At 49.0% G+C, this 53,979-nt stretch overlaps 1 protein-coding gene and 1 pseudogene across 2 annotated transcripts; one reads left to right on the forward strand and one right to left on the reverse strand.

Moving 5' to 3' along the window:
* Positions 1 to 9,749: 9,749 nt before the first annotated feature.
* Impdh1 (inosine monophosphate dehydrogenase 1) lies at positions 9,750 to 26,541 on the forward strand. 2 transcript variants are annotated; one of them, XM_028866226.2, is made up of 15 exons: positions 9,750 to 10,018; positions 13,946 to 14,047; positions 16,935 to 16,983; positions 19,237 to 19,338; positions 19,461 to 19,535; positions 19,748 to 19,954; positions 20,107 to 20,194; positions 21,676 to 21,875; positions 22,442 to 22,532; positions 22,719 to 22,814; positions 23,613 to 23,756; positions 23,858 to 24,002; positions 24,301 to 24,444; positions 24,561 to 24,644; positions 25,777 to 26,541. In XM_028866226.2, the coding sequence occupies exons 1-15, from the start codon at positions 9,849 to 9,851 to the stop codon at positions 25,796 to 25,798; spliced, it is 1,719 nt and encodes a 572-aa protein (XP_028722059.1). In that variant the 5' UTR covers positions 9,750 to 9,848; the 3' UTR covers positions 25,799 to 26,541. The 2 variants fall into 2 exon arrangements, with proteins under 2 accessions (XP_028722059.1, XP_028722060.1); XM_028866227.2 differs by having other exon boundaries at positions 13,949 to 14,047.
* Positions 26,542 to 51,680: 25,139 nt separating this feature from the next.
* LOC114691116 lies at positions 51,681 to 52,039 on the reverse strand (annotated as a pseudogene).
* Positions 52,040 to 53,979: the final 1,940 nt, after the last annotated feature.

Genomic DNA, 53,979 nt, shown 5'->3' on the forward strand with positions numbered 1-53,979 from the left:
GCAGAGGATGGTGTAGCCATGGTGAAGCAGCTGTCATGGTCTCAGTCTAGGTTTATTCTGCACCAGTGGCCCCGGCCACGGAACAGGCCTCACTGAGATAAAATCATGTACAGCTGGCTGAAGCGGGTACAGCTTACAGACTATCCAAGCTTAGTGTGTCAGGGCAGGAACATGGAGTCGGAGGAGAGAGGTCTTGGGACTGCAGTGTGCCTGGGTCCTGTCGCTTCTCATCACTCAGACGTGAACAGAAGGCAGGATAGGAGGGAGACCCAAGTCTGGGGCTTTGCGTACCTCATGTGGACCTCTGATCCCTGCCCCCATCCCCCTCTCGTCTGACCTTGCCCACCTTCTCAGTGTCTGGTACAAGCAGACAGCTCCTTGGCCTTGGGGCACTTGGGGAGAGGTAGTCCGTGGCAATCCACTTGTTTTTCTTTCTTTCTTTTTTCCTTCACTCATTCCTACTCCCACCATCATCTACTCTGTTCTAAAAGACCTCCAGTGACTCTGTCTTGCTTTTGTTTTGTTTTGTTTGACAGGTTCTCATTTTGGAACTGAGGCTCTCCTGGGATTCACTATGTAGCCCAGGCTAGCATTCAACTCCAGGCCATCATCCTGTCTTCACCTTCCAAGCTTCCGGATTACAGGAGTTGAGCACTGTGCTCTTTCTGGCTGTCTACTCTCTTCTGGCAGCACTCCAAGATGCCTCCCGTCGGGATCCCTAGAGGGTGAAGCAGAGCGGCCCCGTCAGTCCAACAGACCCGCAGTTGTGGAACAGTTCGACGGGGATCTTGGCTGCCCCTGTTTCTCAGATTTGTGCTAGCCTTCTCCGGGAGCATCGCTGTGCGTGGATCGGAGAGCTCCCAGGCTTCCCTCCCTCACTCTGCCGGGGGAGGATCTTCTCCCAGCTCCCTGCTCCGGTGATACCGCACACGCTCCTCTACACTTTCTGGCTTCTTCCTTCCCACGGCCTTGCCGCAGCATGCCAGAGCTACTCTACGCTGTTGCTGTTGCTCTGGCTGGTTCTCTCTCGCTGATGCTTCACACCTATTGCATGTCCGGACTCTGGAGTGTGGCTCCATCTTCTCCAGTCTCCCCACTTTTTGCTTGAGAACTAGTTGGATTAATACAAGTGTCCCTTCAAATAAGAGGACGGATGTTCCAAAGTAGGACAGCTGGATCTGAAACAGAAGAAAGCTTTGGATTGGGTGATGGCCCTGAAGGTTTCCTTTGGTTCCTGGTGACAGAGACACATGGCACGGGTTATCCTGGGGCGAGGCTGAGATCTGGGTAATAGGTGGACTGGCTTCTATTCTCAGCTCAGAAATGACCACAGGATCGTCTCTCAAGTTTTTTTTTTTAATTTTTTAATTTTTTTTTATTTCCATATATATATAATTTTACAATACCATTCAGTTCTACATATCAGCCATGGGTTCCCCTATTCTCCCCCCTCCCACACCCTCCCCTTACCCCCCGGCTACCCCACATTTCCACCTCCTCCAGGACAAGTCCTCCCCCGAGGACTTCGATCAACCTGGTAGACTCAGTCCAGGGAGGTCCAGTCCCTTCCTCCAAGACTGAGCCAAGTGTCCCTGCATAAGCTCCAGGTTTCAAACAGCCAACTCATGCAATGAGCACAGGACTCGGTCCCACTGCCTAGTTGCCTCCCAACCTGATCAAGCCAATCAACTGTCTCACCTATTCAGAGGGCCTGATCCAGCTGGGGGCCCCTCAGCCTTTGGTTCATAGTTCATGTGTTTCCATTCATTTGGCTATTTTTTTTTCAATAACTGAGTAAAACTGAAATTTATTATAAGCCACAGTCGTCCTAGGGACCTCCATGCTATATATATAGCCTCTATGGTTCTATGGGTTGTGGTCTGATTGTTCTTTATTTTATATCTAGAATCCACCTATGAGTGAGTACATACCATGACTGTCTTTCTGGGTTTGGGTTACCTCACTCAGGATGATTTTTTCTAGTTCCATCCATTTGCCTGCAAATTTCATACTTTCATTGTTTTTCTCTGCTGAGTAGTACTCCATTGTGTATATGTACCACATTTTTTTCATCCATTCTTCCGTTGATGAGCATCTAGGTTGTTTCCAGGTTCTGGCTATTATGAATAGTGCTGCTATGAACATAGCTGGTCTCTCAAGTTTTTAGCACTTTGGTTTTCTCCCCTGTTACAGAGGTGTGACCTGCCTGACCCCAATCTGTAGACTGTAGACTGGAGATAATTCTCACACACTAGGGTCAGCTCCCAGCCCCTGCTTCCTCATGTCTCCTTAGCGCTTCACTCATGTGTCTTTTTTTTTTTTGGTTTTTTTTTTTTTTTTTTTTTTTTTTTTGGTTTTTCGAGACAGGGTTTCTCTGTATAGCTTTGCCCCTTTCCTGGAACTCACTCTGTAGACCAGGCTGGCCTCGAACTCACAGAGATCCACCTGCCTCTGCCTCCCGAGTGCTGGGATTAAAGGTGTGCGCCACCACCACCCAGCTCATGTGTCTTCTTTGGATCATCCAATCCAAGTTGCTACCCTTAACCAAACCCCAGCTCCCTTTTAAGACTTATTCCAGACCTTTCTTCTCTGAAGACCCATCCCTGATGATTCTAGCTGGTGGTGTTGGCCTCTTCTTTCAACTTCTTTGAAGCGCATAGTTGGCTTTACCCAATAGGCATATGAATCTTTTTGTTTTGTTTTGTTCCGTTTCTGTTTTTTGAAGACAAGGTCTCTATGTAGCCTTGGCTGTCCTGGAACTCACTCTGTAGACTGGCTTCAAACTTGGATATCCACCTGCCTCTGCTTCTGCTGGGATTAAAGGTGTGTGGTGGCGGCGGCGGCGGCACCCCCCCACCCCCCCACCACCACCCGATTCAAGGCGGAGGGAGGGAGGTAGTTTCAAATTTACTGTGTATGAGAGGATGATCTTTAGCTTTGGATCCTATTGGTACAAGAGCCATCTTGTAACAGGTGGCAAGGGACAGGGACCCATGGCAAAAACTACCAGGTCCTTATTTATGTTACAGCTGGAATGAATGTTAAGAGTTAAAAGGGACTGTTACCCTCCTCGTCTGCCATGTGGTGGTGAGGGCCAGGGAGAGATGCCCTCCCTCCACCACTTGCCCCTACCTGTGGTGGGCAAGGGAGCTGACCCTCACCTTTACTGGCTGCAGTACTCAGGAAAGTGGGACCGGCACCTTGCCTGGGCAGCACAGTAGAGCTGACCCTAACAACAGGGGTGTGGGTGAACCATCCCCAAGAATGTGATTGTGGGAGATCTGGCCCCGCCCCCATCTGCCATATGGTAGTATGGGCAGGGAGAGATGTCTCCCCCCCCTCACCACCTGTGGCAGGTGGGAGAGCTGGCCCTGAGGTCCTAAGAGCAGGAGAGCTGTCCCTGCCCATCACCAGCTGCAGCACTCCGGTGAGTGGTCCCTGCACCTTGCCTGGGCAACACAGTAGAGCTGGCCCTGAAAGTGCAGGTGTGGGAGAGCCTACCCTGAGGATGTGAAAGCAGGAGAACTGTCCCTCCCCATCCCTTGCTCATCGCTGCAAGGGGTGAACTAGCCAGAGCAATGCTGGAGAGCTCACCCTGGTGGTGAGGACAAGGAAAAGATGGCGGGCTGACCAACCCTGCAACTACCCAGGCCCAGAACCAAGGTTACGAGGTGGCCCACCCCAATAACCACCCCATCTGTGATCTGCTGGACCTCGTGAAGGGTCCGGTCATGCAGACCCAAAGCTGTAGGATCTCCACAACACAGGGCAACAACAGGGTATCCAAGAAGAGTTCTAGTGAGGGCCCAGCATCTATATAGTGTAGCAGAAACCAGAGGCCTCACACCAGACCAATGGCTCTTTGAACACCAAAGAACACTTGCAAGTAAAGATATGTGTACAAAAGGGTTTACTGTGTGACTCACTGTGTCACATTACAGCTTCCATGATGAGATTGATTTTTCTTTTTCTTTTTTTTCTCTTTCAAATTTTATTTTATTTTATTGGTGGGAGGAGGTTGTAAGGGCAGAGGGTAGAGACAAAGGCATGGAGAAATGAATGGGATTGAGATGCATGATGTGAAAAACCAAAGAATAAATAAAAAAAAGTTTTTTAAAAAGGGGATGTTAAGGTTAATACCCCAAGGCCAGGAACACTATGAATGAAAGACAAAGAAGCTTTTAGCTGGGTATGAACCTAGCAGATCTGATGAGTGACAGGTCGGTGCTAAGAAGAAAGTCCAGTGTTAGAGAGCAGGCTAGCAAGCTCCCATAAGACCTAGGGAAACATGTGGGCCGTATCGCTTTATTAGACTCTTCTTCTCTTTCTTCTCCTCCTTCTACCTACTCCTCCTCTTCTTCTGTTTTATTTTTGTTGGGGGGTGTGTGTGTGTGCAGGGTCTCATGTAGCCCAGGATGGCCTTGAACTCCTGATCTTCCTGCCTCCACCTCCCCAACTGGTGAAATTATAGGCATGTACCACCATGCCTGGCTTGAATATGATCAGGATTTCCAGACAGTACTCCCTAGATGGCTAGTTCTCGGTTGTGGTGGGTTGCCCTGTGCAGTTCTAGATGCTTGGGGTCCTCTACTCACTAGACGGCAGAAATAGGCCCTCTTCTCCTCGATCATCACCATCAAAAGCATATATAGATACAGATACAGCACAACTGGCAGAGACCTTGGCTAGGATGCATGAAGTAGGCCTGGGTTCAATTCTTACTCACCACACTGGATATGGTGGTGCAGGCCTGTACCCCAGCATCTGAGAGGTGGAGGCAGGAGTACCAGAAGTTCAAGGTCATCCCTAGCTATTATATAGGGAATTTGAAGCCAGTCTGGGGCAGGGTGGTGGTGGGGTAGGTATCTCTAGACATTGTTAAGTATCCCACAGAGAACCACTGGCCTAGGCATGATTGTGAAACTCTTTTCTATGAAAGCCTCGGGCCCTCAGGCTAAGCCATCCAATGTGATTATTTTAATGAATAGTTTGATAGCAAATCACATTTGCAGCCAACAAGCTCTGGAGATAAGACAGAAACACCCCTCGGTGAGTGCTGATCTTAGTCACTACTTCTGCCCACTCAGTGTGCCTGTGTATGTGTCATTCATTTTTTTCTTATAAAATGTCTACTTCAAGGATTGACCCAACTTGTGTTCTCCTCAGAGCACCCGGCTCTTTCCACACAGCTGGCCATGCTTTTGCTCTCAGAGCCTGCCTTACACTGCATTCTGACTGCTAGTTTGCTCTCCGTCCCTAGACTCGAAGGGCCATGGCTGCTCCGTCAAAACCCATCTCTCCATTGTGCACCCAGCCTGTCTGGCACGTGTGAGGTACCAGTATACTAAGTTCAATGAACATGGAACAGAGGTGGTAATACACTGGGCTTATTGTGGGTCAGAGCTATAGAATTTAACCAAACCTTTTAACTTTACTGTAGCCTCTGCCTGGGAGCTTACTCTGCAGCCAGGAACTTTACACATCTTTGATCCTTAATCACAAAGCAACTTCATGAAACAGAATTAACCCCTTTTTAAAGATGGGGGAAATTAGGGTTCCTCTCAGCAAGGAGGCTTGGGGGAGTAAGTGGACCCCCAAGACTATCTCTTGATGACTAGAAGCTATCCTTCCCATCCCTCTCTCAAGCCCCACATGTTTATACCCTGTGACAGGGGTGTTGATAGAGCAAGAAGCACAGACGCCCATGTAGCTGTGGGCTCTGATTCAGTCTGTCTTGTCTTGCCTTTCTTCTTTACACTCAGAGACATGTATGTTGGCTCTTTTCGCATACAGAATAATAATTTTATGTGTTGGGACCAGAAAGATGACTTTGTTATGTTACAATTTAGATCCATCTGTGTTTCTTTGAGAAATCTGGAGAACCATGGAAACTATCAGATTATACAAAATCTTGTCTATAATCACTGTCTTTTTAAACAGTATTTTTACATTTATTTTACTTTTATGTGTCTAAGCATTTACCTGCATGTATGTATGTATGTACACCATGTTTGTGTACATACCTGTAGAGGTCAGAAGAAGGCATCAAATCCCCAAGATTTGGACTACAGATGGTTGTGAATCACCGTGTTGGTATGGGAATTAAACCCAGGTCCTCTACAAGAGCAACAAGTGCTCTTAAATGCCGAGCCATGTTCCAGACCCCTATAATGGTATTCTTTTTATATCTATCTATCTATCTATCTATCTATCTATCTATCTATCTATCTATCTAGTGTGTGTGTGTATGTGTGTGTGTGTGACAGGATCACTCTCTGTGTAGTCCTGACTGTCCTGGAATTCACTATGTAGATCAAGCAGACCTCAGACTCACAGAGATTCTCTTGCCTCCTCCTCTCTAGTGCTGGGATTAAAAGTTTATGCTGCCACACTCAACCTGTATTGTATTCTTGAGGTATGAGATTTCACATGTGACTAGGAATCAGAGAAAAAAAAACCACATTTTTTTTAAAATAACAAAGTCTCACTCTATAGCTCAAACAGGCCCAAAATTTGCTACGTAGCCACAGCTGACCTTGAACTCACAGTGATTTTCCTTCCTGGGCTTCCTGAAATTAAAAGTTTGAGCCATATGGCAGTTTGAATGAGAATGACCCCTGTTGGCTCCTACATTTGAATGCTTGGTCCCCAGTTAGTGGGACTCTTTGGGAAGGATTAGGAGGTGTGGTCTTGTTGGAGGAGGCATGTTGCTGGGGGCGGGCTTTGAGGTATTGAAAGCCCACACAAGGCCAGTGTCTTTCTTTCTCTTCCTGCAGCTGGCAGAGCAGGATGTAAAGCTCTCAGCTACTGCTCCAGTGCCATGCCTGTCTGCTTCCTGCCATGATGATCATGGACCAACCCTCTGCAACTGTAATCAGGCCCCCTAGTCAAATGCTTTATATTCTACGAATTTCTTTGGTCCTGGTGTCTCTTTACAGCCACAGAACAGTGACTAAGACAAGTCACCATTTCTGGCTGAGAGAAGACACCTTCCGACTCTGTGTGTGTGTGTAGAAAAGGTACCAAGAAGAACTGGGACAGCAAATGGTTCAGCAGGTAAAGATACAGCTGCCAAGTCTGATGGCTGGAGTTCAGTCCCTGGAACCTACATGGTGAAAAGGAGAGAACCAACTCCTGAAAGCAGTTCTCTGACCTCCACATGTGTACTATGGTATGAACATGCATGACCACACACACACACACACACACACACACACACATTACATACATAAATAAATAAATGTAAAAAAGGAAGGGGTAAGAAGAGGCAGAAGTTGCTAAGAGCTGAGTGGCTCAGTTGGTAGAGTGCCTGTTTAGCATGCTCAGCACCTGGGTTTTGATCCCTGTACCACATAAATCAAACAGGATGCTGTAGACCTGCATCCTCAGCACCCAGGAGGCAGGAGGACCAGAAGTTCAGGGTTATTCTTAACTATATAGCATCCTTAACTACCAGCCAAGGATACATGAGACCCTGTCTCCAAAACAACAACAACAAAATAATAAAAGAAAACAAGTCAAAAATTAAGTAAAATAAAACAGAATTAGAAACAGGAATGCCTGCATAGTTTTCTCTCAAATGCAGGTTAAATGTATAGGTGTGTATATAAACATATGTATGTGTTACTTTGTATCCTAACTTAACAAGTAAGAATCTGACCATGTGAAGCAGACTGAAAGGTCTGCTTTAGATAGGCATGGTCCACATGCCTGTAGTCACTGTACTTGGGGAGACTGAGGCAGAAAGATTATCAAGTTAATGTCTGCTTTCTTCCTTTGTCTTTTGTGGAATTGTGTCTCACAGACTAGGCAAGCACTCTGCCTCAGTATCCCCAACTCTTTTCTCACTTTTTTGAGACAGGATGTCAGTAAATTGCCTAGGCTGGTCTTGAACTTGTGCTCTTATTTGCCTCAGTCTCTGAGTAGCTGAGATCACAGTACTGCACCACCAAGTGTGGTCATAATTCTGCATTCTTTGTTTCTTTTTCTTTTTTTCTTTCTTTTTAGACAGGGTCTCACTGTTTATCCCTGACTGGAATGGAATTTGCTATATCATTCAGACTGATCTTGAACTCACAGAGATCCTCCTACCTCTGCCTCCTGAGTGTTGGGATTAAGGGCTGTCCTGGTTAGGATTTCTATTGCTGTGATGAAACACCATGACCAAAAGCAGATTGGGGAGGAAAGAGTTTATTTGGCTTATACTTCCACATTGTAGTCCATCACGAAGGAAGTCAGGAACTCAAGCAGGGCTAGAACCTAGAGGCAGGATGTGTTGCAGAGGCCATGGGGGAGTGCTGTTTACTTGTTGGAGCCTATCTAGGTTTCCTGGTGGCTTTGCTCAGCAGGTCTGCATAAAGAGGATGATTGGACCACGGGCCTGAGTACCAGCTGTTTGGAAGGGTCTACACTTGGCTGTATTGAGCAAGGGGGAGGTCTTTTGCTCCACCCCTTGGTATTGTGATAAAAAGCCCTCTGGAATAAAGTTCTGGGCTGGTGGATAAGGATCCAGGCCCCCCCTGAGGCTATCCTGTATTCCTGTCTTTCTTCTTGTTGTCTAGGTATCTCTTTCTGTCTAATATTTCTCACTTCTCCCTACCCAAGAGTACCCTGGGTCGTAAAAGTGGCGGCCGGTCTGCCACATTTACTGGCTTGCTCCGCATGGCTTGCTCAGCCTGCTTTCTTATAGAGCCCAGGACCAACCAATCACTAATTAAGAAATGCACTCCTCACCAGGCACTGAGATTAATGAGACTGCAGGTGCTCACTTCTTCAAAAGACTCAGGACCCCCCCCCCCATGCAGGGCTCTGGAAGGCAGTGAGTGAGGGTCCCTGGAGAAAGAGTGGGGGCAGCGAACTGAGCCTGATCTTAGGGAGGCACTTTCCCAACTGTGGTTTCCTCCTTTCAGATAGGGGCAGGACAGAGTGAGGTGCCAAGCGTGGAGCTGGTTTGGGTCAAGTTGACATAAAACTAGCCAGCATCAAGGCCATGATTCTGCTTCCTTGAAATGGATCTTAGTATCGCCAGATCGTCCACTATTTATCATTTGTTCCTCAGACGTTTGAATAAGTATTCAGTGTAAGAGCTGTCAGCTGTTTGTTTTCTATCTACTCCAGCTCCTCAAACAAATTGCCCTAAGGCAGTAACTCTCTTCCCTGTCTTCCTGGAGAGCTGCTCTGTAAAAGCTGACAACTAGTAACAAAGCTGAAGCAGAAAGTGTTTTCTAGGCAGCAGATGAGCAAATGTGAGTACCTTCTGTGCTCAGCCCTCAAGGGTATCCCCAGCAGGACAAGACTAGGGTCTTTTCCTTCAGGAACCAGTAGCCCATTTGTCTTCTTCGGGTAGCAGTAGAAATATCTCTCATTTGAGGTGGGTTGTCTGAATAGGTAGGCCTCGATGGAGTGCCCCCACCCCCTTGCCCAGGACTGCAGGCTGTGATTGGAAGTGCTCCAAGAGGCCATGCCTTTAGTGGTTCATAGAAGGCCTAAGAATCCTCACCTGGTTTTGCCCTCCTTGTCCTCCGATGAGGGAGGGTTCAGAGGAGGTCCTCTTCAGCTGGATCCTGGGAGAACACACTCCTTGCTCTACCTAGCCATCTGCCCATCTACTCTGAGCCTCTGTGGCGGCGCCTAGGGCTGACAGAGTGCAGTGCCAAGGGCGGAGCCCGGTGGACTCCAGGACCCCCCAACCTGCTCCGCCCTAGCCCCGCCCTCAAACACTGAGCCCCGCCTCTTGCAGCGGGCCCCGCCCCCTCCCGGGGCGGACCGGGGCTCTTAATGCCCAACCTGGCCCGGGAGCCTCCACGCGGAGAGGCTCCCGCCGCCCAGAGCTGCGGCCTCCGCATGGCATGGAGGAGCCGTTCTCACCCCCACCGGAGTCCGGGCTGCTCTCGCCGCCGCTGCAGGGAGGCGGAGCCGCCGCTGCTCCAGAGCCGGGAGCCCGGCAACACCCGGGACATGAGACCGCGGCGCAGCGGTACAGCGCCCGCCTGCTGCAGGCCGGCTACGAGCCCGAGAGGTGACGCCCAGGGCAAAGCGCGCGGGCGCATCCGGGGCGGGCGGCAGAGGAGGGCGCGGCAGCTCCGGGAGACCTGGTGGCGCTGCGGGGGAGGCCAGGGGCAAGTTCCCTCCACCGCCTGCACCTCTAACTTCCCCAGACGCAGTTAGACTGCCGTGCACCCGACTCTGGCTGGGGGATGCAGGCGGGCACTGTGCACTGTGCAGACAGTTCGGTGCTGCGTTACTCCATGGCGCAGAGGAGAGGGCGCAGGTTGTTATATCGCTCCCTAAAATTTTACCTCCGGATCCGACCTAGACTACACACTCAGCGACGCGTGGTGCAAGTGGCTCCGACCTCTGGGGTACAGATAGTGCTTGTTGGAGTCCCAGCCCAACCTTACTTCCTCCTCCCAGCTCGCTCTTCTTCCTAGAACTGTCTTCAGTAGGTGTGGGTGTCCGGACGGAGTGTCTCCCTAGGACCAGGTGAAGGGACTTGCTCTTCCTCACCAGGCACTGAGATTAATGAGACTGCAGGTGCTCACTTCTTCAAAAGACTCAGGATCCCCCCCCCCATGCAGGGCTCTGGAAGGCAGTGAGTGAGGGTCCCTGGAGAAAGAGTGGGGGCAGCGAATTGAGCCTCAAGGGAACTAGCTGAAAAAAGAGACAGCGACTAATCTCTGGCTTGTATCGCAGTTTGAAATGCAATCCCTACTGTCCTTCCGGTCCAGGGGATTTGGACTTCTTTCTCTACCCCATCTGCTGGTGCTCAGCAGCTTGGGGAGGTGACCTGGCAGCTGGGGTTTTGGGGGGAGGGTGGTCTGGGGAATTAGCCAGGTAGCTCTGCCCAGGGTCTGGCAGCTTATGTAATAACTTTTAACGGCTTTAGGGGCGACCAAGCCCAGCCCCTCTTGCTCTTGTAGGCTGGCTCTTTCGAACTGACTTAGGCTTAGACAACCCCCATCCGTTTTTCTATAATAGAAATCCAGGTGGGAGGGCTTGGGGTTATAGAGAGGTGCTACTGTGTGAGCGGAAGCAGGCCAAGGCGCTGGTGTGCTTGGGAGAAGCCGGCTAGAATGCTATTTCAGAGGTCAGACCTGGGCCCCCCAGGAGCATCCCTTTTGGGCCAGTGCCAACCCCACAGCCTCCTGCCCCCCTCCACCCATGTAAACCTAAGCCCTAGCCAGGCAGTAGGAGATTGAAAACCTGCTGGCTAGACCACCAGCTGCCTCCACCAACCTGGGGCTGTAGGGAGGGGCACGGGTTCCGTGGGAAGTGCTGGGCTTGAGTCCAGGGTTACTGCTCTCTGGCTTGAACTTGGGTGATCCATGTCCTCTTATCCCAGCTTAACAATGCTAATGTTCTCATCACCTTTTCTCCCCTAAACGTGTTTGGAAATCTTGTTCCTCTAAACAATCTCAGATCAGATAGAGTCCTCTGGGCTGCCTGCCTGAACGTCAGCGCCCTGCTGGACACTATTCCCTATTCCCACGAGCAGCTGGCTTGGACCTGCCCCCTGCCCTTGAAGCTGTGAGGTGGGGAGTCTCAGGGGACCAGCTGCCCTTCCTTGCGTTGAAGAGACCCACTGGTTGCCTGGTGTCTCCTCCCCATGGAGGAAGCAGCTGGGGAATTGCAGGAAGAGGGAGGGAGGGAGGGAAGCCAGGGGGATGGATTAAGTCTCTAGAAAAGGACAGCCTAACCCAGCCTTGAGCCTGGCAGCTTAGAGTCATGAAGAGCTCGGACATAGGTCAAAGCAGGACGGAGAGTGGGGCCCTGAAGTCTGTAATCACTGGGAAGGTGACCCTCCCCATAGCTTAGCCTGCCAGCCTCCTCTTCTAGGGCCCAAAGTCCTAGGCTGGGGCAGATGTCCCATTAAAGTTACTTGAGATAGTAGAACTCAGCTGCTCTCCTGGGCCCCAGCCTTGGCGGAACCCTGAACCAGAGGCAGTCTTGACTCTTGTGATTAGGAGTAGTGACCCACAGCAGGCTCCTTAGAAACGCAGAGACGCCACTCGGGCAGGCCATGCTCAGAGACTCTGGCTGACATGGTGGCTGTTTCTTTTCTATCTAGGAAGGGCAGTTCAGAATGACCAGGCTGCAGCCTCTGGCTGGTGTTACTGCTCTGACTTCTGGTCCTGAGAGGTTCTGGTGCTGGCTCCCTAGATGGCCTAGACTTCTAGACTAAATCTGTGACTGTTGGAGAATCAGAGGGCATTGTGGCAAGTGGATACCAATACTGACTTTGCCAAGAACTTCAGCAGTCTCCCCTCTGATGCTCCAGGGCCTCCAGAGCTCCCACCAGGACCTGTCCTTTGGGTTTAACTGGTAAAGAGGGAAGATGGGGGTCTGTTATACTACCCCCGCCCCCCAAGAGCCAAGATGACACCTGCAAATCTTCTATAATACTTCGAGCTCTGGGAGACTTTCCTTTCCCTCTGCACAGGGATGGAACAGCCCATGTTTTCCTGGCAGGGTCCCGGGGGCACCATTGGGGAGGCTGGGTACCCTAGAGAGCCTGGTGACTTGGAAGCCAGTGCTCCCCTGGGCCTGGCTGTCAACACACTGTTGAGAGGAAAACAAACCCAGCCTTCCTGGGACGGGGAGTGGAGGAGCCACACAGCCCTCAAGGCAGGAGGAAGAGTGTCTGCTGCCCATCTAGTTTTCTTCCCAGACTTGTGGGAACTTCAGGAGGCCAGGCTAGTGACTGGTGGAAGCTATTGATCTGCGAGTAACAATGACAATTCTGGTTACTTCCACCTCCCTCCGTGGGAATGGATTTGCTACCTAATCTTATTGTCTCTCGGATTGAAATCTGGGTCTTGTTAGCCACCCAGAACTGACCACCAAGTTCTTCTGTGGCATTTTTTTTTTTAATTGCCTGCCTCTGTCCCTGTTTGTATGTACACTTGTTTATGCCGGGCCCCAAGCATTTGAATCTTTCCTGTATTACTATCCCACCCCATATTACTATCCCAATTCAAAACAAACTTTCTTCCCTATAGACTAACGTACCTGGTCTCTAGACCTTTCAGGAGCTGAGGATGAGTTCTCTCTCTCTCTCTCTCTCTTCTCTCTCTCTCTCTCTCTGAGTGTGAGAGTGTGTATGAAGTCTGGGACTAGGAATAGAGCCCCTCCCCTTCTGAACTGAAGGCCTTGAGGAGACCCAATAATTGTCAATTAATAGATTGTGGAGTACATGTGCTCATTTATGAGAAATACTTTGAAGACTGCAGAGGACTCCAAAGCCTCTCAAGTGTCAAGAGGGCCATTGTTAAGAAATGCTTGCCCCTTAGGAATTGCGTGAGGTTGGAGCAAGGATAGTGGTCCAGGGCCCATCTGTGTGTTGGGGAATTGAGAGTTCCGACTGATATTTCATGGTGCGGGGGATTTTTATCAGGGTTGGGAGAATGAATACTGGGGAAGGGCAGAACCATGTTAGAGGTACCCCTAGGGTAGGTAATGAGAAACTACACCTGCCTGCTGTGGCTTTGTAGCCTGAGGGGCCCAGGCTAGGGGTGAACCCCGCGAGGTACACAGCTGGAGTTGCTTCTAGGGCGCAGGTTGGAGAGCCGCGAAGGGGGCGTGTCTCCGCTGGCCTTGCCCTCCCCTCTTTCTCTGGTCTTACATCTTGCCTGCAACCCCCGCCCTGGTCGCCAGAGCCGGGGTGCCATTGCGGGTGACCGGGGCTGGAGTGCAGCGGCGCTGGCTGTGCGAGCCGGGCAGGGCCTTTGTGCGACGAGGGGCGGAGGCAGCGGTCCCCGAAGGAGGGGCTGGGGAGGAGGGCGGCGCCCGGGGGCCTCCCTCCGCAGCCGCAGCCCCCGCCCCCGGCCCACGGCGGCAGCGTGGCCTCGGGTGCGCGTCAGCGGCGGCGGCAGCGGCGGCGGCAGCGGAGGCAGCGGCAGCGGGGTGGCCCGCGCGGGTGTTTATGTCGGGTCGCGGTGTCTCCCAGCAGCATGGCGGACTACCTGATCAGCGGCGGCACCGGCTACGTGCCCGAGGATGGGCTCACCGCGCAGCAGCTCTTTGCCAACGCCGACGGCCTCACCTACAAGTAAGCACAGGCATTGGCCCCACCTGGGTGCGCGCACCGCCGCCCGGCGGTCCCCGGCCTCCGCCCCACACGTGCACGGCTGTCCCTCGCTGACGCCCTAATGCCCTCACCCAATAAGAGTGACTTGGGGCCAGTGGGGGGCTGGGCAAGGGAAGGAAGGAGGCTCGCGCCAAGAATAGAGAGGGACGTGGCACAGCGACATCACTGCCCAAGGAGCCTTGACTGATAGCTGGCTAGATCGGAGGCCACCCTGCCCCCTTGCTCTTCTCCTGAGGATCTTGGCCACCCTGGAGAGGCCTTAGGACCTGCGGGAAGTGGCCGTTCTAGGGAGACTTAAACCATCAGGATCCAGGATGCCCTCCTCCCTTAAGCCTCACTGTGAAATCAGAGAGGTCCCAGGATCCCATCTCAGGCAGCCGGTTGAATAGTAGCCCCCAGGAGGAGCCCCACTGGGCAGTAGGGCTTTCTTTCCGTGACCAGTCCATCTCTCCTTCCATATGCTTCTACCTGCCCACAGGGCGGGACTGGTGCCCTCCGTGAATATTCCGTGCCTACCCCTCAAGCCCACTCCACGTGGCATGTTGGAGAAAGATAGAGACCTACCTGTCTGCCTCCAGCTTAGTTTGCATTTTCCTGTGGGCCCTAGGCCAGTTCTCCCTGCAGGCCTGGCACTAACTGTGCCTCCAGGCTGCAGGACGATGTCCCTGCCAGGAAGGAGCATCAGAACCCTTGATTGGGGCAGAGTAGTGCCGGAGAGCCAATAGTATCTGTGGTCTGTCACCTGTCATCTCTACCATGGCTCACAAGCATTCCTGTTTTTGGCACTCAATTCCCGTCACTCCCGAGGAGGGTGCCCTCCTGCCTGCCCACAGGTGAGGAATGATTATATCTAGGAAATGCTAGTAGGCCTCAGACTCCAGTGTTTCTTCTCTGGCCTCTAAGTGATCCACAAGGGAGGTCAAGGTGGGGTAAAAATGCTTTGCTGCTTTGGTGGTCTTTGATGATGAAAGGGGGGCTAGACCTTCGATAGGATTTCTACTGGTCTTCTAGGGAAGTTTGCAGGACAACTCAGTTTCTTCCTAGGCCTGGCAGCATATTAATCACAGTACTCATATCTGCCCTGTGACTTTTGTTTCTTGCACAGGAAGTGCCCCCTGCTTTGCTTAGCTGGGCTCCGAGTGTCTCTGAAGTGTGGGGCATTTGCTTGGGAGTGTGTCCATCAAGGCTTGCTCTGACTTCAAGAAGGCTGCCCACAGCATCATTGGCCTGTGGCAGTGTGTACCTAGAGTACCACATGGGCCTGTTCCTCCTTCCTAGGCTTCACCCGACTGTTAGCACATTCCTGTTGACAGCTGCTGTGCTCTGACTGGTCCTGATGGTGTGGACTTCTGGCTCTCCTCTCCCATATGTGTTGGTTGCTCCTGCCCCAGCGACTGCTCTGTCAGAACATGCCCTGAGCTCTGCTCTCTGGGGTCCCTCCAGCTGCTTTGAACCTTGTATGACTCAGCAGCAGCCTCAGCCCTGTGGTGTGCTGGCTTGTGCTTGGGTCATATTGCATTGCACACTTAGGTTCAGATTCTGTGTTTTCTTTTTATCTTACGGTGCTGGGAATCAAGCCTGGGACCTTGCGTATAATAGGCAAATGCTCTATTGCTAAGTTACACCATCAACCTAGATTCTCTGAGGGTTTTGTGTGTGTGGGGGGAGGGTTGCTATTGCTGTTTTGTTTTTGTTTGAAACAGGCTTTTGTGTAGACCAGACTGACCTTAACCCCCATCCTTCTGCCTCTACCTTCCTAAATGATGGGATTATAAGAATGAGCCCCCACACCCAGGTTCTGTTTTCTGTGTTGAGTTATTGTTTGCTTTTGTGAGGACTAAGAAGGTTATTTTTTTGTTTTGTTTTGTTTTTGAGACAAGGTTTCTCTGTGAAATAGCCCTGGCTGTCCTGGAACTCACTCTGTAAACTAGGCTGGCTTTGAACTCACAGAGATCTGCCTGCCTCTGCTTCCCGAGTGCTAGGATTAAAGGTGTGCACCACCAATGCCTGGCGAAACAGTGTTTTTTTTTTTTTTTTACTTTGCATCATCTTTTTAATTTACATTTATTTATTTACCTTGTTTGTATGTATGAAAGAGAGAAGACACGCTAGCATGTGGTATGACATGCATGTGGCAGTCTGAAACAGTATTTTTATGTACTACTGGCTGGCCTGGAACTTACTTTATAGACCAGGCTGGCCCCAGACTCAGAGATCCATTTGCTTTTGCCTGAGTACTGGATGCTGGAATTAAAGGCATGCATCACCACACCTGTTAAAATAGAAATCTCAAACCAGGCATGATGGCACATACCTGTAATCTCAGCAGGCTGAGGCAAGAGGATCTTAACTTCAAGGTCATTTTAGCTAATATAGTGAAATACTGTTTAAAAGGGAGAAAGAAGGAGGCCAGGTGTGGTGGCACATGTCTCTAATTACATCACTCAAAGAGAATGAGCTCGGTATTATAAAGCAGAAAACGCAGCCAGCCTGGGCTACACAAGACCCTGTCTTGGAAAATAAATAAACAGAATTAAAAAACAGCAGATTAAGCCAGTCTTCAAAGGCATGCATTCTGTCTACTGTGTGTGACCATATAGAGGACCTCTGTGTCCTTTCACAAACTCTGGGTGACCTCCAGATTCATAGACCTGCTTTTTTTGAGGTGGAAGCCATCAGGACATCGTGGGGGTGTGGTGAGGAAGGTTCCCGATGAGGGGACAGCCGGGTCAGTGGATTCCAGTCTCCCCTCCCTCTACCCGTCCCCACACTGCCGTTAACCCTAGGATGACAGACCCTGCTCCTTTTGAGCGTCCCACCCACCAGTCCTTCTCATCTGTCTTCACAGCGACTTCCTGATCCTTCCAGGATTCATAGACTTCATAGCTGATGAAGTGGTAAGCACTCTTCCTTTGACTCTGGGAGGACAGATTGTGGGAGACGCTTTCCTTGGGAATGTGCTGTGGCTATTACCCTTATTGTCGTGGGAGGAACTGGCACCCAGGGCAAAGGATTAGCCTCGACTAATATTGAATTCCAGGCCAGTCTGAATTAGGAGACCAAAAAGAATAGTAAAGAGGAGAGGGAAGGATGGAGGGAGGAGAGGGGAGGGGAGGCCAAGGCCAAGAGACACTGGGAGCACAGTGAAGTGGGTCCTAGGGGACAAGGCTGGAGGCATGGGGAGGGCCAGGAAGGCACCTATTAGCCATGTTGGAACATAAATGGCTAAGGGTCCAGGCACATCCTCTAGCTGGCTGATGTGGGTCCTAGGTTCCCTTCCTCGCAATGGAATATGGGCTCAGCCCTTTATCTGATGGAGTGTCTGGGCTGTGGGGAGATCCTGGAGAGTCTTGAGTGGCAGGCTCACACAGGTTTAGAGGATGCTCTGTCACCAAAGAAGCTGGAGCGTAGGCTCAGAAAAGGCCCTGTGAGGAGAGAAGTTGGGAGTGGCTGCTTTATTATATAGACAATGAGGATCGGCTGTTGTCTGAAATGCTGAGCAAGGACTGTACTCTAAAATTATGGGCACTGAATACAGTGTTCAGTGATTGGGCACTGACCCATAATGGACAGAACTGGCAAGAGGGTTTGAAGGAGTAGGACTGAGGTAGGGGGATGGGCAGGGAGGACTTTGGACACATTCAAGCAAACACAATGCTTTGCTTTCCACAAGGGGCTAGCAATGAGCCAAATCAATGAATAATTAGGAGTCTGAGAAGTCAGGTTAGGAAAAAGTGCAGTGGTTCTGTCTTGGATTCGTGTCCATTTTAAACACCCATTCCTGTTCTTATTTCTGTTTGTTCTTGTCCATTCTCACGAAAAGCCTGAGTGAGGGCCTGCATGTGCCTAGATCATTCATATACTGGGGAAACTCAGCCTGTGTGTATAGAGCTGACCCAGACAGATTTTTGGGGGGAAATTTGAGCTATTCTGGTTGTTCCCTTCTGATAGCAATCAGGAAGGCTTCTTGCTCTGGCCTCTTAGTTTAACCAAGTTTACTGAGCATCCTGGCTTTGTGCCATATGCTGGTCTGGCTGATGGAAAGAGCTAGAGAGACATCTGCCTAGCCTGAAGGGTCTCCTCGTCCTATGGCCTCTTGTCAGGAAGGTGGTGACTGCTGTGGCATGGGGGAAGAGAGGGTGTGATTCTGTAGGCACGGGCCCAGGTTTCTGAGCACACTCTGTGATGTACTTCAGGGGCTGGTAAGGCTCCAAAGTTTTAAACCAGGATCTGTTTGGAGGGTTTGGGGACTAGATCAGTAGTTATTGGCCTGAATCTCAGAAGAGTCCATGATGTCTAGCCTTATATACCATGTGTAGGCAGACGACCTGCAAATGTGTTTAGGTGGAGTGTTTCTTATCCAAAATACTCAAGACCAAGTGTTTTTAGATTTTTAGATTTGATTTTTTTTTGGAACATTTGCATATGTTTAGTGAGAAGTCTTGGGAATAGATCTAAATCTAACCCAAAATTCATTTATATTGTATATACACCTTACACGAAGGTAATCTTATACAGTCTTTTGTCTGCATTTGAAGGTGACCTGTCTGTCATATGAGGTCAGGTGTGGAACACTGTACTTGGATCATGTCAGTACTCAAGACACTTTAGGTTTTAAAGCATTTTAGATTTGGGATCTTCAGATTAGGGATGTGCATCCTGTGTTAACTATCCTAACCCCTGTCTTGAGCTCTGGACCCTTAGCCATTTATGTTCCAACATGGCTAATAGGTGCCTTCCTGGCCCTCCCCATGCCTCCAGCCTTGTCCCCTAGGACCCACTTCACTGTGCTCCCAGTGTCTCTTGGCCTTGGCCTCCCCTCCCCTCTCCTCCCTCCATCCTTCCCTCTCCTCTTTACTATTCTTTTTGGTCTCCTAATTCAGACTGGCCTGGAATTCAATATTAGTCGAGGCTTATCTTATCTTCCTGCCTCATCTCGGGATTATGAACCTGGTGCTTGTGGCTTTCATCTCCACTGAGATGACCTTGTCCATGTACCGCACATCTTCTGTCATTCTAAGTGGAATGGGCAGCTCTCTGAGAGCTGTACTGCTCACTGGTGTGCCCTCAGGGCCTGTCCTATGCAGGATATAGATGCTGGCGAATGTTTGTTCAGTGCTGATAAAAACCCTTCATGCTTCCTTTCCTAGGACTTAACATCAGCCCTGACCCGGAAGATCACACTCAAGACACCGCTGATCTCTTCTCCCATGGACACCGTGACAGAAGCTGACATGGCCATTGCGATGGCTGTGAGTCTCTTGGCCTGGGTGGGGACTCCAGGGCAGGGGGACTGGACAGGAATGGGCTGTGCAAAGGGACAGGACAGAGGAGGCTAGCCCTTGGCTCTTACTGTACTTTCTTTCTATTCCAGCTCATGGGAGGAATTGGTTTCATTCACCACAACTGCACCCCAGAGTTCCAGGCCAATGAAGTACGGAAGGTCAAGGCAAGTACTGGTCCCATCCTCAAAAGGATGCATCCTGCTTCATCCTCAAGCTGGCTGATGTGGTTCCTAGGTTCCCTTCCTCACAATGGAATATGGGCTCAGCCTAACAAGGGCTCTGGCTTCTCAATGGCACACCAGGGTCCCCTTTGTCCCTGGTGGCCAGGCTACATGCCACCTCTGGATTTCTTGCAGCTCTTTTCTTCTGCCTACAGAAGTTTGAACAAGGCTTCATCACAGACCCTGTGGTCCTGAGCCCTTCACATACCGTGGGCGATGTGCTGGAGGCCAAGATCCGACATGGCTTCTCTGGCATCCCTATCACCGCTACCGGCACCATGGGTAGCAAGCTGGTGGGCATCGTTACCTCCCGAGACATCGACTTCCTCGCTGAGAAGGACCACACCACCCTGCTCAGTGAGGTGCTTGCAGGGCAGGGAACGCAGAGCTGCAGCCCAGAGGGAACTCCACCCTCAGGGGTCCCAGACTGGTGCCTGTGACCAGGGACCATAGGGAGGCCTGGCTCCTTCTCTCTCACCTGCCAACCTGCAGGCAAATGTTCCTGGCCCCACAGGTGATGACGCCACGGATCGAGCTGGTGGTGGCTCCAGCAGGTGTGACATTGAAAGAGGCAAATGAGATCTTGCAGCGCAGCAAGAAAGGTACCGGGGAGTAGACATCCCAGCCCCCGCTTCCTCTACAGCAGGACTCCATTATTTCCCAGCCTTTCATGTTGGCCCAGTAATGACATTAGGTCTTGGGAAAAACTTGAATAACCCTAGGCAGCATGGAGCAGGATCCCTGATACTCTGCTCCTGGCTTACAGAAATGCATTCCTAATTCAGTGTCTTCCTGGTATGTTTTCCCCCAACTAGTCCTGAGAGGTGCTTGTCATAATAAAAGAACTTCCTGTTCTCCAAAAGTCTGGGAAAGGGCTGAGTTTGCATTTCATGTGGCCCCGGGTTCTATCCCTCAGAAAACAAAAAATCTGGGCAGTGCTACTTTGTACATCTCCCGTGCTGTGTAGAAGAATCAATTGTACATGAGAGCCAGCAAGGTGGATCAGTGAGTGGGTAAGGACACTTGCCACCAAGCCTGATGACCTGAGTTCTATCCCAGGGACCCAGATGTTGGAAGGAGGGACACACAAGCAGTTTAAAAAGGAAATACACACAGGGTACAGCACAGCACGCACACACAAACCATTTAAAAAGGAATTGCACACGGGAGCAGGGCACGGTGACGTAGCCTCTAGTCCCAGCACTTCAGAGGGAGAAGCAGGAGGATTTTAAGTCCAAGGCTACATATAATAAGACCTTGTCTCAAAAGATTACCCTTTTGGGCTGGAGAGATGGCTCAGAGGTTAAGAGCACCGACTGCTCTTCCAGAGGTCCTGAGTTCAATTCCCAGCAACCACATGGTGGCTCACAACCATCTGTAATGAGATCTGGCGCCCTCTTCTGTATACATAATAAATAAATCTTAAAAAAAAAAAAAAAAAAAAAAAGATTACCCTTTTAACCAGGCATGGTGGCATGTGCCTTCAATCCCAGCACTCAGGAGATAGAGGCATGTGGATATCTCTGTAACTTTGAGGACAGCCTGGTCTACATACTGAGTCCCAGGATAGCCAGAGCTATGTAGTGAGACCCTGTGTCAAAAACCAAAAAAAAAAAAAAAGAAAGAAAAAAAACTTACCAATTGGCTTCTCAAAGTCACAATAAGTCCTGCAGTTAAATTTATTTGATAGGGAAATTGTATAACTTTCACTACCTCCCTGGGGGCTATTGCTTCCCCTGTGGAGAGTTTTTGTGGTTTGTAATAGGCAGGGAAGACCCATGTCCCTCCCTCAGGTCAAACAGTCTCACATAGTGCCTTGTCTGGGTCCTTTTGCTGTGACTGGCCCTGCAGGTGAGATGTTGCCTGAGCTCAGGGGTCAGGGTACCATCCAGGCACCAGGACAGGAAGAGCCTTAGGAATTTGCTTGCTAGGGAAGGCTCTTTGCTTCCTGTCCCTTGGGAAGAGGTCCAGAGGTGGGTGCTGTCGCCTAGTGGCTGATTTGGTTACTTCAGTGGTCTCTGGATCCATTTTCATCCCATCCTCCTGTCCACCCTGACACCTGCTTCTCTTTCCTCCTGGCCAGGGAAGCTGCCCATAGTCAACGATCAAGATGAGCTGGTAGCCATCATTGCACGCACAGACCTGAAGAAGAACAGAGACTACCCTCTGGCCTCCAAGGACTCCCACAAACAGCTGCTGTGCGGGGCAGCTGTGGGTACCCGCGAAGACGACAAGTACCGCCTGGACCTGCTCACTCAGGCTGGCGCTGACGTCATAGTGCTAGTAAGGAGGGGGTGGGCTTCTGTGCATCAGGCTCGTGAGTCCTGGACACCCTGCCGAGCCTTTGCCACCCACCTCACTTTTCTTTCTGCTTCTCTGCTGTCCGAATTAGGCTAATCGTAGAGCCCAGAACAAACTGCGCTCTCCCTACATCTAAGTTTATTTACCCTTTATAATTACAGCTCACATTCACTAAGAGGCCCCCACTGGCCAGGCAGCAGCTCCTTGAGTTACAGTTGTCATTCCTAGTGATGAAACAGGCTCAGAGTAGTTCAGTGATTTCACTTGGCCAGTGAGTTGGCAGGCTCATAATATCTGTTTGTCATGGGAATGGACTTGGACAGGAAGTAGGAACGGTATGCACCTATGAGTTAATGCAGGGTGTTTGTTAAACTTTATGGCAGGCAAAGCAGGCCCTTCTGAGAGAATCCTCTAAGAGTTGTCGAAGTAACTTTCCAGAAAAAGAATGAATACTCTGGTTCCTAATTCCTATGGTTTCAGGGGTTCGTCCTCCTGCAGCGAGGGGAGAGTTGGCTGTCTGGCCTGAGCTTTTCTGTCCCTGTCCACAGGATTCATCCCAGGGGAACTCAGTGTATCAGATTGCCATGGTGCACTATATCAAGCAGAAGTACCCCCACCTCCAGGTGATTGGGGGAAATGGTGAGTGCAGGGTAACCCTTCTCAGTTCTTCTGAACTCCTGGGCAGTGATGTCCCAGGCAAAGGGGTGACATGGGCTTGGCCTAGCACTTTAGGTTGGGGGAGATAGAACAAGACCCTAGGATGTTCCTGGGCAGGGTGGGGACGCGCTATCCTCACATTCCTCTGTCTGCTTCCTCCATCCCCAGTGGTGACAGCAGCCCAGGCCAAGAACTTGATAGATGCTGGTGTGGATGGGCTTCGTGTGGGCATGGGCTGTGGCTCCATCTGCATCACCCAGGAAGGTGGGTACCCACAGGGGAGGGAGGAGGGCCTGCCAGTTAGAACCACCCTGGTCCATGATGGCCTCACAGGCTCACTTTCTTTCTGTAGATACATGAGTGTCTGCTCCACTGAGGCTTTCTCAGGAACATGGGTTCGGGATGGCCCATGCCCAAGCTTTACCCTGTCTTGGGATAGCTGTGGGAAGAGGCAGGTGGTGTAGACAGATGAGGGCATGTAAGTTTTTGGAGTAGACCAACCTGCTTTTCAGACCTGGTTGTGGAGACTCTGTCTGGAGGTCCAAGGTTGGTGTTACACTTTTCTATAAGGTGTGTGTTGGAAGACAGCTGAGGGCTTGGATTGCATTTGTGACCAGATCATGCCTAAGGTATGAAGAAAACATGTCTCCGAACATCTAGGGATATACACCCACACTGCCATGTGTAATAGTAGAGTGGAACCCTAAGGGGGGGAGGGAGAGAGAGAGAAGGAATAGGAGAGCAAAACCAAAGGTGGCCATAAGAACCCAACTCTGGGATTAGCTGCTAGTGCAGAGGACTCCATCACAGGGAGCTGTACCTTCCCAGTAGCTAATGTTAGAGACCACCACTCTTGAGGTCCTGTTTTCTGGAGGCTGGCACTGATCCCCTGATCCATATCTCTTATGATGCTGTTGGTGGTGGGTGACTTAGGTACCCAGAATGACATCTCCCCTGCTTGTTACTATTACTGCCTTAGACCTCAGAAACATCATCTCTCCCCATCCCTTCTCCATGAGTGGTGATAGACCACTGACTCATATCTGTCCCGTGCATCCCCAGTGATGGCCTGTGGCCGACCCCAGGGCACTGCCGTCTACAAGGTGGCTGAATATGCCCGGCGCTTTGGGGTACCAGTAATAGCTGATGGTGGCATCCAGACCGTGGGCCACGTGGTCAAGGCCCTGGCACTTGGAGCCTCCACAGGTGAGGGGGAGCACTTTGGATTGGGCAGGTGGGGTTGAGAGCCAACGGGACAGTTGGAATAGGAGGCATTGGCATTGATCCCTCCACCTCGACCTCTGTAGTGATGATGGGATCCCTGCTGGCTGCCACCACGGAGGCCCCTGGTGAATACTTCTTCTCAGATGGGGTGAGGCTTAAGAAGTACCGGGGCATGGGGTCTCTGGATGCCATGGAGAAGAGCAGCAGCAGCCAGAAACGATACTTCAGGTTTGTCTTCATGCTCTTGAACTCCTCCAGGCCCTGGACCTCAGATGTCAGCCATCCTAGTACCCCAGTTTTAGAAACTTACACACACGCATTAGTGGCAGATGCAGTCTGACCTGATCAGAGCCTGGGATACTTGACCTGGAGGCCACCTTGTCTCTGCTGTTGCCTAGTATGTGGCTGCAGCTGCTGTGGGGATCCTCCTGGGTGGTATCCTTTCTGACGGTACCCTGGAGAGGTGGGGTGGGGTCCTCTGAGCCTTGGATCTCTGGGCTCAGCCTCTTCACCCTCCTCCATGCAGTGAGGGGGATAAGGTGAAGATCGCACAGGGTGTCTCGGGCTCCATCCAGGATAAAGGCTCCATTCAGAAGTTTGTGCCCTACCTCATAGCGGGGATCCAGCATGGCTGCCAGGATATTGGGGCCCAAAGTCTGTCTGTCCTGCGGTGAGTGTTGTAACTTGAGGGGGCAGCAGAGGGACTTGGGAGGTGTCCCTCGTTCTTCCTCTTTTTCTTTTTTGTCTGGGGGTGTTCCTGACCTATTCACCTGCCCACCTCCCCAGATCCATGATGTACTCAGGAGAGCTCAAGTTTGAGAAGCGGACCATGTCGGCCCAGATCGAGGGCGGCGTGCACGGCCTCCACTCGTAAGTTGGTGGCAGCCGCTGGCTGACGCTGTGTTGGACAGATTCAAAGCCCCAAGGTCCCAGGGGCCGTGTGGCCTCTCTGTCACCCTGTCTACAGGGCCCAGTTCACCCTTGAACCTTGCCGTGGTACCCTCACTCACGCAGGCTGGCTGCTAGCCCCCTCCGGGCTCCTTAGATCTTGCTTGCTCAAGAAGCTTGGTGGCTGGTAGCAGGGGCTGACGGTGCTGGGCTCTTGCTGGTGGTGGCCCCAGGCAGGCAGGCAGGCAGAAAATGGGGGCGTGCCCCCTGTGGTGGGGAGACGGGCAGAGAGACGGATGGCAGGCCCCGTGCTGGCGGCGTGACTGGGTTGGGGGCAGAGCTGGTTGGCAGCTGCAGCTGTAGACACGCATATCCCGCCCTGGTCAAGAGGACACGCCCCCCTAAGCGTAGGCGGGCATCTAACTTGTCTCTCTTTCTGCCCCGCCCTCCCGTAGCTATACATTTCTGCCGTGTAAGTAACTGCGCTGCCGGGGCCAGCCGTAGAGTAGAGTAGGGGCAGTCTGGGTGGGCCGTGGGCTGGGAGAGTGGGAAGTGGGCGGGCGGTAGTGCTGGACTGTAATCCTGGGACCTAGACCCAGTTGGACCCTTCTGGTCCGAATTCCCAGCAGCATGGCGGAGGAGCCCAACCAAAGCCCCTCATCCAACCAAAACATAAGTCTCACTCTGAGGAACCAAGAGATGACAAGCCAGGGGCTACCCCGTTATGAGGGGCCTGAGTCACCGTTCGTGGGGGGGGGCGCACAGTGGAAACGGGGCACCAAAGGTTGAACTAGTTAAAACCTGCTCCATGAGGATGGCTGTGCTTCCCTGAGCTGTCTCCCCCTCCTGGGCACCGAGGACAGCCCACTCAGGTGTGGCAATGGCTGGAAGGAGCGTGGCTCTCTCTGTGGGACTGGCCTGGTTTTTCAGGGAGCCCTGGCCAAAGGAAGACAGAGGTCCAGGGCCACCTCTGCCTCTTCTAGCCCCCTGGCTGAGAGGCAAGCTCCGTAGCCCCTCGCCCTCTCCCAAATCTGGGGGGCCTTGGGCGAGAGGATGCTGGGAAGGGAGTAGGGCCTACACACGTTCTCTTAGTTCCCTTACTTTGCCTTCGCAGTTACGAGAAGCGGCTGTACTGAGGACGGCAGTGGAGTCCACGGCAGTGGAGGGAGCGAACCCCGGGGTCCCACTCCAGGAACAGCCTCCCTCCATAACTGAGTGGTCCACGGATTTGCACTACGGGTTCCCCAGCTCCTTTCCAGGGAGAGGAGTGGAGTCCCTGAGGGGACTGTGGCCCTTCTCTGGGCAACCCCACAGAGTCAGGTAGCGCTCCCTGTGCCAGGCTGCCCCCGTGAGCTCCTCTGGGCTCCCCCCTCTGCAGCCCCCGAGCCCAGCCAGCCTTGGCTCTCAGGCCCTGTGCCTGCCTCAGGTCTTCCTCGCTGCAGCCTGCTCTGGCCTAATGTCCACCTCTGACCCCTGGGGAAGGCGGCCCCTCCTGGCTTCTCCCATAGGGCACCTCTCTCGCTGCCCCCTTCCCCCCAGGAAATGGTGCTCTCCTGACCCTGCCTCTGGCCCATCCCTGGACTGCTGTCCTCAGCCATGTGGCACTTTGGGTCCCGGACCTAGGCCAGGGGGAGGTCTCTGCCCCCTTCCTCTGGCTCGAGGCTCCCATGGGCCCTGCTCTCAGCCCACTACCCCATCTCTGAACCGGGGGAGGGCCTGATTAGGACCACCTGCCCTTCATTCCTGACTCACCATCGTCCCCCAGGTGTACCATCCCTGCCCTCTCCTCTCAGCTGCAGTTGAAGGCTTTAACTTTGCACACTTTGGGGTCACAATTGCATCATTGTCTATTAAATAATCAGACTACATCAAGCAGTTATCGATGCCTCTGCCATCCTCTTTCTGTCCTTTGACCACAGGGTGGCTGGCCTCTGTCCTGGTAGTGACTGGGAGTTCCATCAGGGCCTGGCCTCTCCAGGAGGATGAGGAGGGGATACCATACTTGAGGGTGTACCATATGATTGGTGGGCCATATGATAGGAAGTCTCCCAGGCCCAAGGAAGCTGTCTAGCAGCTCCTGCAACTGAGAAGTATCACAGAAGGGTTTGGTACAGCTCCCACAGAAACCTTGAACAGATGAGGGTAGGGTATGGAGGGGGCCCTGACCACTCAAGACCTATGACCTCACCAGTGGAACAAGGCAGATAGATGGGTGAACTGCCACTGCTTACTGTGATTCAAGACTGCTTGAAGCCTCCATCTCTCTGCTGAACAGACACTGCTCTCCAAAGATTTCTGAACACCCTCTAGAAAACATGTCTGGATGTTCTAGCAGGAGAGTGCAGCTTACTCAGACGACCCAGACGGAAGACCAGGTCTCTAGAGTTGAGAGGTCTTGAGATGTCCACATCATTTTACCATGCTGCTGGTAGAGGTTGGCAGTGGTGGCAAGGCTGCCCTACCTTGGCATAGTCACCATGCCAATGGGCAGAGAGGAAGACATCCTGGGAATGCCCCAGTGGCAGGAAAGATCAGGGCAGGAAAGATCCTGCGGTGTGGTAATGATCCAGAAATGCTCCTGTGACGACCATGGGGCCCAGCTGACATACCTTGAAAATGGCTGCTCCCACCCAGGCCCCACTTGCAGGAAGCCCTTTGGCTGCGGGCCTGATACTGTTAAAAAAAAAAAAAAACCAAAAAACAAACAAACAAAAAAACCCTGAGTCTGCACCAGGTTTTTGCTACAGTGGCTTTAAGCTTTATGGCACCTCCAGGACTGGGAAGGAGAGTTGGGTTGGCAAGGTGGCTGAGCTCAGCGCTGTTGCAGGAATGATCCAGAGAGTCCCTGGAGGCCTCGTGCCCTGGAGGTCTGTGGCCCTGTGGGCACCTAATAGTCAAAGGTGACCTAGCTGGTGGGAGGATGCTTGGATCCTATAAGGTGGTAAAAGATGAGGGAATGAACTAAATGAGGCTACCTACAGGAGCAGCATGACCCATCCATTGAGATGGGAAGGAGGTCCAACCTTTTAGACATATCAAACCAGTTCATTTTGAATCAAGCTGTTGAGTGGATCAAAGGGAGAGTTTCCCTTTGAATTAGATCTCATTGACCAATAGAGTTGGCATTAGAATAGGTTACTTTGCAAGCTGGTGAGCCCCAATGGTTTGGAGTTTATTAGCACTGGCTGACCTTTCTAGAAGTTCTTGCTCAGTAGGTGTCTTAGTTTCTTCTTGCTATGATGACATGCTTTCAACCTAAGGAGGAAAGGGTTTATTTTGGCTTACAGTATCAGGTGCAGTCCATCATGGTGGGGAAGTCCAAGCAGCAGGGTCCTAATAAGGAAGAGGAGAGTGACCCCCAAGCCTATGGAATGTCACCCACAGTGGGCAGGTCTTCTCACCTCAATTAACTTAAGATGATCCACCATAGACATACCCAGAGGCCCATCTCCTGAGTGATTCCAGATCTCTTCAGGTGGGCAAATAGATTAAGCATCACAGTGGGTATGTTTCAGATTATTCCAGGGAGCCAATAAAGACCCCAGAAGCTCAGGATCACTGAGTGAGACATTGTGCCCCCAGCTTCTGATACTCAGCAGACTTTGAGAATCACTGTTGTAGAGGGAACCTGCTTCCAAGAGCATGATTTCTGAAAGCATGTGTGGTAGAAAAACAATTTCAGATAACTCAGCACTTATCCCATGGGCTCATGACCAAAGGATCATGTGATCGAATAGACTAGGGAGGGGCTAGGGGATAACCCAGACAACATGCTCACTCAGACAGTAAATCCAGTCACCGTGGTCAATACTCAAGTGGAACAGATGCTCTGGGAAGGAAGACCGTAATGAGCAGATATTCAGAAGCAGCTGGGAACAGTGCCTGATCAGCAGAGCTCAGTGCTCATCAGAAGTCCAGCCTGGTTGGCATGGTGCAGGTACCTCTCTGCACTCTCTGGTGCTACCTGGCCTAGGGCTCCTATCACTTTACTGCCTACAGTTCGGCTTTTCAGAGGTAGACTGTGCTGCAGTAACACCCCAGGTCCTCACTTTGCGGGCAACAGCATTGGTGTGAAGGTGCAGCCATTCAGGGAGAGACCATATGTCACCACTGGGCAGCCAGCCAGTGCCCTCGGTCCCCAAAGTAACACCAGTGCCTGAGCAATCTGAACTAGGCCCCAGCATGGGCATGGAAAATGCAGGCCAGGTAGACCTACAGGTACTTGGCCTTGGCTGTTGGCTTTTTCCCCAGCAAGGATAGAAAGATGAGTGGGGCAGTGCCAGGGACTCTGGGAGGCCCAATGTTCGGTAGAGGGCGTGTGGAGCAGCAGAAGACCCACAGTGCCTTCATCTCAGTCAGGAGCATTTTGGCCATCTCTGGTGTACTGTGGGGACAGATGGAGGAGGTGTATGAGCATTCCTTTCTTCTGGTCCCCCCTGGAGAGCTGAGAACAGGAGATTTCAAATGGCATGGGTCAAGAGTTCAGGAGAGAGGCCTGGGCTAGCTCTCCCCTAAGGGTCATTTTGGCTTAGATGGTCCTAGTGTCAATCAGGGAGTAGATAGCCCATCCCAGAGGGCTCCTGTGAATGACCTTCCCTCAACTGCTCTCCCAGCCCTCTCCCCTCATCTGGGAAGGGGATCCAGAGAGGAAGAGGAACTTGGTCATGGGGATGTAGGACAGCTCCTATTTCTGCCTTAGACTGAGTCCTCATTCTGTCAAATCCCCCTTTGGCTTAGGAGGCCTAGGATCTGAGACTAGCTTTACATACAGACAGGACTTAGGGCATTGGAAGACCAATCCTCCTTACCTCTCCACGCCCACAACGACCCTTTTGGCCTTTATCTGGAGAGCTTGACAGCAGAGTCTGGTCAGAAGGAGTGGCGGGGTAGACAGACTGGAACACACAGCTGTTGTATCATAGCAAGCCCTTCATCTGAGGCGCGAGGAGTCACCCTCCTAGACTTACCTTTCTTCTAGCTCAGCTAGGATGGAAGGTGGGGGTGCCTTGGTCCCATTTTCTGCTCTGTCCTTTTAGCTTCCGGGCTGCTGCCTGCCACCTTTGCTCCCAGCCCAGCTAGAGGTGGGCAGGAGCATCTGGGTGGAGTGTACAGTGTTTTGTTGGGACAGACAGACCCCAGACTCTCCCCGACTTCAGACCTCAGTTTCCTTACTGGTGATAATGACTGAGAAAGAGAAGCGCCTTCATCGGAGGCACAGCGGCTCTCTGTCTCTTGACCCTGAATCTCAGATAACGCACTTTACACTGCACCTTCCACACAGGCTTATCTCAGGGCGGGGAGAGGGTAGGGGTTTCCTCAGCCCGGATCACCTGGGAGCCACGTCTCCCCAGCAGGTGTCTGTTTTCTCTTAGTCAGGGGTGAGGCAGAATGAACTGAGCTCCGGCGGTTCATCTGGCAACTGTCTTGCTGGGAAAAGAAGGTTCTCCAGGGAGAGGAAAGGGAAGTCAGTCCCACTAGGTCACCAGGAACTGAATGGCTTGGAAGGAGAAGGACGGGAGGAAGGACCTTGCTGTGACCCCAACCCGTCAGTCATCCATCTCCAACTCTAGCATTTCTATCCTGGCTGCACTCTCCTGGCAAACGCAGGCTAGTGAAAAGCAAAATCCAAGTCTGCACTGCGGATTCCGCACTACAGAAAATCAATTAAGGGGAGGGACTTCCTCCAGACCCCACTCCGCGGGTCTGCTTCCTCTATGGCTGTAGGGAAGGACATGGCTTCCAACCCTCCCTGTAGTCCAAAGAGGCCAAGCTGCAAGCCTTATGTCCCTGGGAGAAATCTGAGGGCAAAAAGAGTAAAGAGCTTTTCTGTGGAGAGGTGATGGCGCGGAATCGGAGCGGTCCCTGCTCCGGGATAGAACGCCCAGGTCTGGGTGCTTCAGAAGCAGTGTGGCTCTTTATCCAGCAGATGGCGCCAAAACCACCCGACTGCTGGGAGCCCAGGGAACCCAGCGAGGACAAGTTTCCACGGCAACAGACAGCGTTGCTAAAAGCCCGGCCCTTGACAACCATTCCCTGGTTGCCGACGTCCATAGTAAATTTGGCTTCTGAAGGACAGAAAGAGCACAGAGAGCAGAATAATCTCGGAAAGAGGCTAGCTGGGGCAGCCCAGAAGAGTGAGGAAAAGCCTCTTTAATACGATTGTTTATTACTCTCCATCAGTGCCTGCAAGGGTGTCATATCCTCAGCTACCACACGAGTCAGTGATGCATAGAGTCCGTTATCATGGTTGGCATGAATGAAACTCAGAGAAAGAAAGTAGCTTCCAGACGCCAGCTAGTCGGACCCTGGGCCTGCCTGGGTGTGGCTGCTCCCTTCTGCCTTGCGGTAGTGTGAAATATCCAAGCAGTGTTCCGGTAGCTGGCAGTGAGGTTTGCTGGGAAACCAAGAGCAAAGCAGAGCAGAGGATGTGTACAGATGAACGGGATACCGGATCTCCCAATCCAGTTCTGTCCTTGTTGGCACGAATGGGGGCCCTCTGCTCAGAGTCTTTGCTATTGTGAGTGGGAATCCCTTATATCAAAGAACCTTAGAAGGGAAGGGAAGGGGACTTAGGCATTCAAGGGGGTTGGTTATGTGACCTTTCTCAAACAGTTACAGCTCTCCAAGAAGAGCCCAAAGCTGGAGACTACAGCTGTTGAAAAGAGAAGGGAGGAAGCTAAGGGTTAGGTATGGAGGACTGCCCAGAGGAGAAAACCACATTCAAATGAGTCAAGAGACAGATGTGGTGTCTTCAGGTCAGTTCAGTTATCTGATCTGTACTCAGCCAAGGCCTCATCTCACTGCCTCCTTACATCTCACACTGAACATGACCAATGCTGAACTTCTGACTTCGTGCACTACCTGAGTTTTCTAGAGGAACAAAACCAATGATCTGTGTACCTAAGTGTCTGCCTATCCATCCTCTAGATTTCTATCCAGAGAGATAGAGATGGGGAGGCAGACCTAGAGACAGAATTATCGTAAGGAACCATGATATTAGGTTCCATGATATTAGGGATTGAAAGAAAGCACGAGGTGCCACCAGCAATGTGGAGACCCCGAGCACTCACTGTTTTGACCGAAGTCCCTGAGCAGCAGACCTGTGTCTTAGCTGGAAGACAGTGGGCTGAGAGAGTGAATTGTTACTCAGCCTCTGTTGGTGTTCTTCATTTAGGCTCCTCTGGGATTAGATGATGCTCACACAGCTGTCAGCCTGGCTGTCTGTGGATCCAAATGTTAACCTTGTCCAGAAATACCACTACACACCCAACTAGAAATGTTTTTCACAGAATTGTCTGGGCACCCTGAGGATCAGTTATGCTGACATGTGTAGTTCTCCACCATACTTCCCAGACCCCCTTCTTTTCCCCTCACACGCGCATATTTAATCCGTTAGCAAGCCCCGTGGGCTCTGCCCTCCTGATATAGCCCATTGGGCCACGTCGATTCCCGTCTCTTCTACCACCCAGGCCATGACTGCCTCTCACCTGCATTGCAGCCATGGACCTAGTTTTTCCCAGCTTCCACTAGTGCCTCCTTCTAGAGCCTTTTAAGCATAGCAATTGGTTGACCCTTTCGAGACATTAGTTGGAGCATGTGAAGGCCCGGCAGTAGTTTCTTTCTGCTCAAAATAAAATCCAGGCTCTTTACTGTGACCTTCAAGGCCCTTTGTGATCTGCTCTCTACACTGTGGACCTTGTTAACTACTGCGTTCTCCTCACCCTGTGCGCCCACTCTGGCTCCTTGCTCTCCTCCTATGCTCCCACTGGGCCTGTTTGTCTACTTCTCCCAGATATCCCTCTTCTGTCTACTCCTTCTCTTCCTGCAGGTGTCTACTCCAGGGGTGCCTTGATAGACCTCCCAACACACACACACACACACACACACACACACACACACACACAGAGAGAGAGAGAGAGAGAGAGAGAGAGAGAGAGAGAGAGTGTTTACCCACTCCCTTCCCTCCCTGTCCTCCTTTTCTCCTTTACTGCTATCCAGAACACACCACAAACACACTCTGTTTATATGTATGCTGTCTGCTTTCCTCATATGGCTGTATCTCTAAAACACTGTCACTCATAAGTAAACGAGTGAACATATAAAGCATATTCCTTACCGGATTCCTATCAGTAGGTATAGAAATGCTGAGGATGCAGAGATGGACGGAGCCCACAGTCCTTTGAAGACCTCGGCACCTAGCAGGAGAGATCAGCTTTGATTTGTGTCGGAGGGCACTTGAGGATCATGTAAAGATGATGCAAATAGCGGCAGCACCAGCAGGGTTTGCTCTGTGCTGGAGCTGTGGACATGCATTATGACACTATAAAACCCTGTGAAGTGGAGAATATGACTTCCCTTCTAGAGGAGGATACAGACGTAGAGGCACAAAGTCATCTGCCCAAGGCCATCTAGCTGCTCAGCCACCGAGCTGAGGCTGTGACCTCATTCCCATTCTCCAGCCCCAAAGTCCCTTTTCACACTCTCCCAGGGAAAGCCAAGAGGGTTCAGCGGCAGATTCAAGAAAATAGGGAGTTCTGGGGTGCAGCAGAGAGAGTGTGTGTACCACCTCTGCCAGCCTCCTGCCTGCAGCCTGGGGTTGATTGGGCTCTCTCCTGGCCACCAGCCCACTCGCCACACCCCCACCTTTGGCACGGCATCGACTACACAAGGATCCCTTTGGGGTCCGGTCATGCATATAACCACGGGCTGACAGGCGTCAGGGTGCCAGGGCAGCCAAGGGTGAGGTCACAGGCTGAGCACTCTGTACCCAGCCCCCCACCCCCTTTTCTCTCATCACAGGCTCTGATTTTGCTCTGCTGGCTGCAGCTTCAGCCCAGCAGGCACTGGTTTCTTCCTGGCAAGGTCTAAGTGCACCAGCTTCCGGTTGCTGTGGTAACAAGTTACAACTCTATAGTTTAAGACAATGTAAACTTCCTATCTTACTGTGGTGGAGGTCAGAGGTCTAGGATTCATGCTCCCAACTGCATTTCTTCCGCAGGCTCCAGGGAGAATCCATTCCTTTGCATCGAGAGCTCTTTAGACTGCCTAAAGTCTATGGCTATGGCCTCATCTTAGCCCTTCAAAGCCGGAGCCCAGTGCCGTCAACTCCTCCTCTCTTTCCAACCTACTTGGACTTTACATTCCAGCTTCTTTTTCAAGGGCCCACTGTGGTCTTCCCATCTCCAGACTTACAACCCAATCATATCTGCAAATGGCCCTTTTGTCATGTTGGACACCAGACGTTTCAGGGGTCGGGTTATAAACCTTTTCAGAGGGCTGTTACTTGGCTTGCCACATCTGTCTAGGATGCTCACCTTCATAGAGTATTTATGGGATGCTTAACAAAAGCTAAAGCCATCTCTTTCATCACCTGTAAGAACTTTTGTGTGGATCCTCACTGTGCACATGGACCCGTTACCTCTGATACCACACCTCAAGGCCTCCTTCACAGATTGGAAACAAATCTTTTTCTCCTGAGGCATCCCCCAAAGCCTGAGTGTTTCGCAGCTTTGTGTAGCCTTCAAGCTCTCAAGGCAAGGAAGAGGCTATGTCTCAGTTCCAGGGCCCCTGACATAGGGCAAGGAGGAACAGGCACTCAGGCCACACAAGGAGGAAGCAGACAGGCTGAGTACATGGGTGGTCTCTGTGAATTCAGCCCATTCTGTGAATGCAACTCTTTTGTATATATATCTATTTTGGGGGGAGGAGGAAGAGTGGAACCCCATCATTAGGGGCTCAATAAAACCTGGTTTAGTTGGGGATATAGTTTGTTAGAGTGCTAGCCTAGTATGCACAAAGTTCTTGGTTTGATCCTAAGCACACCATAGAACTGGTTATATAATGACAGACAGAAGGATCAAAAGTTCAAGGTCATCATTGGCTACAAAGTATGTTTGAACCTGGCATAAATGTGACCCTGCTTCAAAAAGAGGAGGGAGAGGAGAGGAAAAAGAAGAGGAAGAGAGAAGAGACCCGGTCTGATGGCCTTTCCTGGGAAGGGAGACCCCTCTGTTAGCCAGCCAGCCCGTCACCTAGGTCACTCAGCACAGGGGAGGGAGTAGAGAGTCTGGGCTGTCCCTACTACTCTATGCTCCTGCCCTTATGCATTCATCTGGTTTTGATTGGCTATAGGGCAGCAGAACTTTCTGGGACTGACTGAGTTGGTCAACAAGGTGGCTGGATGTCCATAAGAAGAGAGCAATGGTTCTAACAGTGCTACTTGGCTGTAACCAACTCTGCTCACACAGGACTGTGACATAACCCCGGGCATCACTTCCTGGCATGCAGATCAGAATGCACCATATCCACCTCTCTACTGACTTCCCAGTGATGCTGAGAATCCTGGGGTCCACGGATCACACTTTGAACACAAAGACCTGGAGGACTCAGGCCATCTTCACCTAATCTTCCTCCTCTGCAGTTACTCAGTGATGCAGTGTTTCTGCACTATTATGGCACAGGCTATGGCTCTCTACACTCCCTGGCTCCCCCTTCACTTTCTGATGCTGGTGGCCAGGGCCCAAGTGACAGAATGTCAAGTTCTCGTTCCTGATGTAGTCTGGTCCCTTGGCATAGAAATGGGCTCCCCTTGTTTCTGGGTTTCTGTGTTCTTGTCTGCCCCAGATCTCTGTGGTAGTCCCACCCTGCACGCCTTTCCTGCTGCTGGCATTCACGCTCCGATCAGCAGCAGCCAGCCTAACAGACGGGTGGAGTGCTCCGCAGCGTTGTCAGGGTGGGACCGGAAGCCAGCTCTTCCTCTTCCTACAGAAGCCTGCGTCAAACATATTGCTGGGATTTCAGATTTGGAAGTTGGATGGAAGGCTGATTTTGTTTTGTAGAACAGGAGGTGTATTTTGAGGCATTGGGAGACATTGGGGAGCACTTCTATTTTCTGCCTTGCCCTTTTCCCTAAGCCCTGATCCTAGGGTTTACAAAGGGCTTGCCCAGAATCCCTTGTAGATGCCTGACTTAGGCTACAACTGTGAGGTAGGTGGGGGTGGTCAGAGAGAGCAGGGAGAAAAAGGACAAAACACAGTGGGCTCTCATCTCTTCTGGGGAGGTAGAGAGGCGCTCCTAGCATCCATATCATTGCTAGGAAAATGTGCTGTTTACATAATGAGGGTACCGGACCTGGTAGCTGCAGGCCTGTAATCCCAGCTACTAGGAGGCCGAGGCAGGAGGATGGCAAATTCAAGGCCTGCCTGGGAAACTTAGTGAGACTCTGTCTCAAAAATTGAAAGAGGGATAGGGATATTGCTGAGTGATAGAGCACTTGGCCTAGCCTGTAGGAAGGTCTAGGTTCAATTTCCAGTTAGAAGGAGGAGGAGGAGGAAAAGGAGGAGGAGGAGGAGGAGGAGGAGGAGGAGGAGGAGGAGGAGGAAAAGGAAGAGGTGGACCAACCAATCATAATGAAGGCCTCTGGTTCGGATAGAAAGAGAGATGAACAGGAGGATCAGGTCAGAACTAGAGAGTTTTCATGCCCCGCCCCCCACCTGTTGGAATGGGGTGGGGGGAAGGAGGCTTGTATCAAACCAGGGCACCAGTTCATGACATCGAGGGACATGGACATCCTGACCAGGCTTCTTGTGGCGCTGTCCTGGTGGTTCCATTCTCCCTCTTCTGCAGGGACAAGGACCAACTGTCTTTGGCCTCTGAATCGGAGGGGTTGGGGTCGCATCTGGGAGAGGAGGTCCTGGGCGGCAGATCTGCCCTGCCCTGCTGTGGGAAGTGGGAAGCAGCTGAGTCTCAGGCACTTGTAGGAAGCTGTCAGGTGCTCACGCATGCTGGAGGCTTGCTCCCCAGAGTTCCTGTGGAAGGAGGGGTTCTGATCAGAACCCCCAGAGCCATCTTTCCCTACTGTCCTACCCCCTTTCTTCTCTGCTTGGGGCATTCCTGGGTCTGTGGCAGGGTACACACTTAGGGACAGGTAGTGTAGCTCTGCTCTCCGTGGAAAGGCAATGTCCTTTCTTCCAGTGACTTGAGAAGCAGGGCCAGTTTCCCTGGGGCCTGCTCTGCCCTAAAAAACTTAAACAGATCAGCCTTGCAGAGGAAAACAGCTCTGCCACCTAGCAGCCTGTTTAGCTCTGCTGCTGGTGAGAGGGCACCTTGGAGACCGTCCTCTGATAGAGAGAGAGCCTTCTCGATTCACCAGGTCATCACCTACCTGGTCATAGTCCTCCTGTCCCTGCTTTTCTGCTCATTGTCCCAAATCCCTCCATTTTTTTGCTCTCTCTCTCTCTAAGCCTCCTCCCTCCCTCTCTTCCTCTCCCCTGCTCTCAGATACTGAAGCAGAGCCTTGAACATGTACATGCAAAGTGTGTGCTCGAACCCTGGCCCCAGCTCGTAGACAGCCTTTCTCTGTGCCAGGACTGTCTCAGCAGCTGCCATGTACTGACTCATTTCATGGCCACGTTGATTTGTGGGAGGACTATTATTTATTTTTATTTTTTATTTTTCGAGACAGGGTTTCACTGTGTAGCTTTGGTGCCTGTCCTGGATCTCGCTCTGTAGACCAGGCTGGTCTTGAACTCACAGAGGCCTGCCTCTGCCTCCCCCTGCCCAGTACTGGGATTAAAGGCGTGCGCACCTGCCCACCACCTGGCGTGAGGACTACTATTATGCAAAAGAGAAGTCTTACACACTTTAATGACCGAAGGCAGGCACTAGAGAGCCCCAAAGGAGGCAACTGGAGGCAAATGTCCTTGTCAAAAGAGTAAAACACCTATCTTTTGTGTACTACAAGTACATGTCTTCAGTAGACCTCCTACTTTTGCCATGTCCGAACCTTAATCCCCGAGATGGAGACAGAGACGTGGAGAAGTGGGGTTCTCTTGAGCGACTGCCCTTGCTCTGGATCAGAGAGCCCCATAGACTGGAAGAAGGGCGAGGGCTGCAGATGAGTGGGACCAGGCTCTAGTCTTCAAGACCCTTCTCTGCAGCACTCCACTGTTGTTCACTCGGCTTTCTTTATCTGTCTTGATAATGGGCACTGGCGTGTGGGAGCCTGGGAGGAGGCAGACCCTGGAGCTGGGCTGAGGGGCCCCTGTCCTGCACCTGCCTGTCCTCCATCCTCCTGCCAAGAGCTCCTTCACCTGCCCCCACATCCTCAGCTTCCAGGGACCAAGCAAACTCCACTCCCAGCTAATAACATGGCCATGAGTCCCACAGGTCACTCCCCAGAAGTAATTTAGTCTGGTAGATTCCTAGAGGATGGCCTTACTCATTAAGGGGTGGAAGTTCTGTGCTGGCTAGTTTTATGTCAACTTGACACAAGCTAGAGTCATCATGGAGGAGGGAGCCTCAACTGAGAAAATGCCTTCATAAGATGGTTATGGTCAAGCCTGTAGGGCCTTTTCTTAATTAGTGATGGATGTGGGAGGGCCCAGCCCATTGTGGGTGGGGCCACCCCTAGGCTGGTGGTCCTGAGTTCTATAAGAGAGCAGACTGAACAAGTCATGGGGAGCAAGCCAGGAAGCATTCCTCCATGGCCTCTGCATTAGCTCCTGCCTCCAGGTTCCTGCCCGCACTGTTTTTGATGATGAACTGTTATATGGAACTGTGAGTGAAATAAACCCTTTCCTCTTTAAGTTGTTTTGGTCACAGTGTTTCATCACATCAGTAGCAACCCTAAGACAATCCTAATGTTGACCTCTGGCCTCTGTGTATGCGCGTACACACACACACACACACACACACACACACAATTGTGTGGAAGGGAAGAGAAAGGAGATGAGGCCACTTGTCCAACACTGTTCATGTAAATTAAAAACATATGCACAAATATGATAGTAATGTGCTATATTGTGTACCCTAATAAAATTTACATGAAGATCAGAGGACAGAACAATCCACTAGATTAAACATAGATACCAGGCAGTGGTGGCACATGTCTTTTTTTTTTTTTTTTTTTTTTTTGGTTTTTTTTTTTTTTTTTTTTTTTTTTTTTTGGTTTTTCAAGACAGGGTTTCTCTGTGTAGCTTTGTGCCTTTCCTGGAACTTGCTTTGTAGACCAGGCTGGCCTCGAACTCACAGAGATCCGCCTGCCTCTGCCTCCCGAGTGCTGGGATTAAAGGCGTGCGCCACCACCGCCCGGCGGCACATGTCTTTAATCCTAGCACTCAGGAGGCAGAGATCCGTCTGGATCTCTGTGATTTCAAAGCCACCCTGAACTACATAAGATTGACTCAGTCTAGGAGAGAAACAGAGCCAGGCAGTGGTGGCATATACCTTTGCTAATTCCAGCACTTGAGATCTCATGCCTTTGCTTGGGAAGCACACACATGCCTTTAATCCCAGGAAGTGATGGCTGGGCAGAGAAAGGTACATAAGGCATGAGGAGCTAGAGGCTTTTCAGGCTGAGGAGTTGGTGAGGTCAGAGGTGGTGGCTGTGGCTTGTTCTTTTGTCTCTCTGATCTTTCAGCATTTACTCCAATATCTGGTACTAGGTTTTGTTTTTTTTTTTTTTTTTTTTTTTTTTTTTTTTTTTTAATAAAGACCTATTAGAAATTCGTGTTATATGATAGTGTTTCATGGTAGACAAAATATAATCTTGGGTCTGGAGAGGCTATTCAGTGGTTAAGAGCATTTGCTGCTCTTTCAGAGAACCCAGAATTTGTTCCCAGCACCCATATGGCGGCTCACAGCGCTCTGTAACTCCTGTTCCAGCAGATCAAATACCTTCTTCTGGCCTCTGTGGGCTCCCGTACTCATGTAGTTCACATAGACTCGTGCAGGATCACACACATATACATACATAAAAAATAATTCCTTTTTTTTTTTTTTTTTTTTTTTTCGAGACAGGGTTTTTCTGTGTAGCTTTGTGCCTTTCTTGGATCTTGCTCTGTAGACCAGGCTGGCCTCGAACTCACAGAGATACGCCTGCCTCTACCTCCCGAGTGCTGGGATTAAAGGTGTGCACCACCACCGCCCAGCAAATAATTCCTTTTTTTAAAAAGATTATGTGTGGACCTGGGAGGACTGGGAAGTAATTGGGATGCATTTTATGAAATCCCTAAACAACAATGAGAATATTATGTTGGGAAAAAAGATTATGTGTATGGTAGAAAATTGGTAAAACAGAAAAATGTAAAGAAGAGGTAAAAACTACCCATGATCTTAACAAGCTCAGATAATCACTGTTGTGATTATGGTATGTTTCCTTCTTACCCTATCTCTAGGCACATATATGCTTACATGTAGCAAAATTGTGATTCTTTTGTATATACCTTTATGTTTTCTCTGTTTCGTTTCTATGTAACTTACTTAAAAAGTTAACACTGTAACAGACTTGTATCTTTTCCTTAGGGTGTCAGTAGTAGCAATTGTATTAGGGATGTATGGTAATTTACTTAGTTATTTCCCTATTGTTAGACCTGAAACAGTATCCAGGGTCCTGCTATTAGAAACAGTGCAGTTGCTGGACGGTGGTGGCACACGCCTTTAATACTAGCACTCAAGAGGCAGAGGCAGGCGGATCTCTGTGAGTTCGTGGCCAGCTTGGTCCACAAAGAGAGCTCCAGGACAGGCACCAAAACTACACAGAGAAACCCTGTCTTAAAAACCAAAAACCATCCCCCCTAAAAAAAAAAAAAAAGAAAAAAAGAAAGAAAGAAAAAAGAAGAAAAGAGACAGTGCTGTCATTAATATCCTTGTACACATATTTTTTTTCCTGCAGAGCTGCTTTTTGGCATCCAGTTAACGTCTAAAGGATTAATGGAGTATGAACTTTGGTGCATGCCTGTAATGCCAGGATTCTGGAGAAGGCAAGAGGGTCATGAGTTTGGAGCAAATCTGGACTACACAGTGACCGCCCATCTTAAAAAAGGATGCAGCTTAAAACAGTTCCTGGTGGCTGTTGTAAAATGGTAAACTTACATTGCACCATTTAACACTCGCCAGTCATAACAGAAACACTCAGTTCTCCACACACTGTTGACACTAACGAAAGGTGGTGGTGGGGTTGTGGGTGCGTTGGAACCACCTGCCAGTTCAACAGGTAAAAATGCTGTGGGCCTTTTGTTTGTTTGTTTTTAAACAGGGTCTCACTGTGCATCCCAGGCTAGCCTTGAAATCTCTATATAGCTGAGGCTGGCCTTGAACTCCTGCTCCTCTTAGTATCTCACAGGCATGCACCCCCATGCCTAGATTAATGTTACTTCCTTTGGGTCATTTGTTTAAAGTATTCATTTTCACTTTATAGTGTGTGTGTGTGTGTCAGAGGGTAAGTCTGTGGAGTCAGTTTTCTCTTGCCACATTTATGTGGGTTCTGGGGATTGAACTCGGTTGGGAAGGCTTCACAGCAAGCACTTTTTGCCTGCTGAGCCACCTCACTGGCTGTTTTTGAGAGCACACTGGCTTCTACTCATGATCCTCCTGCCTCTGTCTCTGGACCATGGTCATAATGTTGGCTCTAGCTAGATTCTTGTAATGAGTGTGGACAGCCCTGTCTAGCCTTTGATTTTTGTCTTTGTCTCCATTTCTTACCTTCTCTTTGCATCACTACCACAGACACTCAGCCTCTGGTTACCCTTCCAGCATTCCATGCCCAGAAGCCAGAATGTGTCTCTCTTGAAAGATTTGTTTTTCTTTTATGTGTATGTGTGTGCCTGCTTGTCTCTGTGTGTGCTACCTGTGTTCAGGAGTCTGTTAAGGCCAGAAGGGGTTAGGATCCCTTGGAATTGGAGTTAGTAAGTTAGTCAATTGTCATTTGAGCTAGGTGATGGGAACTGAACTCAGAACCTCCTCTACAAGAGCAGTAAGTTCTCTTAACTGCTGAGCCATCTCTCCAGCCCCCAGAATTCTTCTTGTTGCTATTGTTGTTGTTTGCCTGTCCTTAAACTCCTGCTTCTACCACTCGATTGCTGGGATTATAGGTATGTCCCACCATGTCTAGCACAATGATTTTTAACTTTATCTGTCTGTCTATATCTATCTATCTATCTATCTATCTATCTATCTATCTATCTACTGATTATCCTCACACATGAAAGTCAGAGGACCACCTTCAGGGGGCGGTTCTCTTCTCCTGCCATGAGGGATGGAATTCAGGTTGTCAGGCCTGATGGCAGGCATTTTTATCTGCTGAGCCATTTTCCTGAGCCCTCAGAATGATTAAAATAATAACAATAACAGCAACAACAAACAAACCATAAATCAACTCATATAATTCTTCTCCAAACTTTCCTGTTGCAACTGAGATAGAAGTCAGTTGCTTATGATGCCTGCCAGTCTCACTTACGTAGGAGGAATGAATGGTTGCAATGGTTAATTTGAAGTCTTCTTGAGTAAGCTAGGGCATGAGAGCTGGTAATACATTAACTTCTAGGTATGTCTGTAAGGTTGAATTTAGCAGAGACCTGCACTGCATCCAGACACTGAGTCAGGAAGATTGACCTTGAGGCTGGGGTGATGGCTCAGCAGTTAAGAGCACTTATTGTTCTTCCAGAGGACCTGGGTTCGAGTCACAGAACCCACATGGCAGCTCACAATTGTCTGTAACCATCTGGAACTCCATGCCCTCTTCTGACCTCCTCAAGCAAAACACATGTAGGAGGAGGAGGAGAAAGAGGAGGAGGAGGAGGAGGAGGAGGAGGAGGAGGAGGAGGAGAAGGAGAGATTGGGTGTGGGCAGTCTGATTCTTTGAGGGGATCAGCACAATGCAAAGGTAGAAGAAGGGTAGCTCTGCTCTCATTCTGGGGCATCCATCCTTTCATATTCTTGGACATCAGAGCTCCTCATGCATTGGCCACTAGGCAGTGGGATGTAAGAAAGTAGAAACAATGTGTGTAGACAAGTCTCTGGAAACACTGTGGTGCAAAGACCAAAGAAATATGTGGAAGCTTGCTGAGTGTTTCTCCTCATCCCTGGGAATTCCCTGTTAACTAAAAAAAGATTTATTTATTTTTATTTTATGTATATGAGTGTTCTGCCTGCAATGTTGTATGTAGTACATTCCTGCCTAGTGTCTGTGGGGCCAGAAGAGGGTCATCCCTGGAACTGGAGTAACATCTGGGTGCTGGGAACCAAACCTGGGTCCTCTGGAAGAGCAGCCAGTCCTCTTAACAGCTAAATCACCCATCTCTCTACCTCCTTTCCTATTGACCTTTAAAACTGATTTTAGATGTATTCACTTTATTTTACATATATGTGTTTTGCTTGCATGTATGGATGTGTACCATGTGCAGGTCTGGTGCCTGCAGAGGCCAGAAGAAGGTTTGGATCCACTGGACCTGAAGTGACTGACAGTTGAGAACCAGCGTGTGGGTGCTGGGAATCGAACTTGGGCCCTTTGCAATAAGAAGCTCTCTTAACCACTGAGCCATCTCTCCAGCCCCTAGCCCTCCCTCTTTTTTGAAACAGAGTCTCTCTGTGTATATTATATATGAGTTTCAGAAAAAATATTTCAAAAAATTTAAAAATCATATGGAGGGCTGGATTGATGGCTTAGCAGTTAAGAGTACTGACTGCTTTTCCAGAGGACCTGGGTTTGATTCTTAGCACCATATAGCAGTTCACAGCAGTCTGTAACTCCAGTCCCAGGGGATCCAGTGCCCTCTCCTGGCCTCCTCGAGCCATGAATGCACATAGCATATAGACACACATGCAGCCCGTCTTAGTTTTCCCCCACTGACAAAGCACCACAATCAAGGCAACTTATAAAATAAAGCTCTTTTTATTTCTATTTTTGTTTTTTTGAGACTGGGTTTCTCTTGTGTACAATTTCAGAGGATGAGTCCATGACCGCCATGGTGGGAAGTGTGGCAGCAGGCATGGTGCTGGAGAAGTAGCTGAGAGCTCACATGCTGAGACAACAACCAGTGGGGGAGGGCTAACTGGGAAAGCTATAGGCCTTTGAAACCTTAAAGCTTACCCCTAGTGACATATCTCCTCCAACAAGGCCACACCCCCTGATCATTCCCAGACAGTTCCACCAACTGGGGACCAAGCATTCAAATATATGAATGAGCCTATAGAGGCCATTCTCATTCAAACTAACACATGGGCAAAATAAAATCATATTGATGTTTTAATTAGAATAGTATTAAAATATTAATCAAATTTGAAAGAATTAATGATCTTATAAAATATTGAAGTGCTCTATTCAGAAACAAGAGTTGTTTCTCCATTTATCAAGTTCTCCCTCTCTCTCTTCGGGGACACAGGGTGTATTAGTCAGGGTTCTCTAGAGGAACAGAACTTATAGAATGAATATATATATGTATATATATATGTGATTTATTAGAACACTTTACAGGCTCTGGTTCAACAATGGCTGTCTACCAACAGAAGTTCTAAGAATCCAGTAGTTGTTCACTCCACAGCTGGTCTTCCGTATATGCTGGAATCCTAAAGAAGTAGGCTGTAATGCCAGTGAAGGAATGGACTTACTGTCGAGTCCAAACAGCAAGCATCCTTCTTCCATGTCTTTTATACAGACAGGCTGCCAGCAGAAGGTGTGGGCCAGATTAAAGGTGGATCTTCCCACCTCAAAAATCTGGATTAGAAGGGGGTCTTTCCACTTCGAACAATTTGAGTAAGAAAAAAAAAATCCCTCACAGGTGTGTCCAGCTTCTTGGGTTTTAGTTAGTTCCAGATGTCGTCAAGTTGACAACCAAGAATAGCCATCACACAGGGTCTCTCTGTGCAGTCCTGGTTGATCTGGGACTCACTATATAGACCAGGCTGGCCTTGAACTCACAGAGATTCACCTACCTCTCCTTTCTAAGTGCTGAGATTAAAGGCATGTGCCACCAGACCTGGCTTTATAAAGTCCTTTTTAACCCCAATAGAAATAGGTAGCTTTCTTTATATACTTTTTATATATTTCTTGGTAAACTTATTTCTTTAATGTTTTTTGCCTGTATTGAATGATATTTTTCTCCAAATTCTTAAATAGCTTAAATTACTCTTTTCTATGATTATCCAATTGTTTCACAAATTATGATGTTTTGGTTCTTCTTTCTCTGTGTGTGCATGTGTGAAGAGGCCAACGGACCACCTCAGGGGCCATTCTGCTTCAGTTTTTTCCTCCTCAGTCTTCTCCCCAGCAACCTCCTGCTCTCCTTAACTTCCTGCCTCTTTTTTCTATTGTTTTAGCTATGACTTACAACACAAAGTTAAATGTCATCATTGATAGGAACCATCTCCATCTTTAACTGAACAGGGAGTCCTCTTGCATTCAGCTGCTCAGTGTGGGGTTAGCTATTCTTTTAGGATGGAATGTCAGTTAAGGAAATCTCTTCCATTATTAACTCTTAATGTCTTTAAATGACCATTTTCCTTAGCTGGCCAATTGATATAATGTATTATATTAATATATCTACATTTTTGTTGAAAATAAATACTTTTAGAAGAGCACATACAAGTGCATGTAAAAAGGGAAAAGCACATTTACCTATTTTTATTTTAAAGATTTCATATTTATTTTAAAATGTATTTTATGTGCATTGGTGTTTTGTCTGTGTGAGGGTGTCAGATCCCCTGGAACTGTAGATACAGACAGTTGTGAGCTGCCATGTGAGTGCTGGGATGGGACCTCTGGAAGAGCAGCCAGTGCTCTTTTTTTTTTTTTTTTTTTTTTTTTCGAGACAGGGTTTCTCTGTGTAGCTTTGCGCCTTTCCTGGAACTCACTTGGTAGCCCAGGCTGGCCTCGAACTCACAGAGATCCTCGAACTCACAGAGATCCGCCTGGCTCTGCCTCCCGAGTGCTGGGATTAAAGGCGTGCGCCACCACCGCCAGGCGAGCAGCCAGTGCTCTTAACTGCTGAGCCATCTCTCCACACTATACATACATACATACATACATACATACATACATATGTATATGTATATGTATATGTATATGTATATGTATATGTATATGTGTGAGACCAAAATGAGCCATCTTAGAAATAAGACCAAAATGCTTTCACCCTAAAATTAAGGCCTAAGATTTCTCCTTTTGGGAATAGGCCATTAGTTACTGAAATCAGTCAGTTCAGATTCCAGAAACCAGGAAGTGTAAAAGTACAGAGTCACAAGATAGTCAGGAGGTAATGGCTGCCCGACTATGGAATGTCCTCTCCCTGGCCCCCTAGGCAACTGCTTGACCATAGAATGTCCCAACCCTAGTTTCCACAGTGACTGTGTAATCACCAGATGCCCCCATCTGGGGGCAGCCAATGAGAAATGGTGGCGGGCAACCACTCCCTTAGAAGTAATTTCTAGAAGTCCCTAGAAGTGAGCCAATCAGAATTGTACCCGTACTAGCACCCCTAAATGATGTAACCTTGTGATTTTTCCCTTTAAAAGCTGAGCTTGCAGATAGGTGGGCACTTCCACTGCGTTGGATCTGTTGGACAAAGTCCCTGCCTAGGCTTGTATTGCATTTGGATATCCACGATTAAACCTTGCTTTTGCATTCCGGCTTGCTCGTCCTTGGTGGTCTTTCTGGGGGTCGAGATCTGGGCACAACATATATATATATATATATATATATTTTTTTTTTTTTTTATATTATATATACAACGTCTCATTATGTACTGGAACTCACTGTGTGGCCAGGTTGGCTTTGAATTCACAGAGATCTACCTTCCTTTACCTCCTGAGTCCTGGGACTAAAGTGTGCATTACCACACCCAGATATTTTTATTTCAGAATTATGTGCTGTGTGTGTGTGTGTGTGTGTGTGTGTGTGTGTGTTTGTGTGCATTTGAGTGTGGATTTGTGTTGTGACTGCAGTGCCCAAGGAGGAACTCCTCTGAAACTGGAGTTACAGGGGGGCTGTGAGCCCGCCGTGGGTGCTCAGAGCTGAACTTCATCCTCTGCAAGAATAGTATGCTGTCTTAACCACCAAGCCATCTCTGATATAGTCTTGAGAGGAGACAGGAGCGAGCGCCCTGAAGCAGAATGAACAGAGCAGTCCACTGCCCCAACTATATTCCAGTAGATGTCCAAGGTCTGGACCCCAGTAAGCTCCACCATACGGCCTCACAGCAGCGAGTGCTGCTCTCCCAAGCCTCCCTCAGGACTTTACTCACTACCCACTGACCACCACAGAGAAACTTCCAGAGACCTCTAAGGGAAGCTACCAAAAACTATACCAGAACTTGAAGGCGTTGTCTAGCATATCCTGTTCTGGAGGTCAACATCTAGTATGACCTTGACCTTTCCTCTTGTGGTTGGACCATGCCTCCTTCTTAGTGTTGTTAGGAGTGCATAAAACGTAGTGAAATCATTAAGAGAGAGTGTGTGTGTGTGTGTGTGTGTGTGTGTGTGTGTGTGTGTGTGTGTGTTTAACTAAAAGTCAAGAAAGCCATTCCCTGGAGTGGAAGAGGCCAGGAGGAAGTGACTATGACCCAGCGTGATGGGGACGTGAGCATAGGGCATTAAGAGAAGGACCCTGTAACTCCTGGTCAAGGAAAGGTAGATGTGGCAGGCTTTCTTGGACTGCCAGCCCCCATTCATGACATGAAGACTTATTATTAGTTTGGAATGCTTGGCCTTAGTGTAGACTTGTCCCACTAGCTCTTATAACAAATCAACCTGTTTCTATTCATCTACATTTTGCTTCAGGGCTTTTTACCTTTCTTTCCTTCTGTATGTCCTACTTTCCTGCTCCCTCCGTGGCCGGCCCCAGGCACACCCCCCTCTCTCTCATTCTCTTCTTGAGCCTAGCTTCCCCCTCCTACTTATTCTCTCTGTCTGCTAGTCCCATCTATTCCTCTACTGCCTAGCTAGCTATTGGCCATTCAGCTTTTTATTAGACCAATCAGGTGCCTTAGGCAGGCAAGGTAAAACAAATGCAATACATCTTTACATAGTTAATTATTCTCCAACATAAACAAATGTAACACATCGTTACTTAGTTAAACAAATATTCTATTCTACAATAGACAGACACTGATAAGAGTCAAGGACAGGCTCACCAGGCATTCTGACCCGTGGTTCCAGAGGTGATTCTCTGGAAGCAAGGCTCTTGGACACAGTAACTGTCAATGTCCCTGCCTCCTGGGACAGTCACATTGAGCCAACCATTAGCTAGTGTCTCTCTACATGGGCGGCACAGCTAACACCCTGGCATCCCTGTCACCTGTTGCTACATTTCGTGTCTTCTGCTTTTCTTAGCTTACTTTGGTATTGCTGAAGTGCTTTCTCTAGCAGCTTCTTCCAAAATGACACAGGAAGTAAACCTTTTGAGACATATGTGTCTGAAAAATGTATAGATTTCCTCCTCTCCTCAAGACCGGGGTCTCTTGAGGAAGAGTAAGCAGAAAGGTTATAAAAGCCAGAGGGTGTGGAGGACCAGGGTAAAACAGTGTCCTCTGGACATGACAGGACCGCAGCATTCATGGATTCCCAGCAGCTGTGGCTGTCTCCACAAAGACTGGCATAGGATCAAGCCAATCAACAGTCCAGCATGGAGTGGGCAGGGCTCATGACTCCCATCCTTAGCTGAGGAGTTATTGGCAGTTGATGGCTACTGGAGGAGGCAAGCTTTCTTTAAGGGTGTAGCTCCGGGCAGGTTGCCTATGCTCCAGCAGATGGCCTGTTAGCATATGAGCAGCTGAATTAGACTTAGTGGGAGAGAGAGAGAGAGAGAGAGAGAGAGAGAGAGAGAGAGAGAGAGAGAGAGAGAGAGAGAGAGAGAGAGAGAATGGTGTGTCACGGAGCACCTGTGGAGGTCAGAAGACTACCTGTAGGAGTTGGTTCTCTTCCACCCTGTTGCTCCTCTGCTTAGTTTGGCAGAAAGTGCCTAAACTGAGCTTTTATTTTCGAGACAAGGTCTCACTGCATAACTCTGGGCTTCACTTTACGTTCAAATGATACTGTGTTGTATAGGTGCACACACATAATCCAACCGTTTTGGTTGCCCACTGTCTTTGTACCTTTGGGCCTCCTGGCTACTGCACTTGGTTCCCCTCTCTCGGCTCTCCCTTCCCGTCCCATCTCGACACAGGGCTCAGGGACATGTTTTTTCACTCTGGACTCTCCCAGATGTCCCTGCTTCTGGCCATGCTCTCCCACATATCTACAATAAGCTTTCTCCTTTATCATACCTAGGACCAGTCATGTTCATTTCCTTTCCTTTTCCTTTTTATTTCTTTTTTTTTTTTTCATTCAGAACGTAATTTTCTTCAAAATTCCGAAAGCATTGTTTTTTAACTTCTAGGGTTGCTGTTGAGAAATCCAAAGCCCTTCTGACATCTGGTACCTGTATGGTGCTGTTTTTCCTTTGTTTTTGTATTTTGAAACAGAATCAACTGTAGCTGAAGGTGACGTTGAACTTGATCCTCTGGCCTCTATCCTTTGAGCCTGAAAGATGGCTCAGCCTGCGTATTACTTTTTGTTGCTGTAATAAGACACTTATGGCCAAGGGCAACTTATAGAAGAAAGAGTTTATTTGGGCATATGGTGCCAGAGGGAGAGTCCATAATGATAGTGGAGGCGTGGGAGCAGGCTGTCAGGGCAGAGGCTGGCTGATCACATATCCCTCCATGTGCAGGAATCCGAGAGAGTAAACCGGAAGTTGGCAAAGCCATAAACTCTGAAGACCTACTTCCAGTGATGAACTTCCTTCAGCAAGGTTCCATCACCTAAAGATTTCAAAAACTTCCCCAGAAGGAGCCACCAACCAGGGACCGAGTGTTCAAATACATGTGCCTATGGGGCGTACTGCTCATTCACACCACTACAGCCTGTAAAGGGTTGTGCTGTGCAAGCCTGGTGGGTGACCTGAGTGCAATCCCCAGAACCCATGTAAAGAGGAAGGAGAGAACTGACTCCCCAGAGTTGTTTACTGAACTCCACACTGTGTCATGTGTGCCCCAAAATGCACATCATTGCATTGTGCACATGTATAAACCCAGTATTAAATTAATTAAATAAAAATTTTAATATGTGTGCCACCACATCCGACTCTCCCGTGCTGGGATGACCAGTGTGAGCTACAGTGTTTTCTTGTTTTGTTTTGCTTGCTTTGATTTCTCTTCTGTTTAGAAAATTTTCTGGATATGCGATGATCTTTGATTTTTTCTTTTGTTTTTCCTTTTATTGAAAAGAGATTTTGCTGGGCAGTGGCAGTGCACACCTTTAATTCATATGAGCTTTGATGGTGTTGATTGAGATGGCCTTGTTTTCTTGGTGTCCTCCATCCTCTCTGGTTCTTACATTTTCTGCCTCCTCTTCTGAAGGATTCCCTGAGTCCTAAGGGGAGGACGGGTTTGGTGGAAACATCACATTTAGTGCTGAGTTTCCAAAGTCTCTCACCCTCTGCATAATGTCTGGCTGAGGGTCTCTTTGTTTTTTCCCATCTGCTTCTGGAGGAAGCTTCTCTGATGATGGTTGAGCAAGATACTGATCTATGAGTATAGCAGACTGTCATTTGAAGTCATTTTATTGCTATGTTTTTTGTTGTTTTCTTTGTTTTTCAGCACAGCAGTATTTGATTTTAGCCTAGGTCCCTGGGCTATATAGTGTCAGGTTCTTGGTCACTAAGCAGTTTTGGGTATGGGTTCCGTCTCGTGGAGCGGGCCTTAAGTCGAATTATACAGTGGTTGGTTACTCCTATAGCTTTGTGCCATCATTACCTCAGCATAGCCTGTGGCTGGGTTGGCGTTTATGTTTCTCTTTTGGTAGCATGCAGAGTACCTTCCTGTGTTAAACATGCTAGCACATAGCAGGGAAGGCTGTCTGTAGGCACCAGCTCGACTTCTCCATGTTCAATGAGGTGTGTAGGTGTTGTCTCCAACAATAGGCCCTTGTTGTCAGTCTGTGGAGAGCAACCAATAGTCTTGGCAAAAGCATGGGTTGTTTGGGGGATTTTTGTCTAACAACTCAATTAGATATAACTCACTCCAGGTACTAGAAGCTTCATTTGCTGAGAAGAGATGGCCAGCTGGGGCTCTTTATCCCCCATTATTGGCCAATTTCATTTAGCTCATCTTCATAGATGTTTATAGTTTAGGAAGCTTCTACTGTATTAGATTTCAAAAACAACCCTTCAGTGGCCCTTAGTGTTAGCGGTGTCTGTCCCTATGTCCTCCCTCATCCCCTCTCCCCTCCGCCTCCCCACTTGATCCTCCCATTACAGCCCCCACCCTATCTGTCTATAACTGTCTTTTCTATTTTCCTTTTCTATTGGGATCTATCTGTTTCATCTAGTCCCTTACTCTATATCTAACCTCTGTGGTTCTATGGATTATAACTTGGTTATCATTGACTTAACAGCTAATAACATATACAAGTGAATGCATGCCATATTTGTCTTGCTGGGTCTGGGATCCTGTTATGGAGTTTGAGACCACTGGGAAAGACCACCAGACTAAATTTATATTATAATTAGCAAAATTTATTAGGAATGCTATCAGAGCCACAGTCTCTAACCCAAATCAGAGATGTGCTGTCTAGAGCCAGATGAAGGAAGGGTTGTTTTGTTTTGTTTGTTTTATTAAGACAGGGTTTCTCTCTGTAGCTTTGTGCCTTTCCTGGAACTCACTCTGTAGCCCAGGCTGGCCTCAAACTCACAGAGGTCTGCCTGGTTCTGTCTCCTGAGTGCTGGGATTAGAGGCATGTGCCACCACTGTCCAGCTGAAAGAAGGGTTTTTAAAAGAGGAAACCATAAGAGCTATTGTGCTCTGCCAAGATTACATGATCAAGGTGACTTCAAAATAGTCCTTGAAAGTCTGCATAAGTGAGTTACAGAAGCCAAACCAGCAGTTAGTCATATAATAACAAGCAGGTGGTCATGGCTACACATTTATGGTGAGAGTCGAGGAGTCAAGGCTGTTGGGAACTTATCTTCCAGGAACTTGAGTCAGAGACAAATAGCTTTTAGGTACCAAGATGGATGCCTAGCACAAAATAGCTTCTTTAGCCATCATAATACCTAACTTGGGATGATTTTTTTTCTAGTTCCATCCATTTACCTGTGAATTTCATTTCCCCCCACACTTACGTTTATTAAAATCTGGCAAACAAACAAAACCTGTACAAAACTATCCCCCAATGCCTTATCACTTGAAACAGTCATCTTGAAAGACATTATCGCTTAGGACCCTCTCCTCCTCTGCCACAACCACGTCTTCTTCCTCTACCTCAGCCTCAGCCTCTTCCTGCAACAGCTCCCCTTTTTACCTTAGGTTCAGCATCCACAAGTCATGATTCCAGAGGTAAGCTGTCTGGTTAAAAAAAAAAAAAAAGTATGGAATGTTATTTCCTCAAACATTCAGTGTTTCCAGCTGTACAGGTTCTCTGTTCTCCAGGGTCATTTTCAGAGCTTTAAGATGTGCATTCATGCTGACATCCACAGCTGGGATTGTTCCGTGGACTTGTGTTCCATTCTTCAGTTTAGTGTTTACAGTTTCATGACTCAGTTTCATCAAAAATCTTATGAGCTTCATCCTAGTGGTGCAGCCTCTTTCTGGTCCAACTGGACACCGATCTTCCTTCCTTCCTTCCTTCCTTCCTTCCTTCCTTCCTTCCTTCCTTCCTTCCTTCTTTCTTTCTTTCCTTCTTTCCTTTCTTTCTTTCTTCCTTCTTTTGGTTTTTTAAGACAGAGTTTCTTTGTGTAGCTTTGCGCCTTTCCTGGCTCTCGCTCTGTAGACCAGGCTGCCTAGAACTCATAGAGATCTGCCTGGCTCTGCCTCCCAAGTGCTGGGATTAAAGGTGTGTGCTACCACCACTCAGCTCGATTTCATTTTTTTTTAATGGCTGAGTAATACTCCGTTTTGTATATATACTACATTTTCTTTATCCATTTTTCTGTTGAGAGACATCTAGATTGGTTCTAATTTCTGGCTATTATGAATAGAGCAGCAGTGAACATGTTTGAGCAAGTGTCTCTGTGGTAAGACGAAGTGTCCTTTGTGAATATGCCTAAGAGTGGTATAGCTGAATCTTGAGGTAGATCTAATCTCATCTTCCTAAGGAACTACCGCACTGATTTCCACAGTGACTATATAAGTTTGCATTCCCACCAGCAAAGAATGAGTGTTTTCCTCACTTCACATCCTTGAAAGCATGAGCTGTCATTTGTTTTTTTGATCTGAGTCATTCTGACTGGTGTAAGATGAAATCTCAAAGTAGTTTTGATTTGCATTTCCCTGGTGGCTAAGGATGTTGAGCATTTAAATGTGTCTTAGTCTTTTGAGTTTCCTCATTTGATAAGTCTTTGTTTGAACCCGTGCTCCATTTTTAAAATGAGTTACTTGTTTTCTTGATATCTAGTTTCTTGAGTTCTTTTTATCTTCTGGATATTAGTCTTCCATTGGATATGTACTTGGTAAACATCTTTTCCCATTGTGTAGGCTGCGCTTTGTTCAAATGATGGTGCCCTTTGCCATGCACAAGCTTCTCAGTTTCAAGAGGTGCCATTTATTAATTGTTGATCTTAGTGCCTGTGCTAATGGTGTTCTGTTCAGAAAGTCTTTTTCTGTGCCAATGAGTTCAAGGCTATTCCCCACTTTCTCTTCTATTAGGTTCATTGTATCTGGTTTTATGTTGAGGTCTTTGATCCATTTGAAGTTGAGTTTTGTTCAGGGTGATAAGTATAGATCTACTTAGATTCTTCTACATGTAGCCACCTAGTTTGACTAGATGTTGAAGATGCTGTCTTTTTTCCACTGTGTATGTATGGCTTCTTTATCAAAAAATTAGGGGCCAGGTGGCGGTGGTGCATGCCTTTAATCCCAGCACTAGGGAGGCAGAGCCAGGCAGATCTACAGAACAAGCTCCAGGACAGGCACCAAAACTACACAGAGAAACCCTGTCTTGAAAAACAAACAGACAAACAAACAAAAAAACAAAATTAGGTGTCCACAAGCATGTGAATTTATGTCTTGGTTTCCAATTCAATTCAATTGATCTACATGTCTGTTTTTGTGACAATACCATGCTATTTTTATTACTATTGCTCAGTAGTACAACTTGAAATCAATGATACCTCTTGCAGTTACTTTATTATTCAGGATTGTTTTAGCTATCCTGGGTTTTTGTGTTTCCATATGAGGCTGAAAATCGTCCTTTCAAGATCTGTGAAGAATTGTATTGGAGTTCTGATGGGGATTGCATTGAATCTGCAGGTTTCCTTTGGTAGGATGGCCATTTTTACTATGTTAGTCCTACCATCTGTGAACATGGGAGATCTTTCCATCTTCTTCAATTTCTTTCTTCAGCATATTCAAGTTTCTACTATACAAGTCTTTCACTTGCTTGGTTAGAGTTATCCCAAGGTGTTTTATGTTATTTGAGGCTATGGTGAAGTGTGTTGCTTCCCTGATTTCTTTCTCAGTCTGTTTGTCATTTGTATCTAGGAACGCTCTGATTTTTATGAGTTAATTTT

This window comes from Peromyscus leucopus, chromosome 3 (assembly GCF_004664715.2).
Source record: "Peromyscus leucopus breed LL Stock chromosome 3, UCI_PerLeu_2.1, whole genome shotgun sequence".
Lineage (NCBI taxonomy): Eukaryota > Metazoa > Chordata > Mammalia > Rodentia > Cricetidae > Peromyscus > Peromyscus leucopus.

What these genes read in the sequence shown, in the direction of transcription:
- Impdh1 (XM_028866226.2), top strand. Translation starts at nt 9,849, where the DNA reads ATGGAGGAGCCGTTCTCACCCCCACCGGAGTCCGGGCTGCTCTCGCCG. An exon ending in GCCGACGGCCTCACCTACAA is followed by an intron (nt 14,048 to 16,934) that starts GTAAGCACAGGC and finishes CTGTCTTCACAG; the next exon opens with CGACTTCCTGATCCTTCCAG. An exon ending in CAAAGTCTGTCTGTCCTGCG is followed by an intron (nt 24,445 to 24,560) that starts GTGAGTGTTGTA and finishes CCACCTCCCCAG; the next exon opens with ATCCATGATGTACTCAGGAG.